We start from the raw sequence: 72,089 nt of genomic DNA on the forward strand, positions 1-72,089 counted from the left end.
AATAAAAGCTGTCAAGAAACAAATCAAATTTCTTGGACCCATCCCACCAGATCGATGGGAAGACCTACAGATGTTTTTGGCGATTGATTCATGATTCACAAGAGCCCAGCCCGTAAATTTCTGATTTAAATCAAACACGCAAAATAAATTCAACTAAGTACCAGCTTTATAGTGCCCATTTCTCTTGCAAAGGGATATTCTTTTGCAATAGCCGATGACAGGAAGTTACATGCACTTTCCGCTTACCCCTGGTCAAATGACTTGAATAGCATTATCTATACAATGGAGCACTTACCCACGTGACTCGATTCTTAACGACGCGCTCCGATTGGCCACGCACGGTCGCCTCTGAAAAGTCAGCCAGCCTATTCATTCGAATAACTCTTACATTTGATTGGGAACTAGATGGCCAGTATAAGCTGACCCCTGAGACTCGTGACAATTATATCCAATTGTTAGTCATTACTAGACTGGATAGTCTAAAAAAAGCGGTGGGCTGGCTTCGTGAATTTGGCTGGATGCAATTCTCACTAATAGTGCCCAGCTATCGATCATTAGATACAATAGTAATAGTAGACATTGATGATGGCAGTTACTTTTGGTTTGAATAACGGTTTTACTAAGGAGATTTTGAAATTGATTGATTTGAAAAATACTTATTAATATTTTTGTGATTACCAGAGACTTTGTACATCTTTGGATTTTTATGTTTGTATTATTATTTATCCACGTGTGTATTGACGAAATATTGAACCTAACATGTTTGAAGACTTTTGAGTTGGGGACATTACTTATGTGAAGGAATGTGTTCCGATAGCTAGGTAGGTACTACTTACTACTAATAAAACTAAATATATTTATTTATTTGTTTAAACTTTATTGCACAGTAAAAAAATGTACAAAGGGCGAACTTAATACCAGAAGGCATTCTCTACCAGCTAACCTTTGGGCCAAACGGAGATTAATAAGAGCTAATAGGTGCAAGAAATATAACAAGACGAGAAATATTAAATAATAATTTATAATAATATATATGTATATTGGAACACTAAAGCCGGTAAAGTTGAGATCGCACAGGCGTAAAAGTGACAGAAAGTTGTTGTAAAGTACTAATTTATAAGATGTGAAAATTCTGTAACTTACAGTTCTTTTCTATAACTGTAAATAGTCTAAATATACCATCACAATACGATGCATCAAAATCTCTTAATCAAAAGCATAAAGGCGAGCGTCCCTCTAACTTTCTGAACACAAAAAATAAAATAGCCTTCACGTCGTAGGGTGTTTTTATTGATGGACGTCAAAATCGGTGAATCCCATCGTTTATTATATTTTTTGCATCTTCCAATCACCGGTGATGGTGACAACTTTGTACAGTTCCGGTCAAAAGTGAAGTTTATTGAATAATATTAAACAGGAATAACAGTAAGAGTCAATATAAGTCTAAGGAATAACAGTAATTTAAAGAAAGGGGGATGGCACTAGATGATTAAGGAAGTAAATTCATGATTCAACTGTACTTATAATTACGTTTTTTTACATTTATTTGTCAAATGTATAGTTATAATTGGGTGAATCAACTTTTTCTTGCTTATTGCTATGGTTACGGTCCCCTGAGTCACGCTAGTTTTAAGCAAAATTATGCTACTGTCTATGTTTGTAGGTGGCAAATTAAGGAAAAGATTTGTTAAGACTAGAAAAATGCATGTTTGCATAGTTTAAGTAGCATATTTTTGCATAAAACCAGCGTGACTCAGTAGACCGTAACCATGGCAATTACAGACAAGAAAAAGTTGATTCACCCAATTTCATTCTGACTAGGCCTATTAGAAGCTCATGCGGAAAAGTCGGAAGTGCGAATATGATACTGATATTTTGATAGCAGTGCCACGTTCGTATTGGCCTGTTAGGGCCACCCCACACTACCACATAGCTGCTGATCGACACAACAGCACAGAGGCGCGTTTTCAGAGCATTGACTACACACCAAAATGCTCACAAAACGCTAATGTGGGGTTAGATCTTTAAGAGGATCGGGGACCATTGGACTATTGGATATAAAACAGATGTCCGAATTTTCTTCCCGAAAGTTGACAACGAGGAGGTGGAGAATAAGATTTTATATTATAAAAAGTAGATAACATGCCGTGTGCTGTGTATTATTCGGCAACTATTTGGTATTCGACCAATGAAACTTCCACACATCGGAGCCATATTTATAGAAAAACCGATTTCGGGGCGGTCGCGCCCTATCGTCTTAACCACTTTTGCCAGCGACAGTGCATTGTCTGTCGCCAGGTCGTCACGCTCCATAGGCAAGGGTTGGTAATGGAAACAATTTCCAAGTGCATCTAACTATCGAGATTTATGTTTCATGTTTGACGTGTCATTTTTCTGCGGTGTCTGACGAGTGACGGGTTTTTGTTAACTTTAGGTTATGTGTTATCCTTGTTCATATGTTTAGTAAAGGGTTGTTTGTCCAGAAAACGATAAAAATAAACCTTTTAATACGCTTTGTTTTTCGAAAACTAAGGTTTGGGTGGCACATTTTAAGAGTATTTTATTATGTTCATGACATACGCAAGAGCGATAGAGATAGATTTTATTTCTTCGGCATTTGGCGTCGCAGAAATGCCATTCGGCTACGGGGCCTGTACCCAGCGTGGGACTTATTGTAGGCTGAATTGTTTATTTATTATTATTTGTATTGTTTTTTACTGCTCATCTAGTACTTTCGATGTTCTCTGTATTTATGTGCTTGAATCCTGGCGTAATCAATTATTTGTATGATTAGTTTTATATTTTCAACGATAGTAATTATCTATAAAACTCCCGTGAGACTCATACATATTTAAAAATATTTTAAGCGGGTTACTCACGTATTAAGTCGATATAGCGTTCGACATGTTTCGATCCATGTGTCGAACGCTATATCGACTTAATACGTGAGTAACCCGCTTAAAATATTTTTAAATATGATAGTAAATTATCATTCAGAATTGTCTGGGTTGCGTCAAGATCTACATATATCTAATCCAGATCATGTTTTTTTTTATCATGATAATAAATACGTCAAGTGTATATTAACTACGTAGGCAGAAATACACAGCATTAGAATGTGGGTATTACCAAAGTAATTTCATTGCTTGATTAACCACGTTTGACCACGATCACACCTGATGGTAAGTGATGATGCGGTCTACGTAACTGTGGAGCACGCTTACCTATGAGATACCTATTTACTCTTGCTTTAAAGAAACCTGGATTGTACTCATGCGGAAACACAGACTCAGGCAGGGAATATTCCACTCCTTGGCGGTTCGCAAAAGAAATGTTGAAGCGAAACGTGCGTATTTTTGGAATACTAACCGTGAAGCGATGCCGCATTGCCGATTGTGGTGGTCCTATGGTGAAATGGGGACGGAGGAACAAGGTTGTACAGTTCCTCAGCGCACTCTCCGATATGTATCCTGTAAAATACCGATAAGCTGGCAACCTTCCGACGATGCTCCAGGCTATGCAGTCGAGAATTGGTTAGCTCGTCGTCATTGATGATTCTCTTGGCCCTCCTTTCGACTGACTCGAGCGCCGCAAGCCGCACCGCGTGTTTGTGGTAGTTGATAAAGATAAAATGTTCCCATGAGTAATAATTAAGTAGGTACAGCATTCTTCTTATAATCGCACATTTCATTAATAAACGCAAATTATTAAAACTGCCGTCTCGAATCGAGAATTACTTTATGTGATTCTCGATTCCGCACTCAAAAATTATCAACATAACAATGATTATGGTAAAGTTGACATATATGCGACAATCGCAACCGCGACTAACGCACGCCCGCGCGCCCCCTCATTCAAATCCCGTGCGACACGGCGACTGATCCTCTAAATAGTCCGGATTACAGCGAAACACCATCAGTGTCTCGAGCAACCAGAGCCGATATAAAACTTGCAAGAATCTGCCGGGATCGGATTCTGACACCTACTTTTAAAAGTAATGCCCCCGAGTATGAAAAGAAGCTTACTATTTATATTATTATTTAAAACTATTGTACCTAACATAAAATACTTAAAAACAATTCACAATGCTTATTACATACATATAATACATATAATCACGCCTGTAGGTATCCCATATTAAATGGGTAGGCAGAGCACATGAACGACCAAGTTTCAGTGCCACTCTTGGCAAAAAAAGGTTGAAAGAAATCCAAAATGTGACATTGCAGTGACAGGTTGCCAGCCCCTCGCCTACGCCACAATTTAACCCATATCCCACAGTCGACTTCTACGACACCCACGGGAAGAAAGGAGGTGGTGAAATTCTTAACCCGTCACCACACGGGTGCTTAAATGTTTCCTAAAAATATTGCCTAGGCTATAATTATAAGTAATAACCGGAAGCAGATTAGAGTTTTGCTGAATACCTCTTTAACGCAATGCTTAGATATATTACAATGCTTTCTGTATAACGCAATGACATTTTGTGGTAACGTTACTTTTCACATAATATCTCTTAATTTTTTTAACATAGTCAATTAAAGTAGGTAAATCTACTAATTTTATATTCATATTATAAAACCTAACTTAAGATGTAAAATCAGTCAAAGAAGTAAGTACTTTATATAAAAAATTAATTATGTTCTAGATGAACAGGATAAACTCAGAATACACGCATTTATGTCGAAAAAAGCGATTGCAAGCTTTCAATTCCCTATAACGCTTTGATGTCTTATTTCCCTATAAGCTTTGCCTGATGCTGGATTTAATATACGGCTTGTCCACACAAGCCGTATATTAAATCCAGCATCAGGCACAACGTTTGCCCAACGCCTGTTGACCGACAGGCACCCGGCAATCAAGCCAATTGGATAAAAATTAACGACATGCTCATAAATTGTTTACGCCAACACAAAATCAACGTAATTGTTTGTTTTGTCACTATTGATACTGATTTTGATGAGTCTGGAAAAAGAAAGGGAAATAAAGCCTGGTAAATAGAGAAGAAATGAAAAAGTGGGAACATCGTAGTGTCGCGTCGTCCCGTTTTCTCACATGTATTAGTTTGAAAGCGACGACACTACTAGTATGATGTTGCCAATTTTTAAAGCCTCTATTCTCTTATGCAAAGCTGTGAATGAAGAATGAGGTTTTTTGGGGCTCTAAATTGTATTTTGGTGTCATTGTGAGAATAAAGTGGCGGATTCTACAGGATTATAATTCAGTTAGATGTGATTGCACCTAGACGCTAATAACTTTTCTTTAAGTCATAGATTATTTATTATAACAATTTATATATAACAAGAAATGAAGAAGAATTTAAAAATCGTAACATTCATGCCGTGTTTGCCTGTAATTGGGTGAATACTCAAACAAGCTTAACTTATAACCAAGGATCGGACAAACGCCCGTCATTTCGAAAATGTAACTCTGTTCCGTACAGTAGAGACTTCCTTATTTTATGATGTTAACATTTTTCTATTTTATAAGATTTTTTAAATAACCTGTGACACAAAATATCTATTTAGACGGTCCCAACCCTTTCTGATGACCATGATTGTGACCAACAAACGATTATGAATATTTTATATCGAATTTTTATCTATTCAGTAAAACTGAAGTGAAAAAATACGTAATGGATTTCCAAATGCGGACAAGATGATTGCATATATGAAACAAATATTTTTGAAATCCGACTCTAGAGTTAAATATTTCAGAAAACAATGTCCTGGTTTAGCTTTACCACCTAAACCTACAATTATTCGATGGGGGACTTGGATCGAAGCCGCATGTTACTATGCAGAACACTTTGAACAAATAAAGAGGGTGATCAATGGTTTAAAAAACGAATCTTCCGCAATTCGAAAGATTAAGAAATTAATAAAAATCCCCTGTTTAAAAAAAGATTTTCTGTACATAAAAAAATATTTCCAAGTCATCCCACAAAAAATTCTTGAACTACAAAGGACGAAGTTACACATAAAAAAAGCATTTAAAAATTGTTAAGGACATAAGGACTATTCCCGGGAGTTTTAGATCTACAGCTATGTCAAAATTTCAAGCAATTTTTAATAGGAATCCTGACTACATCACCGTGAAACAAATTCATGAGAAAATTAACTCCGAGGCACAATCATATTGGGAGAACAATATACCAATGTCAACGATTACATATGCCCCTATGACGTCCGTAGACTGTGAACGGACTTTTTCAACGCATAAATGGGTCCTAAATTCACGTTGTTATAGGCTCACACCTGAAAATTTAGAAAAAATTTTGGTCATTCCATTTTATTGGCGAAAGTAATTTTCGTAATAATAATCATTAACTAATTTGTCACTGGATATAAATTATATGGTCCAATAAATTTATAAAACACTTACAATTTTTTTATTAACATAAGGAAGTCTATGCTGTACGGAACAGGGTTACATTTTCGAAATTACGGGCGTTTGTCCGATCCTTGCTTATAACTTGCACCTGGGGGGCGATTTTTGAATCTCGCATACGGGGTTTTGTCACTAAAATGCCGGTTGAAAACAGTGACTTGCTTATTATTTTCAGTGACAATTTTCTGAATTCGAACGCGTGAGACTCAAAAATCGATCCCCTGTTGGCAAACGCAAATAAATAAATAAATAACGAAAATAATGATAAATCATTAATTTTCATATGAGATTCAATTTTAATACATAACAGCCGTGTTCAAAATGTTACTTAGGAAAGGTACTTGAATTCGATCTTATCCGGATATAAATCACATCCTTAATAATAAGTGCTTGTAAGATAAAGACTGGCTTTCACTTTCGTTTTTCGAATTCCTTTTTATTTATTCTCCCAAAATGTCCACAAAATAACGCTGTAACTACGAAATGATTGCCAGCCCCGTTTTTTATCTAAAAATACTCGTGACAGCCAGAAGGCAGAAACATCGACATCCAAATTACGAGGGAAGCTCAGCGGTTGCCGAAATCCCCCTTATTGGGCAAATAAACAAGCACAATACACAAATCAATTGTCTAGTAGAAGGTTTAGCGAAAATGTAAGCGTAGGGTGTGGGTTAGGCGAATGTGGGTTCCGTGTAAGGATATTCTTATTCCACTCCTCTCTTAGGGCCAGTTGCATCAACCACATTTGACAGACACATCATCGTCACGCAGCAGATGTCTATGGAACTTCCCATAGAATAAAATTTAACGAACGCTTTAAGGGAGACAGACGGTTTGGTGCAACCGGCCCTAAGTCTCGTATGCAAAGTTCGTTTAAGTATAATAATATATGAGAACAACCGTACCGGTGATACTAAAGAAAATTCGTTATATAAAATTTGCCAGAAAGGGCAAACTAATACACTGAGCTCAAACTTTATTACCTGTCATTTGTCAATTATTGCGAGGATAAGTATTTTTTATTCTTATAAACGAATTTGATTACTTACTTGGCCTAACAATTGCTGTCATATGCGATAATATTAACATATTTTTTATATAAATAACATAATGTATAAATTTAGAAATATGTATGTAATAAAAAGTCACTGTGTCATTTTGAGTTTTCTGTATTTTTCTTCAAACAAGACATGCTTAATTAGATGTCAGTACGCTCCACTCCGTGGGCTGCAGGCAGTGACTCGCTTCAGATTCAACAGAAAGCTTCTTCGTCACATTTACACTTTTCCTTTTGCTGTATCCATGTTTTTTAACTTGCCGGTACAAAAACTCAGTTGTCATAATTTCGGGCACAAACATTTTTCGACTTTTGTACAAAATATCATCCTTCGGTCCCCAGTCTTCGGACGGTGTAAACAGACCTTTACAATCTCCATTAGCTAGGTATATTACTAACTGAATCAAGATTGAAAAGAGCAAAATTAAAGCATATATTCCAAGTAAAATTATGTACAGAAGAAAATCGACACTTATTCCGAGACTCTCAATTTCATAAGAGTTTCCTCCATGTTCTCCAAGTGCCAAATAACTGCATTTTGTGACCAATATAAAGGAAATAAACAATGGGTTTAAAACCCAACAAAATTTCCAAAAGTAACTAGTCTTCACTCCGATCATAAAAATAATGTCGACACTGTGATTATAGTAACCGTATATCCAATAAATAGATATTGAGAACATCAAACTACTTAAAATCTGCACTGTGTCAGCCGCGTCCAGCAGTGCGGGCGTCAGGTCCGAGCAGAAACACGGGTACGCCAGCAGCGCTAGCGACACCATCAGGGATATTGAACTACTCTTGTGGTGTCTACGTGCAAAAGTAAAGTTATTTGTCAGAAAGTCTTTTAAATAACTAAATAAAAGCCACGTGTTCACGAACATACATATAAAAGTTACCGAGAACCAAATAAATCCTGCAATGTTATAGTCATCAAAATAGCTAAGAGTTTCTGTCATCGAGGCAAACGGGGTGAAAAAGAAGTTGTTGCCGATCTCCACGACGTTTTCCTCGTCACCGTGGTAGAAAGACATGGTTTTGATTCCGCTGTAGGTTACGAGGCTTAGTATCAACGAGGCTAGCACGGCCAGCAGAGGCGCGGACACGGCCGTCATGCAGGCGGGGCTGCGGAACGTTGCTCCGCTTGTCCACCCCGCTGCCATGCCGCAGCCGGCGCCTACAGCCAGGAAGGCCTTCGTCAACACCAGACACAGCGAATCCATGGAGTAGCTGGCCCAACCCAACGTTATACTCGACGAGAACCATGTGCCTCCCGTTCCAAGTGCTACACATACCAGTACAAATGTCCCCACTGCCACGTAACCCAGCGCTAATTTCACACCAATTCTCAGGAACTTTCGCTTTAATGTCAAAACAAATATAGCAAAGGCGACACACCACAGAGCAATGGTTTCTTTATAGCGCGGAGTGCAACCTGGCCACCCGGGAGTCACGTAATTTCCGATTTGAGATTCGAAAAAACAGCGACTAGCAGTTTTGATACCACAATCTCCTCCGTACATGCTTTGAACTTCGAGACAGTTTTGAAAAACCGAAGTATTCTTTCTTTTTACCATACATGTTTTTATCGTCGAATTTCCATCGTATTCGTCGCAGGTGTTCCAAGGCGCAGGGGATACGGCCGAGTGTACTGCATACACGAGAGACCACGAAGTCAGCACCAGCATGTAAATGACTTTCATTATCAGCAGGTAAACAGTGCCATAGCCAAAGCATCGAAAAATCGGAAAAAAATTCCAGATCGTAATAACATCACAGTTAGTATATTGGGCCAAGCAGATTTCGGAGAAAAGCAAAGGTGTGGCAACGACGATAACCGCTATTAAATATATTAGGGAATGTAGATAGAATCCGTTGTGCGCCAGCTCGGCCGGTGCCCACATCACCGCCGCGTCTCCTAGCATCCACATCCATAGGATAAGCCGGTAGTCGCTATATTTCTTCCAAAACCTGGATTTTGGTTTATCTTGGTTTCTTTTTGTCATATAAGAATCGTGTTTACTTCGTGCAAACATTGTATTTTTTATTTTCACACTTTAGTTTGACAAGGCAAATTAGTCGCGACCAACTAGATAAAATGTAGATACATAAACACGAATAAATGAGTCTTTTTCTCCTTGGGACCCCTGAAGGCGGGTACACAAAACGTCAACGTAAACCCCCCTAATTTGATGTCCCTGCACGTAACCGCTAATACATCATTACCATCAATATTTCCGGCTTGCGGGAAAATTGACAATGTTTTGACGACTCCCTTTTGCGGAAACAAAGCCTCCGTCATCCGTTTTTAAATGGTTTCGGTCTGTCAAAGAAGTATTTACGAATTCGCAAAAAGAGTGTGTTTTGTATGGTAATATTTAGGACAGCCGACTCCAGGCAACTAAAAACGGCGAGGCAGATGATGATAATGATAATATGTTGTTTTAACATTTTTCAAAATTATTAGGAACGAGCTATTATAGTTCCGTACTGGGCGGGAAGAAGTTGATAACTCTAAAATGACAACTTTACAGGGCGGCAATTTTAAACTTTGTGATTTTTTCCTAAATCCATTTTTAATTAGATTTTAGGTTTGAAACTAGATTTAAGGATAAAATTATACAATCTATCAGATAATTGTATGTAAATGGGTTAATTTATTACAGATTATGAGATATAGGACTTATCAACATGTGTACCATGGACTTGTTATGTTCTTCCCCATACAAAAGCGAAAAAAACGTTAAAAATTAAATTTAACTTTATTATTATTATTATTATTATTATTTGTAAAGCAGGCAGGCAGTTGTAGTAACTTTATCGCAAAAATCCATTTTTCTGGCGATAATGAAGACAAAAATTGATTTAAAAATAGTTTTTAGCAAGTTTTCATATTATATGAAGACATATTAAAAAATTGTAGTCATCTTCAAGATATTAGACATATCAACAAATGTACCAACAACTTATCTATATATGAACGGATTGTCATTAGACAAATGATGAAAAAAAATCAAGTTTTGACCCAATTTTATTTACTTTTTCTATATTCTATCTATAAAAATAAAAATCTAATGATGTTCGTTAGTCTAGCTAGAACTCGAGAACGGCTGAATCGATTTGGCTAGGTAGTTGTGGTCTTAAAATATTCGTAGAAGTCCAGGGAAAGTTCATATGGAAAGAAAATAACTATGGAAAAATTTCGAGGAATATTGAAACAAATACAATAATTTTATTATACTTCCATACTAAGGGCCACTTGCACCAACGAAAAAGGAGGGTTAACCCACCATTTTATACGGAAATTGACAGATGACAGCTTACTAACCCCGAGTTAAATGTTTAGTGCAAGCGGGCTTTACTGTTACAGAACAAAAGTCGATAAGGCGATAGTTTGATACAAATTATAAGAAAAATAGCCCTTAATACCTGAAATACGGTAGTGACAAGTGACAGTTAAGATTTGCTACTTTAACCTATAAAGGGTCGCATACACGGTACGATTCATCTTTGCTATCCACCCGTTACAAATTAAGGTGCGACCACAGCGCTGCTTAAAAAACGGTGACGGTACGGAATCGCAGTGACGCATCGTATCCGTACCGTTTTTACCGCATGGTCCACAGACCGCTGATTATAATACGCAGACGGTAGGTACGGAAACGCAGTGACTTTCGTATGGGACACGGTGTGGGGAGCATGCAGTAAAAATGGTACGGATACGATGCGTCACTGCGATTTCGTATACCGTCGCCGTTTTTTAAGTCACGGTGTGGTTGCACCTTTAATCGAAACGACCTACTTGGTACCTACTTGAAATTCTCTAGAAGCCTCTGATTTAAGAGCAATTTTTAACATACTCTGTTTTAGTTCTTTTTCTTTTTATCTTTGGATATAATCGTAGCCGAATGAAAGAATATAACGCAACATACAGTAGCAAAAAAGTTCGTAAATTATAAATCCATTTTTAAAATTGAGTACTTAAAGTGACTTCATTATTCCGTTTCGTAGGAGTAAATGATCCATCGTAACGTGTATTGCTTCTTGGAAGGCTCGAACGTAACGATAAATTGCTTCGTGTATGGCTGGCAATTTCAATGCGATCGATCGCCACGATATTCGTCCAGTCGATCAAAGCGATTAATCGTACCGTGTATGGGGCCTTTAATAGGGACTGCACTGTCATATTTTTTGCAATATGTTAAATTGAATCTTATCACTGAGCCATAAAGTCGTCTGTATCGAAAACGGTCCACGTGAGAGGGCGACGAGATTGGTCTGGTGTCTCACTCGCACAATGTCTATAATGTGCATGTGAGACACCAGCCCAAACTTTGTCCTCTCATGTGGCCGAACCTGGGACCGGAGATATAAAATCTATGGACTAAACAAACTTTTTGGCCAATTTTCTCTGTCCGGTTTGCCAAAAAATAATTTGACATTTTTTTTTGGCATTTTATGGCCTGGTATCTAGACCTTTAAGCCAAGTCTTTATTTTTGATAGTGACTGTCACTAATAAAGTTACCATTATGTTACCATTATTAATAAATTAATTTAGTTTATATTAAAGTAGCTAACAAACCGCCGCGCTAACATCTGTTTATAATACTGACAGTTGATGAATGACAGTAATTAGTTGTGGCAAAAATGTCTCATATAAAAGACCTCGTGATTCGTGCTTTTACGTTCTCTCTAATGCTAAAAAAATTAGGTATAATGGTAATCGCAAGTAATAATCGTTTCAGCTTAAGACGAGAGTGAGCGACATCATTTGCCATTTCTGTCACACCTATGCACTGTGATTGCCAAGCGAGGTGCGTGCGCGCAGGAATAAAAAGTACCTCATCTCTTTGAGACGCCGCCTTAATCTAAACAAACAATACTCATATCTTGTGAAACACGAATCCAAATTTACATTCACAGCATGAATATTTATGTATTGAAGCTTTTACGCTTGTTGAAGAAACTTAAATAAAACAGATTATAACTATGGCAACATTACTTCCATATACTTGTATCTCTATTCCTACAAATTGTATATTTAGACTGTTGTACACAATACAGTAATTATTACTACTAGTACTACTACTATACTTTTTGTTCAGGTTTTTGTAGAGGATTATTTGGAACTTATTTACAGACCTTTTATCTTTTAGACCTTGTATTATGACTGTGGGTATATGTCTACCAATACATCTGCCACCAACAACATGGTAATGCCAAGGAATGACACTGATTCCGTATTGTTAGGAACGAGAGCTCGTGCGCGCCTAAGAATAAATCAGATGCAGTGGTGTGGTCTCATCTCAACACAAGAAGTCTATATGGCTTGTTGGGAAGCAAACCGATGTCACCGGGGCCATCAGCTACACGTATTAAGATAGTTAAATATTTTGCATACATAATAATATTTTAGGGTCTGCTTGATAAATTATTTATAACTATAGATATTGCACAATTATTGATCAATCCATCATTGATAACTCATTAAATATTATTTGTACATAAGTATTTAATTTGATAACTAGAAATATTCAACTGGCAAAAACATTATTTTGAAGTATTTTTATAACATGTCTACAAAAGAGTATGAAAATAAATAATTTTGTATATGAACAACTAGATAATTTGAAATATTTATTTATGTTCACAGTATTACAATCAGAATATGTGGACATATGCAGTTACTCAATCCTATCAAGTGATGGTACTTAATTTGATATATGGATCTATTCAATAAGTTTCCGTAATATTTTACCGTGCAAATGTTGATAACTTAAAATATGCAATATAAGACATTTGTTTACCTAAAAGATGTTATAAGAGGAACAAGTTTTTCTATTGATCATTTGAGTAAAATATTAAGTAACCGCTTAAAATTAGCTCGTTGTGATCTTAGCTGCACTTACAGTTAATAAAAAAAGTTTTCTGCATACACCGAAACAAGATATTTATACATTTTAGGCTTTTATTTTCATCTTTTTTTCAGATAAGTATGGTTTATTACACAATTAAAACATTAAGGCGGTTTATTAGATTAATAGTCATGTTCCTACCAATAAAGGTTTATTGGTATGATCATGACTGACATGATTTACACTACACTTGTTTATAATGAATAAGTGATCATCTTGGAAGGTCAATATAAGTACACTTAGTTGGTTTTCAATAGATATTTTGACATTGTATGATTAACATTTGATGTTAATAATTAATTACAATTGAATACAGTTTTACTAAAGAGTTTACACATAGGCTCAGGAGTAACTTGATACCTTGATTGCTCCATAATTTTAGTTTGGACCTCATAATGTCCTTCGATGTTCAAAACCTATTACGCATTTGATTTCTATTTTGAGCGTCAATTGACATTTAAATAAATATTCACATTTTAACAGAATAGCATTGAGGGCTACGCTTTAATATCTCAGTTTATCATTTTTTTCATTCTATTCAAACAATTTACTATTTGTACAAGTAGGTTTATACGATTATGCACTGTGATTCGCATTTGAACTTTATTTCATATAAAGACATGTTCAAATGTTAGCGGAGGAGCTTAATAAGTCCATTTTGATATCTTAATTTGTTCGGTTTTGCACGCTTAGCATAATATTTCACTTAACTTGATATGTCGTTATATCATAGCATAACATTTCACTAAACTTGATATGTCGTTATGTCAAAATGCAAGTTAAGAATACAATGATTGTGATAAAAAGCATAAGTAAATATGTCAAATGATGTACTATGTTATAAATTTTAGCGAAGTTTAACAGTAAGACATGTTCATGTATGAACCGAGAAGTGATAAAACAAAAGGCATAATAACTCGATTCGTCAAATAAATGTCGTTCAATTTCGAGATATTCACTTGATTTCAAAACCAATAACTTCAAAATTAATGTATTAAACTGGCTGTCTTTTTTATACATATAAATATAGACCCATTGGAATCGATTGCGCCAATAAAAAAAAAATAACGTAAGTGAAGATGTCAACTTCTTCCCGCCCAGTACGGAGTTATGCTATTCAACATTGTTTTTTGTGTCGACTGTGTAAGTTGTCACTAAAATATTTACTTCTTTATTTAAATAAAAGTTATAACAGTGAATTTAATCTTTCATTAATGCTATTAAAAAAGTAATCTAAGAAGTTTTAGCGATATGCCATTCCTCCCTCCATAAATAAGTATATTTGCATATCTATAGATTGAGATCTCCGTCGTGGAGCACATAACAAATTTGCCTTCGCCCTAAATGTAAAATGTGCTAATGAATTTCAAGTGAGCGGGCTAATATTAACGCTGCACTCGCAAAAGGCAATAAATGTAAATTCCATAGGCGGTGCTAATTGCCACTGCTACCCCTTACTGGATAAATATTTATACAAATCCAATACTTGGATTTAAAATTCGAATTTTGTTGAATCATGCCGTTTGATGTATCGTTTTATAAAAATATTGTATTTTGTAATTAACGGACGATTTGAAAATGGCAATTGATATAAATAATGAACCTTCATTTGATTCTCCTTCATCTAGTATAAGATGTTTATGAAAATTGTGCTCTTAAAATAAATGATATATCTAATTGAAATTTCGTGGTCAAATGTTTTACTTAATTTCATCATGAACGTCATGCATGAAACATCAATAAAATCACATACTCGTAAATATTGAACAATAATGTAAAAACATTGTGTAATCATGGAAATTAACAATTATTTATACACATACCTTTTCACGTCAACGGCGAACCTGAAACAAATCAATTAAAACATTATTTATACAGATTCGTCAAACAAAGCCACATGTTAAAGTAATTCATATTAGGGTCATTATTTCAATGCATGAAACTGTGTTCAGACTTGATGTACAGAAAAGTATACGTAGTAAATGATATTTTATTAACTTTTCGTGTTTATTTTGTTAATACTATTATCGTCCAATAATGTTTTTTAGAACATTGTAAGATATTTTTCTGAAATTTCCGATTTACGTAATAAACATCACGCTACGTGGTCAGTTCGAATGAGACATCGTCTACTGCTCACTACTGTTAAAAATACATATTTAGCAAAAACGCAATGTTAACTGTATATACTTATGTGGAAGTATGTTGGCTATATATAAAACAAAAGCACAAAAAATACAGCAATGATGAATATCAATATTGACAAGATTTAATTTGTTCCTAAAACCATCATCACTTTCGTGGTCACTCATATTTAGTAATATTTTTGGCAAAAAAACTGGTCATATCGAAGTATTTATACGTTTTTTAAATACTAGCAACACCGATACTCTGCGTCAAAAGTTTGGTAAATAGTTGGACACCGATGACGGACATCATTTATGAGTAATAAAATAATATTGTATCTTGTCAAGTCTGTGTCAAAGATCGTGCGTCACTTTTGTTGACTTAAGTTTAGGTAAGTGTTTAATTATTAAATTATATTAATATGCTTAATTCATGCTTTCTGGGGTTAATTTACACGTCGACCATGTAATTCCGTTATAACTTAAAAACTATTCAGTATAAATCCGTTAAAGCAGACTATCGTCACTTTCGTGGTCGTCACTTTCGTGATCCGTCACTTTCGTGGTCAAAAGTCACTTTCGTGGTCGGACACGAAAGTGACTTTTGACCACGAAAATGATGCATCGGGAGATGAATTTGTTAAATTTAATTATTAAATTAAAGTTCTTTGTAAGATATATGCTTATAATACTTTGACATGTGTGACACCTATATGTAGAAATAGTACGAAGTGGTAAATATTAGTATTTTGGTGATTTAATTTATAAAATAAGTTTTACAGTTCAATTATGCCAAAATGTCTGAAAAAATTTGAACGGATGCCAATGTCATTCATAGCAGAAGTAAGGTAGTAAGCTAGAGAAAGATATTAAATAAGAAAAGAAAATGGATTATTATTTAAAAAAAAAATACCGTTTAAATACCATAGCTGTGTTCACGAGAAGATAATTACTTCTCGTGAACAAAGCTATGCGAAAAAACTGGAGGGATCGAGCTAAACGTTCTACAGGGATAGAATAAAGCAAAACAAGCCAAATATACTAAAAGAATTATTAGAGAAGAAACGCCACCTTCAAGTGAAATATCAGAACATAACCCATCCCCTTCGCGCGCGTCTGTGGGTAAAAAAGCGACTCTTAAAAATCGCAGAAAATTAAAACACGATTATGTCGATTATTTAAGAAGGTGCAAATATTATAGACACTAGATTGGCAAATTTAAATGACAGATAAGAGAAAAAAAAACAAAAAACAATTTAAAAGAGCAAAGAAAAGCTTGAAAAAGGAAATAATATGAAATCAAAACAAGATTCCCAAGGAAAAACGAAATCGATTAGTAAACTTAGATTAAAGAAGACATAGTTAAGTTTTATTTAGAAGACATCGATATCTGTAGATATCTGCTGGCAAAAAAGAGACGATAGCAAAAAATAAGCTTATTAAACAAATACACCGTAAAGTTCTGGAACAACGCGATCACAGGAAAACGTTTACTCGGAAAAACCTTATTCGAAAATCATCTAAGTGACAATTCAACAGAAAGTCTGGATGTTTGATATGAAAGTGTACAACATACATACCATACCGATCTAAAAATAATAGGTATCACATTTAAAACAATATTTGATTCAATTACAGTGATTAAATTCAGACGTTAAGGCGTAGACTAAATTGGGTAACTAAAGTGATGATTTGAATTCGTCACTTTCGTGAGCAAGTTATTTTTATTTTTTTTAATGAACGTGCAATGTTTATGTCAAGTTCATTGCTACCTGACTGATTGCAATCGATGGTTCCTAAATCATGTTATAACTGTAATTTCTATTATATATGTAAAAGGCTTAAAATCTGATTAAGTGTTATTTTTCGTGGTCATCATGGTCACTTTCGTTACCACCAAATATAGTTTTTTGAGTTTTTTTTACATAAATAATTATTTTTGATCTCTAACACCATTAAAACTTTGATTTGTATATCTGAATACATCCATAATAAACAAAAAACTAATCAAAAAGAGCATTTTTGTTTTTGAACATTTTTAGAACCCCTTGAAATAATGACCCATTAACAAAAATATTTTACGGATTACTTTACTTTTACATCAATATAAACATAATTAAATTCAGTTATGGTGCAGGTATATAATAGTCCAGTATGGTACACCATACTACAGTTCGGGTTAAAAAAAATTAGAAATGCCGGGACGTGTACCTAGCGGTTTATTATGATGGAGGGATTTATATTATACATAAAAATAAGGTTTTATAATACAGTAGTTGCTTGGACAGTTGGATATTATGCAAAAAATTGGCGACGAAACTGATTAAAGTTATTTAAATTGGTAAGCTCATCTCAGCTTAACCTAGCTAAAGTAAAATTAAAACATTCAATAGGTAACTTTGCTCACACGTACTCGGCACAAGCCCAGCCAAACTGATTCCACATGCAAATAAAATTCACAATAAAAACTTCAGCCGAACGCCAGTTCACTACTCACGCATATAAATCAAAAAGATCCTTTGACACAAAGATTGCTAAGTCGAGCCATACGCCATCCGACTATGAAACGACTTTCTTGAATTCGAAATTCGCAGTAAGTGAGATTCAGAAAACAAATGGCGCGACGGAATCTTAGGAATGCGATGCTTTGACGTTTCGCTTCTGTGGGTTCCGTTGCGTTGCAGTTTCGGAATTTGAGGTAAATTTAATTCTGCAATCGGGATGCCGCCGTCAGTTCATTTTTGAAGGATTTGCTGCCCTTGAGACTACATGAAAGTTATAAGCTTTTTAGATATTATTTATTATTATTTGTTTAAGCATTTCTATTTTCCTGCAAGTATCATACTCAAATAAGATTTTTCACAAAAATTAGAAATCCTTTTCATCTAGAATTTACGATAAGTCTGTAAAAAAAACAACACATTCAACTATCGAGACATGACGAAATTCCTCCAAAACAATTTTAATCTCACGAGTCAGTCTTTGAACCAACTTGTATCTTTTACCTTTTTATCCGGATCTTTACAATGGTTCGCTAGTTCGTGCTCAAATACCAACTTAGACAAAGGGGGGCACCACGGGGAGGTACCTTGTGCCCAGTACAGTTCGAATTTGGAATTGTTAGAACTTTCCCAGTTTTACGCTTCCTTTTATCTCTTCGGAAGTGTTTCTGTGTTAAATTATTTTTTTCTTTTACTTTCTTTTATGATGCGTGTGTGAGTAATGTCTGGGTACGTGCCGACTTTAGTGTTTGAGAGCGATATTGTCTTCCGTGAGTTTCTTATAGTTTTAATGTGTTGAGTTGAGTCTTATAGTTTAAGCTTTTCGTTTGTGTGCAGAAGTTTTTTAGCTCTTGACATAGATGTTTCATTAGATGATTAGGTACTTACATTTAATGCCTTTATATATTTCTCTTTCATTAACTTCTTTAGATTCTTATAGCTTTAAGTGACCTTGTTAACCGAAGAAAATCATATAAGTATACTAAATATTACCTAAGCCACTTTCAGTTCCTCTGCAAGTAGTGGCTTTTAAAAATAAATATTTATACTTAAGAAGATGTACATTTATCACAAAATCCAACACAAAGTCATCAATGGAGTGTTAACGAAATTTCATTATCTCGTATTTAAGCGGTATTATTATAGAGGATGGATAACAAGAAGCGTCAATATTAATTTTGCCGGCGCGCGATTTCTGGAGCGCCCTATATTGTTCCTTGGCGGTAATTAATGAAAAAGCGCCTTGAGTTTGAGAGTGTTTTTGGTAATTGCCACGTCTTGAATAAAATTTGATGGCGTACTTGGGTAGACGTAGACGTACAAGTTTAAACAGACATGCATGGTAATTAATGTATAGTTTAGAACAATTATTTACAACTAGAAGAGATAACTGCAATAGTTTGATTTGTACCTTTTACGAAACACTTTACCAGGGATAATTCTTTATAATGTTAACCGATTTAAACAGTTTTTACTTTATTGGAAAGAAGACGGTTTACGTAACATCTCGTATTAATTTGAAGGACGATATACATTCGCAAGGGTGGGTAACTTGAAAGTAAAAATATGAAAAGTTTTTTGTGAATTAAAAAAAAAGTTTCCAAGATACAAACAAGATTATATTTTTCCTGTAATATTTAGCATAAAACCAATGTTTCCTAAAATTTTCATAATTTTTAGTTGGTAAACTTCGGAGATAAGGGGGGGGGGAACGGTATTTTTTTTTATATTTTCCTTCAAAATTCTTTTTTTTTCCACAGCAAAAAAATTATAAAAAATAGTTTATTTACGTTCAATTTGCGCTCTTTCTAACGATATCTCACTTGACCTAGTAACTTGAAATTTACAGTTTGCTCCCCATTCATTTTGGCCATTTTCTACAATTTAAATTTATTTTATTTTGTTTCATGGAAAACCAACAGCGCTATATGTATCTATACAATTACAATAAAAAGTACAAAACCAATTACAGGTTTTCACTTATAGCTACATAATAAATTATGAAAGAAAAAATGTATGCCCAACTTAATCATACATCCAAATTCCCATAGCATGACATACTGTCATACGTAGGTACAGATGATATATGTATACTAAGCAATAAAAACATAAAAACAAAACCGGCCAAGTGCGAGTCGGACTCGCCCACCGAGGGTCCCGTACAAACTTTCTTTCAAACTACCTAGTTAAAATAATCTCATGTTTTCATATAACTCTAATGACTTGACTAGAAGACAAAAGTATAGGTACTAATGAGCATTATTGTGTATAGCGCCATGTCTTGGTGAATTCGCTAACTAATTTGCGCGACCTGTATACTATGTTGGTTTTTCAGGGATAATTCTTTATAATGTTAACCGATTTAAACAGTTTTTACTTTATTGGAAAGAAGACGGTTTACGTAACATCTCGTATTAATTTGAAGGACGATATACATTCGCAAGGGTGGGTAACTTGAAAGTAAAAATATGAAAAGTTTTTTGTGAATTAAAAAAAAAGTTTCCAAGATACAAACAAGATTATATTTTTCCTGTAATATTTAGCATAAAACCAATGTTTCCTAAAATTTTCATAATTTTTAGTTGGTAAACTTCGGAGATAAGGGGGGGGGGGGACGGTATTTTTTTTTTTTACATTTTCCTTCAAAATTCTTTTTTTTTCCACAGCAAAAAATTATAAAAAATAGTTTATTTACGTTCAATTTGCGCTCTTTCTAACGATATCTCACTTGACCTAGTAACTTGAAATTTACAGTTTGCTCCCCATTCATTTTGGCCATTTTCTACAATTTTAATTCATAAATTTAAAAAAAAAATACGTTCTTTTTGTAGAGGTTTACAATGTTCATAACTATTCCAAATTTCAAGTTGATAGCATTAGTAGTTCTCGAGATATTTAGGAATGGGACAGACAGACGGACAGAGTCGCACCATAAGGGTTCCTGTTTGTACCTTTTTGGTACGGAACCCTAAAAACACAAAAAAGAAGAAAAAGAAGAAGAAGAAATCTTTTGGTGTCTATCTGCCTATATTCAATAATATGCCGCTGCCGAGCCGTGCCGTGCGTCAGAAGTTTCATCAGACACGAAGTATTCAATGAGTTATTTATCCAATCTTATTAAATTGCAACGAATTATACTTAAGACTACTTCCATTCTTCGACCCATTCATCCATTCTCATCTAGTTTTGATTCAGAAAATCCATTAACCTTATCTGTTCTTCCGTTAATGGATAAAGCGCCGACAATGGCCGAAAATCTTTTGATGCCGTTCAATTACGTGGTCAATTACTTAATCCTATAGGCTAACCGATATCACCGGAGACACTATGAAAACTATCAGAGCGGCCATCTTTTCCTTATTATTCTGTCTATCAGTCGTGAGAATCTTTTGGCTTCGGGCGAAGTCGGCTCCGTTCGTGTTATTGCTACGAGCAATTATTAAGGCATAACTTGACACAGATAAAATAATGTGCTTGATTTTTGACATCCCTAATTAGCTGAAACGATTCGACCTTGAACCTGTCAAAATTTCTTTTCTCGACAATAGTACTTCATTCTGTGCTTTTGTAGGCCGATACGACAAACTGCTGTGTGTTGTATGAATTTATTTATTCGTATAGCGCATTTACATAAATTTTCAAACAATATGTAGCTAGAATTATAAGTCTACATTCAGGGTCCCAAGCCACGAAATTGCGTATGAATGATATTAGATTCTTATCAGATAGGTACCCACATAAGCACAACAAGTCCACGTGAATTAACGTGCGAGTGGCATCAATTCGTTACTGAAGTTGTAGTATAAAAATAAAATTGGAACTGTAGTTTTAATGCATGTGTTTATTAGTAGGATTTGAGTCGTGACCGATTTACAATGAAAATTTAATAATCGGGTTACCTTTTTACCAATTTTTTTTTACCAGATTTTACCAAAACTTGGTTTGATGAGTTTCATAATTACTGAAATAAATCGAGATGTCAGCGATCATCTTACATTTAACCATCTTAATTCATATTTAGTAGGATCAGTCCTTTTATTCAAAAGTAACACAAAATATCGACAAAACAGGTAGTATCAGAAAGTCGCAACCAAACATAATAAATACATTGAACAAAAATACAACTGTATTTTGTTGACTTTTTTATTTCTCCCTTTTGACGTTGAGGATATTTATTAGGGGGAAAGCAATCTAACGGCGAATCTATGAAGGCGCCGAGAAGTCTTCTATAGACCATAAGTCTGTTAAATGAACCAGAAAATTAGGGGTTTTCTGACCGGCGGGCAAACCAATAAAATAGACGTAGGGGGTTTAAAGCAGACGCGAGATAGTTTACGTCTCCTTCTAAAATATGAGATTAGAGGAAGACAGGTGAGAAATAAGTACACACATTATGATGATAGCGTCTGGACTTTTCATTTTCTCAAAGTCGTATTTGATTAAACAAGGTTCTTCTAAAACAAACTTCTATTGTTAGATGTGTACATATTTTCTTAATTATGGTACTCGTTTGATGGTGTTAGAAAAATAAGAAGTAAATACATATTTTAGTTGGTTAGTTGCGATCAGTGAAGTGAAAAGAATAGATGCATTTGATTTAGACAGAACTTCATTTTTATCGAGGGCGGTGAATTGCTTTAGTAGGTTCATCAGAATTTTTTTTTTATAACATAATAAATTATTAATGTTTTTGGATGATTGTATTTATTGTTACTGGCATAGTACAATGTTCTGGGTGAATATTTGTCTCCTTGACGGTTAATTGTAAAGAATTACAAGTTATAGGGTTTAATTGCTACGTTTAGCTAGGTGATTATTCGGTGAATATTAAAAAAGCTTTAAACTTTAATCCATCCATACTATATACTATATATACTATATATACTATATACTATTATACTATATATACTATCCATCCATATATACTTATATACTATTATACTTTATACTATTATACTAGTTATACTAATATTATAAATGCGAAAGTAACTCTGTCTGTCTGTCTGTCTGTCTGTCTGTCTGTCTGTCTGTCTGTCTGTCTGTCTGTCTGTTACGCTTTCCCGCTTAAACCACGCAACCGATTTTGATGAAATTTGGAACAGACAATCTTTAGACCCTGAGACAGAACATAGGCTACTTTTTATTTCGAAAAAAAGGGATCAAGGGGTTGAAAAAGAGGTTGAAAGTTTGTATGGGATTTCTTAATTTTAAATGATAAAACCATGAAACTTTATATTTTAGCACTTGATAAGAAATCATTAAACATATATTTAAAGTCACATACAGGTCGAACGCGATTAATTAACATTATTTTTACCTTTAAAATAAACATGGTGGGAAATAAACATTAACTAAAAGCGGGTAGATTATATTTATTTGTCTACCCCGAACATTTATATAAATTAATATCGGGTAGTTTTGTGTTGTTTACATCTCCGGTGACATTTTGCTGGGACGCCAGTCTTCCGCGACCACGGCCAGTGCAACCTGGCCGAAACGTTGGGAAAAAAGGTAAAAATAATGTTAATTAATCGCGTTCGACCTGTATGTGACTTTAAATATGTGTACAAAGCGCGAGAACTTAAAGTGTTATATCATTAAACATCTTGATAAGGGATAGGGATAGGGATAGCGATAGGGATAGCGATAGGGAAAGCGATAGGGATAGCGATAAGGATAGCGATAGGGATAGCGATACGGATACGGATACGGATAATATGGGTATCGTTAGAGGGATACGGATAATCGGTCGGCGGTCTCTTACAATCAATGTGCTCTAAGACGATCGTTGTTTGCTTGCTTGAAGATTACGTTTGCGATAAGTATAAGCAAAATGTAAAAAATTGTAAGGGATAATAGAAAAAAGTACTTTTTACCCACCGATCATAGTGTCGAAATACGGGCTATGTGGGATGTTTATAAAGGTTTCCCCAGCGTATATAGAATTACCTACGCTGTGGTCGATGTGTAATATGTCTACAATCATTGCAAGCAAAAGTATTATGTGCAATCGAAATAATCGCAGATAAATATACCTACAGAGAAACCTACGGTCCCTACGGATCCAAATGAAAATCTTAATGAATACTTTTATTACGCGGGCGAAGCCGCGGGTAAAAGCTAGTATACTATATATACTATACTATACTATATATACTTATACTATATACTATATATACTATATATACTATCCATACTTCCATACTATACTATATATACTATATATACTATACTATAATATTATAAATGCGAAAGTAACTCTGTCTGTCTGTCTGTCTGTCTGTCTGTCTGTCTGTTACGCTTTCCCGCTTAAACCACGCAACCGATTTTGATGAAATTTGGAACAGACAATCTTTAGACCCTGAGACAGAACATAGGCTACTTTTTATTTCGAAAAAAAGGGATGAAGGGGTTGAAAAAGAGGTTGAAAGTTTGTATGGGATTTCTTAATCTTAAAAGATAAAACTATGAAACTTTATATTTTAGCACTTGATAAGAAATCATTAAACATCTTGATAAGGTCGAACGCGATTAATTAACATTATTTTTACCTTTTTTTTTTTTGTGTGTCGTGCGGTGGGAAATAAACATTAACTAAAAGCGGGTAGATTATATTTATTTGTCTACCCCGAACATTTATATAAATTAATATCGGGTAGTTTTGTGTTGTTTACATCTCCGGTGACATTTTGCTGGGACGTCAGTCTTCCGCGACCACGGCCAGTGCAACCTGGCCGAAACGTTGGGGAAAAAGGTAAAAATAATGTTAATTAATCGCGTTCGACCTGTATGTGACTTTAAATATGTGTACAAAGCGTGAGAACTTAAAGTGTTATCTTGATAAGGGATAGGGATAGGGATAGCGATAGGGATAGCGATAGGGACTGCGATAGGGATAGCGATAGCGATAGCGATAGCGATAGGGATAGGGATAGAGATAGGGATACGGATACGGATACGGATAATATGGGTATCGTTAGAGGGATACGGATAATCGGTCGGCGGTCTCTTACAATCAATGTGCTCTAAGACGATCGTTGTTTGCTTGCTTGAAGATTACGTTTGCGATAAGTATAAGCAAAATGTAAAAAATTGTAAGGGATAATAGAAAAAAGTACTTTTTACCCACCGATCACAGTGTCGAAATACGGGCTATGTGGGATGTTTATAAAGGTTTCCCCAGCGTATATAGAATTACCTACGCTGTGGTCGATGTGTAATATTTCTACAATCATTGCAAGCAAAAGTATTATGTGCAATCGAAATAATCGCAGATAAATATACCTACAGAGAAACCTACGGTTCCAAATGAAAATCTTAATGAATACTTTTATTACGCGGGCGAAGCCGCGGGTAAAAGCTAGTATCGAAATAAAGATACCCAATGAGTAAAATTATCCAGTTATCCATATCCATAATAATATTATAAATGGGAAAGTGTGTGTGTCTGTTTGCTTGTCCGTCTTTCACGGCAAGACGGAGCGACGAATTGACGTGATTTTTTAGTGGAGATACTACTACTACTACTTTTTGTCTCTTTCTAATGCGAGCGAAGCTGCGAGCAAATGCTAGTTTTTATAAAAACCTGTTTTGGATAAATATTTGTCAGTGTCGATGAAATTCCTTCAACCAAAAACCTTATTTTTGTCCCTGGCAGATGTTACCTATAAAACATACTTTATTAAAATCACGTCTGTAATTTTAACTGCACTGCGCAAATATCCTGCAAGTCTGGCGAGCCAAGTGTAAGTGAAAGAACGAAAGTAAACCAATTAACACTGGAATGGAATCGCCTAATCGGCAGTTATCGAAGCCACTGCGGTTTAGAGGTAGGAAATATTCCTTCCTATTTTATTATGTTCATGTAAATAATAAATACTTATTTTGAATTTACCTATACATTATGATTTGGAATCATAAATATTGAATAAATTGATAGATTTAATTTAATTTGATGTTTTATAGTCAGTATTTTGTTCGTGTTAGTGTGGTGAAAAATTTTGTGTTTCACTCGGCGGCAAAGTTTGTTTAACCTTCGTGCCTTTCAGCCCTCGCAACGCTCAAGATTCCAATTTTCGAACTAATACTGGAATATTTCGCTAGCTCGCTATATTGGAACGTGCAGATAAACAGCAACTTTGCCCCCTTGTAAAACAAATAACTATTATCACTAGATTCCTCCACTTTTATTAAATTTAAAGCAGAAAATTGTACTATAAATGATTATTTATCTTATTATTGAAAGTGTGTGAACATTTAAAAATAAATAAGAATATACACATTAAAATTAACATGATCACATTATAAACTACACCAAAACACTGGAATAGGTACAGTTAGCAACTCGAACAAGTGCCGAACTACTCGCCAGGAGGAGCTGCCGTCGATCGCGGTAATTATTTAGTCTGCTGCACCTTCGAGTAGCTAGTCGCAAATTTATTCGGATATTTAATAACTATAGTGTAATGTGCAATACGGGGCAACGGTTAAAATTGCTAATGAGATTATAGTTAAATTGTAATCGCCAAGAGTTGACGATAATCTTTTACATCCCGAATGTAACAGATTTTCATCGTATAACCAAAGCATTATTTTTGAATAACTATACCGAACCACCCCGCGTTCGGACGAGACAGATACTTAACAAAAAAATATAAATAAAAAAATAAATAAATATTATAGGACATTCTTATACAGATTGACTGAGCCCCACGGTAAGCTCAAGAAGGCTTGTGTTGTGTTATACACCTAAACTTTCTTAAGAATCACTTTAATCATTTTAATATAATATGACAAATATAAAAAGAAATTCTAATTAAGTAATTTCCATTAAACTTTCAATATACGTGCGAATAAGTACCTAATTCTACCGCTAAGCGTGTTAAATCTTGAATGTCCTATCCTTCTTTTACATTTCAAGCGTATTGCAGAATAGACACTCCCATTGGTTTCTTCATAGTTAACAAATTAAAACTAGGTGTTTTTTCTCCAATTATGGACGGCAGTTCTCCAGTAATGGATCCCCCATTATGGACAGTGAAATAAGTTTAAATTTTTACTTTTAAAGCCAACTGATACCCAATGAGTCAATTTTATATACCATAAATACAATTAGTTTGGGTTATTTTAACATAGGATTGTTTCATATAAATTTTGGTTTTGTAAATTGTTCCTTGTCCATCATAGGAGGTACGCAGTTTTTCGGTTCCAGTAATGGACGGTCGCAAAATAACGCCATTTCTTTATATCTTTGGAGCAACAAACTAGTATGTTTTATACCTTATCTCAAGCTTAATGCAACAATTAAAACGCATTCAAGTTTACACCGAGTATTATTTTATTATTATTTTATACATGAACTCAACTCTCTTAGCAACATTACTAAGAATTCGTCTTGATATTTTGTTCAGTAAACTGGTGAATTTCATCTTATCGCCAAATCCTTCAGAAATAACCGAATTAATTGAAACTTCAAAATGAAACAGCCCTACAACTCTAGTCTATGGTACATAGCCGTCAGTTTTTAGAAACTAATTTTAGATACTCATTTTTAAGGATTTGTGTTTTTTTGTCCATAATGGCATCACCGTCCATTATGGGGTATTTTACCTTAATATAAAAAGAACATCATGGTTTATATTCCAGATAATTTTATTAGGTACTTTATTTCAAATCCCAACAGCTGCCATAAATAATTATTAATCTGTGCACCACAGCCTTCATTATATCGTAATGTGCACCGCTCCATCGCTGGCCCAATCAAAACCCTATCCCAGCGAAACTAAACCTAAATGAAGCCGTAACCTTAGGTCACAAAGCTCCAGGCGAAACCTTTGACCCATACAATACACTACACACAGTACAGTAAGCAACAGTATATTGTCTTCACTGACACAGTCTTCTTATTAATTAAAACTATACTTGAAAGTTTTCTAGTATAGTTTCACTATAGCTGGGATAATCCCATTTATACCTATATGTACTCTGTATTATTACATTTTCACAATTGTTCGTACAGTCCCCGGCATAAATAAGTGATGATTTCTGTACTTTGTCACTTTAACGAGTTCAAACACGAGTTTGAAATGTCACACGAAATTGTCAAACGATTAATAGCGACAAGGTACAGAAATCATCACTTATTTATGACGGTGACTGTACTGAACAACTTTGAAAATATATAATACAGGTACATATATGTACATATGGGATTATCCCCTCTGTAGTGAAACTAACAGAAAAATTTCACTTTAAATCGCGTATTATTCTGAATATATAGTAATAAGAAACTTTACCTGTGTCTTATTTGTTGATACTCGGACTGAGTGAATATGAATAATGATATTTATGAGGTAAAGTACCTACATGGCTAACTTTAAATCTAGCTACATTACTTTGTAACATGGTACAAGTCTTCGAGTTTAAATACTATCTAATAATTTTATTGTAACAGATCAGAAGATAACATTTGTTTGTTTATGTTCCGATCACAGATTATGTTCAGATTGCAAGCCTACCCGAGGGTTAGAACAAATTTAATATTATTGAGATTAATTATTGATCGAGTTTATGGATAAGTAGGTACGTAGTTTTCACTTAGAATTTTTTGAAAAGAAAATCTATCTATCTATCTTGAATCATTGGCCTCGAAGTCTATAACAGACTATACAAGCAGTGTCAAGTGGGGCGACAACGTTTTTCATGGCTATATAAGCCAATACGGGAACGACAAACACGACCACAACTCGGGCAGGTGAAGTGTGCACTTGGCGAACACGTATCTTGAATAAACAGTAAAAAATATTACAAAATTTAGTTCACGTTGTTTGACCAAATCTAATTCTATACGGGCGATTAATTATTGTATCTGATCCTACGAATCGTTGGAAACTATGATCATCAAGCAGCAATGGATATACGACGTCTAACTTAATTTAACATGGCAAGTAATTGACTGTTGGTATACAAACATGCAAGCATTATTTTAATGTATTATTTTGCAGCAATTGCTAAGGTAAGGTAACTACTTACTGTCCGAGGCAGTGCAAATTACATTATGTAGTTATCCTGCTAATACGACTCTTGTAAGACTATTTATTCACTATGGAACGTAACAAAAAAGTAGTAATATTTCTGATAAATTCACGTATTTAACTGCCTGGATTGCCTGGAACCCGCATTTATCAATAAACGACTGACGTTGCATGTCTGACACATCATAGACAGAAATTATATAATCTTTGGTTTTGATAATATTATTAATTATTACTCCTCAACCATCCTCAACCTTTACATTTTGAACGAAAAGAATAGATTAGAATAAAACTCATTGTCTAATTGAATTTTTGATTTAAATTTAGGTATTAAGTAGAGATACAAACTTTTTGATGGATAAAAAAAATTGGAAAAAAATCTATTTCTGATTTCTGATTTCCTGTCATAATTTGGCATGCTGCCGTCAGTGATCAAAATAATTGTTGAAAATGCCGCGACCGTCGTATTTTCCTCATAGTGAACTCGCTAATATGATTTTGATATTTTTGTTACGGTACAGCTGAGGAACGCGATCGATACGCGATTTCCGAACAATCGAATTCCGCAAAACGCACGAGAATTCGTCGAATTTGCGATGGTCTGCCTATCCTGGCTACCACGGTGTCTGAACCAACGAAACAACCATGGCAGTAATCACAGTCGCAGGTTAGTCCACTATTTTTACCGTCGCTGTATAACTTGCATGGAACCGCGTGGCCATAACGTAGAAAACAAGTATCTTAAGGCAGATAAATCGGCGTGATTAGGTAAGAAACCTATTTTATAAAGTAATTATTTTATACTTTTATTGATTACGTTAAGGCCGTTTCCTGCACGGGACGGCATAGCATCGAATTTGCAATTTGAACTTTAACCCCACGTTTTATTTTGTTGCTAGAACTTAGAAGTTTTATTTGACGTTCATAAGCGCATTGTAATATGCCTACTTGGAAAATAAATATTTCATTTCATTTCATTTCATTATTTCATTTCATTTCATTTCATTTCATTTCATTTCATTTCATTTCATTTCATTTCATTTCATTTCATTTCTTATATTTGATTTATGCTAAAATCATAAATGGGCCGATAATATCCTTCCATGTAATCACACTTACATAGAAAAGTTTTTTCTTTTTCTTTAATTATAAATGGGCTTACTCTTGGCCACAGACTAGCCAAAGGCAAAGACGTGGCAGATGAAGTAAGCTCGCCAGAAAGATCCCTGTTGTTCACCCTTGATTTTTTAGATTAAAAAATCGTATCAACACCTACTCTGCTTAACATTCTCATCGCACCTCCTAAAGAATTTCAATTTAAATCCCCTATTTAATCACTTACGAATAAAAATCTCTGATCACCGTGCGCTGCATGGCAATACGCGGGCCTATTCGGCGATAAGGAACTTGTGTTTTTTCGATCCCTTTTTAGGGTTCCGTACCTACTAGATGGATTAGACAACAAAAAATGTTGCTCGTTTGGTCTGTTCAGTGTCAAAATAAACGTTTTTGTTTTAAGAACATCGTTTTTCAAATTGACATCATATGATAGTTAAAGGGATGCAGAGTGATAAAGGCTACTTTTTGTCTCTTTCTAACCCCCTTACTTCCCTAAAAGGGGGGTGGAAGTTTGTACGGAGCATTCCGCAATTTCGCGCCAGTGAAGCCGCGGGCAAAAGCTAGCATAAGAGACTCTCGCTAGGTGGCTGGATCAAGGGCCAGATGCAGAAGGCGGTGATCTTGGACACGGCGCGGATAGTCCGACGGTTCCTCTCTCTGCAGCCCTAACCACCGGCAGCTTGGGCCCTGCCCCGCTGCTGGCGGCACCCTAGGTTAGGTTTTTTATAATGTGTTTATATGTTTTTTTTATATTGTTTTGTATGTGATTTTGTATTTTACTTTTATATCCATATTATAAAAAGCTTAACCTAAGAAGCAAAATAAATAAAGGAGAATAATAATTAATAAAACATATCCCTGGATTACACTTCCACGATTTTTCTCTATGAATCTTCTCCGAGACCAAAGTGACAACGCTGTCCCCGAAACGTTGGAGGTTAGTTTCAAAATGTAATTAGGCATACCGTATCTGTAATGTTTAAGGTATCTTGCCATGCCGAATAGGGGCTGAGGTCATTAAATCACTTGTGCCACAGATCCTATTAAAAAAAGTCATCAGTTATCCCGCCCCACCTGAGCCTTAAATCTGCGGCAACCAAGATTCAAGGTTTTTTTATTGGATAAATGAAAAATGTTTCTTTGTATTTTTAGACTGACTTGACTTTCATTGTATACAGCGTGTTACCAACAAGTAAGCTGTTTTTAAAGAGGAATAATCTAACATTTTGAATAAAAATTGTTTAATTCCCACAATGTACAGCACAATAAATTGTCAAGTGTAATGACTGCTAATAAGTAAATTAAACACCGTTAAAAGTACCTTAACAGTATATTTTACTTATAGAATTGTTTATATGACGTGTACGATATCACACACAAAACGACACATTAATTATAGACATGACATAATTATACCTCTACATTAGTATTACATTGTAAAACCTCGAAAAATTGTAATGCAATAGTTAATAATGTATCCTTTCAAAATGTTTTCTTTGTTTGATTTCGTCAAGAACGTATAAAACAGCGCGTAAAAATATTACTTTATAGCTGACAAAACTGTAAATACTATTTTAGCCAGCAACCATATTTTCTAGCCCTATTCAACGAAACGAAAAAAAAAATCCATTTTAATGACGAGGAAAAGCAAACTTCATTGTCACCCGACTTCTTTGTTAGTACGCATCACGGTTTTCTAAAGAATTTCAACGCAACGTTATTTTTTTGCTTTTTTAAGGAACTTTTTAACTAAATTCAAATGTTATTTTTTACATTATTTAATTGCAAAATATCCCAAATTGTAACATAACAAATGCACTTGCTTTAATAAGTTATTTGAATATCAGCTCATGGTTTAGAAAATACACAATAAGAGCTAAAATTTAAAATTTAAAGGAGCCTCACTCATCATTTGGCTAGCCGAATGGCACAATCGCTCACGAAACGAAGCGCTAGTAGATATCTATCTCTATCGCGCTTGCGTATTGGCGCGACAGAGCCAGCGGCGTATCGCTTTCGTTTGGCGTCGGAGAAATGCCATTCGGCTACGGGGCCTGACCCTGGAACTTATTAAATCTCTTATACTTATTAGTATCCATACTAATATTATAAATGAGAAAGTGTGTGCGTGTGTCTGTTTGTCCGTCTTCATGGCAAAACGGAGCGACGAATGGACGTGATTTTTTAAGTAGACATAGTTAAAGAGATGGAAAGTGACATAGGCTACATTTTGTCTCTTTCTAACGCGAGTGAAGCCGCGGGCAAAAGCTAGTAATTTATAAATTCTGTACCGTCACTGTTGAGCACAGAAGTTTTATTTTCCTAAGGACTCCTTAAAATTTAATCAAGGATTCAAGGTGCTCGTTTTAAGTCCTAACCTCAAAGCGCTCCTCTAAGTGTTTTGCCGTGTCGGGGTTGCCCGCAAAAAAAAGGATCTTTGGTTGTTGGAAATTACATACAGATTGATCGATATGTTACACAAGAAAGAGAAAATTAAGTATAAGTCTTTGTGTTGTACTCTCTTCTGTGTTTTTATTTATTGACAAGTAGTTTTAGGGTGCCTATTAAATTGAATAAATAAAAAAAATATATATTTAATAAATTTGATTTTGAATTTGATTTTTATTTGTAAATATAAATTTGATGATTTTGCAAGGAAAAACAGTTGTGATCTTGAGGTTTACGAGTAGAGAGTTCAAACGAAAAATCGTAATACTTACTTACTAGGATGTTTATGTATTTTCGCGAATATATATCGAATAGTTACTTAATTAGTAGTTATAAATACACTTGCGTTTTAGTTTCTAAAAAAGGCACTATTTAGATCCTGGGACACTAGCACTCGGATGCATATTTTTTTAATGAAATCGGTAGGACATCATTTTTTTGCACTTCAGAGCTGGTTCTGCTCAGCTGCGCCTACATAAGTTGTTGCGTAAGTTGTTAACAAAAATTAACTCGCTGTCAGTTTTGTGACGACAAAATAATAGCATAAAATCTGTCTAGAAATTTACTTTTTCCACATTCTGAATGGAGATTATCGCTTAAAGTTTAGGCCTTAAAGAATGCACATCGGCTTTTCTTCTTCGTAGAGCGTTGTCTCTTTCTTGCTTACGTGACGTTAATTGTCTCTTTCCAAAGACCGCTGTGCATTCTTTTTGGCCGTTTACTGTATTTAAATGCCCGTTTACGGAAGAACCTGCCGAATTTGAAAGATTGTATCATTCAGCAGCTCTCAAAAATTTTGTAAAAAATTAAGGAAAAAGTTTTTTTTTTTTACTCCTATTTTATTACGAAGATTTTATTGATGAATTAAGATTTTAGTAAGTTTTTTTTCGTCAATAAAGTTATCTTATTATCAGTGATCGGAACTATGAGAGCAAAACTTTAACAAAACTTGCTAAGTGGACATTTCAGAGTACTTACAGTCATGAAAATATTAAGAGGGCTTTCGTGTTAAAAATAGTGAAATCGCAACCGAGCGCTCGATCATACCGTGTGTGGTATCAAATTAAAGGGCTAGTTTATAAATATATATCACATTATAGGACTTTTTCTACTTGGTCTAACAAAATATGAGAAAATGTCCAAAAGTGGTAATAATTGTACCGGTGAAGGCTCGTTTTCAAAAGATTGGCAAAAATCAATAATAGCAATGTATAATCACTAAGGCATAACAGCAATTTAAGTAAACGTTGCAGATTAATTTAGTACAAAACTTGCTTCGATGTGATGTAGATTTTCAAAGAAATTGTCACTTAATTTTAGGTAATTTCTGAAAAAAATTGAATTCGCCTTAGGCTAGTTTACTCTTTTTCAAAAACTTAAAATAAAAATCTAGCCTGAAATGATTGTGGTACAGGATATACGAATTATAAATTTACCCGTTTTAATATTCAAAATTGTCCAAATTTTACAAATAAGATCGACTGATTCAGCTCTATACGTGCGTTTTTCTAAACGTGCATTAGAGAAAAATTCATAATTAATTTAGTGAGTTAGTTTTCAAAAATCCAGTCTTACAAAAATCAAGATAATAAGATGCTCTAACTGGAACTTGAATTAAATAAATCTATTGGATAACGGAAAGTGTAGTATTTCACCGACTAAAACTATCAATTTTACATTATTTTGACGTTTTTTTTGAAAGCAGCCTTAATATTCTTGTAGTAATGTATTAGAAATCTTGGATTCAAGTATAAAATCAAATTTAACACTGATCTGAAAATAATAATCTGGGTTTTATTTTAAATTTATGTCAGCTCTAAGGTTTTGCTAAAGTTTTGCTCCCATAGTTCCGATCACTGATAATTATCTACATATATTTTCTTAATTATAAAAAATATCCTTCATATATCTTACGAAAGTCTACTTATATTACTAAATGTTGGTAACAAAATAGTATCAATTAAAATTTACTAACGTGGCTATGTACAAACTTTTTGAGAACTGCTGAACTTCAAATTCGACAGTGGCGCTCCGTGCATCAACCCCGAGTTGAGATGTAAAACATGTTCATTACATCAATAATTCAGAGGTTCAGCGCGACAACGACAAGCGATTCGTTTGCGTGAGAAGACGCCTGATGTATGCGGTCGAGGCGGAGGAGGGTACTATAAATACACAAATTTTACATTATCTGGTAGTTAGTGGTAAATATGTATAGCAATATATGTGAGTGTGCACGGGAAAACGTCCCAATTTGATTGCTATAAAGCCGCTTTGTCAGTTTATTCATATAAAGATACAAGTAAATCTCGCCTTAAGACGCTGCAGGAGCAGAAATGCTGAAATGGAAAGGAGCCCCCCTTTCAATTTGGGAATTTTAGTTAAATATACTAATGCTTTTAACTGGATTTATCGAAAAAAAAAATGCCCATTCAGAACAACTCAGTTAAAAGATATTCCTCCTTCAAAACTTAATCAATCGTCGTCGAAATTTGATAATCTGAATAACAATGAAATATTCTTTGTCGGACCGTTTAGGTTTTTTGGCTAATTGTTACCAATTTTGAATTCCGCTTCCGCCCCTTTATTTGCGCCATAATCAATATTTTTGAAAATTTCTAGCGTCTTAAAAATAAGAATATCAAAAAAATCAAGACGGTCCGACACAGATAAAAATAATAATAATCTGTGTTGAAAAAATCATTGCTCTATCTTCAAAAACCAGGGAGGAAATAGTCGAGAGCGTTTGTATGGAGAATTGACCCCTCCTGTATCGTCTTAATAACCGACAAAGTGGGACGTTTTACTAAACACACTCATTAGTTTGTCTTTAGAGATGCTATCATTTAAACAGACATACAATTAATGAAATAATAATATTTATTTTGTACTTAAGTAACCTTAAAAGCGTAGTGTAATGTGCATGCACATGATACGCAATAATATTTATTTAATTAAATTATTTGAGTACATATTTCAATAAAAAAATAAATATCCTAGCAATAAAAAAACCAATAGGATATACAAACCTATGAGTTACAGACAATTTGAAATTCAAATCCGACCATTACGAAACTATTGCACCCGATAAAAGTCAGTTAAAACTTTTCAATCTCAATTTCGCAACTAACCTGGTGTAAAAAAATCTATTTTGCATCCAAAAGGCTAAAAGGCGAAACAATACCAATCTACCAAAAAAGCAATTACTCGTATCCGACAGTAATAAAATCCGCGGCAAAGGCCGAATGGTACAAATTTAATTTTCACCTTAATAACCGCTAGGTTTTTTCTCGCACTTTTGTTCCACTATCTCATAAAAGATGCATCGGCCGGAACAAGGTACCTAGCCACCGTCACAATAGCTTAGGCCTCGTAAGCTAGCTCTCTCTATCGTTCTTCTGTAGCGGCGCGACAGAGCCAGGCTGTGTTTCAATCGCCACGTAGCGTCGATGATTGTCACCTCGGCTAGGCCGGAACAGGAAAATTAATATCAGACAATAGCGCTTGCGGTAAGCAACAAGACGGGACCTTTCTGCGCAATTGTGGGTAGCATTTTGTATAAAAACGTTCTTTTTTTGGAACGTCTAATTTGAATTTAAATCTGGTGCAAAGAATGTTTAACGGCTGTGGCGAAAAGGATTTTCTACAAAGCATTATTTTTAATATTGGGTTCGTGGGTAGGTATTCGTTACTATGTGATTTTTTTATGTCAAATCATGAAAAATGACGACCATTGCCAGTAAAAATATGATCCAGTAAAAAATAAGACATTTAAAATGCATAAGTACCTAGCGGTCATTCTATTCGAAAACAACATTTTCTGAAGTTCGAATTTGAGTCATAAATTATGTCACTGATTATTTTGACATGAAGCAAGTTTGAATTCGATGACGTCACTACATCGCTGACAGCGTTTTCGGTGGCCAAAATATATAAAAAATTTCCTTGTTCCTCGTAGATAACCAAGTTTGATAACTGGCTTTGTATGAGGAAAAAATATTCTTCTTTGATTACCCGGTTTGGAAACGAGAATTTATTTTTCCTCGTAGAAAACCTTTATTTTTTGCAGTTTTCTACGAAGAATTTATTTTCTTCTTTGCTTACCCGGTTTGGAAACAAGAATTTATTTTTCCTCGTAGAAAACCATTATTATATGCGGTTTTCTATGAAGAATTTATTTTCTTCTTTGCTTACCCGGTTTGGAAACAAGAATTTATTTTTCTTCATAGAAAACCATTATTTTATGCAGTTTCCTATGAAGAATTTTTTTTCTTCTTAGCTTACCCGGTTATGAAATGGGATTTTTTTTCCTTATACAAAACCATTATTGTATGCAGTTTTCTACGAAGAATTTTTTTCTTCTTAGCTTACCTGGTTATGAAATGGATGGGTTTATTTTTCCTCATTGATAACCACTACCTACATATTTCATGCAGTTTTCTAAAGAGAAAAATTCTTTTTCACCACACCGACTGGTTTTACTAGCCAGCTTTGGGGCATCAAGTTGTGATATATGTAAGGAATAACTTTGCACTCTTGAGATAAAATGCAACTTTGTCATTTGTTTTTGAAGTATCAAGAGAGCCTTTACCAGTCGGTGTGGTGAAAAAGAATTTTCTCTTAAGACAACTGCATGAAATATGTAGGTAGTAGTTATCAATGAGGAAAAATAAACCCATCCATTTCATAACCGGGTAAGCTAAGAAGAAAAAAAATTCTTCGTAGAGAACTGCACACAATAATGGTTTTGTATGAGGAAAACAATCCCATTTCATAACCAGGTAAGCTAAGAAGAAAAAAAATTCTTCATAGAAAACTGCATAAAATAATGGTTTTCTACGAGGAAAAATAAATTCTTGTTTCCAAACCGGGTAAGCAAAGAAGAAAATAAATTCTTCGTAGAAAACTGCAAAAAATAAAGGTTTTCTACGAGGAAAAATAAATTCTCGTTTCCAAACTGGGTAATCAAAGAAGAATATTTTTTCCTCATACAAAGTCAGTTATCAAACTTGGTTATCTACGAGGAACAAGGGAAAAAATTACACACATTTTTAATCAAAAATACGTCATCATCCACTTTTAATACCCAAAATTTATAAATAATGGTTTTTTATATCAAATACTACAGAAGACAATCATTTATTGTCCCAATTTGAACCCTTAAAGTTATCTAATATGTTCAGAAAACGAAGAACACTGTCATAAATGTATAATTAGGTACAATGACTTCTTTGATTCCAATTTTTTCGCACATGTCGTTTATCGCTGATTGACTAATGAGCTGTTAGGTTTTTTACATTTAATTATAGTTATCTAATTGATTATCTAACGGCAATCAGTAGGGAAACCTGTAAACGATAAATCGAAGATATACAATCTTTTAAGATATAGGTGCAATATTACGATTAGATAACTATGTCATGAAGTAAGTATAAATATTTATGGGAAATGCCAAAAAGTAGTGATTTCTGATCTTTCACGCAACCATGCGTGTGGCTTTGTTGTTGTTAAGCGTTGTGCTCGCTGTTTCGGGTATGTATATTATTTATATTTTTATTTTCCCCTCACTATAGCGAGGAAACTACAACGCAAGAAATGCGTTTATCAAGGCCCAGCCACGACATTGGTCTAAGCGCGACAGCGGTGAGCGGCAGCCATACGTGGGAATGAAAAGTCCTATCGCTGTGTCTCGCTTCAATGTATAGCTGCCGCTCACCGCTGTCGCGCTTAGACCAATGTTGTGGCTGAGCCGTCACTGTTTCCGGTAGTTCCACAGGTGGTAAATCATCTTTATTACTAGATTAACCCACTTTTATTAATTTTAAAGCAGTTAATTTGACTATATTCAAGGTCAAATTACTTTACCCACTAGTAGATAAAGTGCGTTTTTACCCGCTGGTATTAAAGGACAAAACACGTGTTTCCGAGCTAATGTGGTAAAGGCTCCCTTGATACTTCAAAAACATACATACATACAATCACGCCTGTATCCCATAAAGGGGTAGGCAGAGCACAGGAAACTACTAAAGCTTCAGGGCCACTCTTGGCAAATAAGGGGTTAAATGAAAACGAAACTATGGCATTGCAGTGACAGGTTGCCAGCCTCTCGCCTACACCACAATTTAACCCATATCCCATAACTTAATCCCACTTCAAAAACGAATGACAAAATTGCATTTTATCTACAAGAATGCAAAGCAATTTTAACTTGATACCCAAAGCTGGCTGGTAGTTATAACTTTTAATAGTTGTCTGATTCGCCTTACTGCGTAAGCTGCAGAACTAAGTTTGCCAGCTAAAGTGGCTATATGTGCATGCCATTGCAGTTTTGAATCCAAAGTGACTCCAAGGAAAACCGTTCGATCTTCACTTCACTTTTATCAAAGCATTTATTACAAACATATTACATATGACCCTGCAAGGGCGCAGCAATCTTACAACTAATGAACTATTCATAAGAGCTTGTAACTAGGCCTACATGAATAAAGATATTTTGAATTGAATTGAATTGAATTGTACAGTTCCCGACGAAAGACGTACCCACCTTACGGAGACGGTGGGCGGTCACAGCAAGTTTATGTTTGTTCCTTGTGTCTGCGTTCATTTAGTTTATTACGCGGAAAAACACACAAATCACTACCTGTGTCCACGAGGAATGTGACCTTCGACCTGGAGTCCACGACGAATAAGCGACCTTTGCTAGGGCAGCCGCTCGCCGCCATCACCGACTGCCCGATGCGTTTCCCGACTGGTAATCACAAGGCTTGATGCACCTTTTAGCCTGCTCTCCGAACTTGTGATGGTACCAGCAGGTAGGGAACTTCCGATAGCTGGAGTTGGACCTCTTGGACGTTGAACGCTGCCTGGTGTGACTCGATGACCTCTCTCTAGGCCGGGTCATTCGACCAACTTTAGCATCCAGTGCCTGCATCCGCCTGCTCAGTTCCGCGATCTGCAGCATCAGGGTATCCGATGACGTGGAGGGTAGCGACGCTGCTGCCACCTGCGGGGCGGGCGCGACAACGTCGTGAAGGCGATCGGCGAGCTCTGCCAAGTCCTCCAGGGATGATTTTAACTGTGACGCGACAATATCTTGCGTCCGTTGTGGTAGCCGGTTAACCCAGATGGAACGTAGAAAGTCCTCAGGTAGCCCAGGTCCCACCAAGTTCTGAAGATGCCGAAGAAACTGTGAAGGCTTCCTGTCTCCCAGCTCTTCCAGGTTGAGGACCTGCTGGACCTTCCTCTCACGCGATGCAGAAAGTCGTTTAATGAGCTCCGTCTTGAGCTTTTCAAATTTGTTCTCCTCCGGTGGTGACGTAATGATGTCCTCTACCTCCGCCGCAAATTGAGGCTTAAGTTGTGCCATGGCGTAATAAAATTTGGTCTCGTCCGTTGTAACACGAGACAACCGAAATTGTCCTTCCAACTGCGCAAACCATAGCGCCGGTTTTTCTGGATAAAACGGGGGAATCTTGACACCAACCCGAAATGACTCAGCCGTTAACGGCTCGGCGCCATTTTGTAACGGTACTTCTTTGTCTTGCTCAGTGCCTTTGCCGTCTGTCATGCTGAAGTGTTTAGCGAGGAGTCACCAATGTGGGATGCGTAGTGATATCTCCCACGGGTTCCACTTTGCAGTAGGTATAGCTCCAAGCGTAGAAAGCAAACAAGCAGGATACGTTTTGAAGCTTTATTCTTGAGCACACACATGCGTAAGCGAACAGTTTAAATTTACAGAAGGGGAAATGCAAGATAGGCAAAGCAAAAGCACTTAAAACTATAAAGCGCGAGCGAGTGCACAAAGGAATGTGATTGGAATGCGACCGAGCAGCGCGGTGGCGTGCGCTGTGCGTCAGAGAGGCAGATAGACTGGTGAGCGCGGCGCGCGGGGGAACATGCGCGGGCGCAGGGCGGCCGGCTGGGAACCGGTCACGCCGCGACGTTATCAGCTGTGTGCAGTCGCTCCGCGCGCTAAACTATCTACTAATAACAAGAATCTGTTTGTCCGCTTCAACATACAAAATATGTGACATTAACATTTTATTTTCCATAATTCATAGTTCAGATTAATTATTTCATAGTAATGAATAAAAGGTTAAAAGGGTAAAATTCATTAAATGCCAATCAACAATTAAAATTACTGTACATAATCGTTAATTGAATAATTAGGATATAAAATAAATTCATTTGACATAATTAAATTCATTGTAAATAAATAAAATTAAAATGATTTGATATAAATAATTAATTTGAATTGATTGATGAATAAAAATTGTAAAAAGTAAAACTGTAAAATGTAAAACAATAAAAACATTAAAATTAATAAAATACATAAAATCTGTGGCAGAACGCCCACAGTACATAAATTACAAATTATGTTATACAAGTTATCTTACAACTAGTAATACTTTAGAATTAAGCTACTTACTTTTATCATAATAGGTATTAGGTAATTAAACATTCTGTCATCAAAAAACTCTGGCAATAATAATAATGTGTTTAAGGATTTTTTGAATAATTTAAGACTATTTTTTTATAGATTGAGGAAATTTATTAAAGACTTTTATGCAAATCATTATGTGGTCCGGAGTGATATATTTTTAAAGTATATGTGGGCAGTGAAAGGTATTTTGGCGGACGATACACTTGGACCAGGTACACATTTTAATTTGTTAGTAAAATGGCCTTTATACTCGATCCTCTTTGGTGTAAGTTAGAATCAGCCTGTATACCTTCCGACGCATGACAGATTTTAGTTGTCTAAAGTACCTATCTGATTATATAAGGTCAAGAGCACTTAACACTTCAGACTTAATTTGGGCACTTAAAAGTCTTCCCAGTCTATTTATCCAAGGCGGGTTGGTCCTCAATAAACAAAAATCCATTTGCTCCATAAGCTGAATTAGAAAAGTGCAGTAATGGTATTTGGGCTGTTTTAAGAGGGCAGCACCCGTGACCTTGAATCTTCAGATATTTCTTGGGCTGTTTTAAGAGAAAACTTTTTGTAACGAAAATACATATTATATGCATAGTAGTTATAATTTTTAGTATCACAGAACATGTACTTTGATTAACAATTGAATGAAATTGGCTGAAAATTTCACCATGAAAATGAATTTGGAATTATTAAAAAAAATTTAAAAATCACCATTCAGCGCTTCTTTATGTTTTTGACTTATGGGTGAGCAACTGTGCAATTACCATCACAATTGCTTAACATGTCTTGAATAATGTAAGTACAGTGAGCTGGAGAAATTATGAATGAATTCACTGATAGATTCGACATGCACTTTTGTAGCTCACTGTACTAACGAATAATATTACAAAAATAAAATTTTTTTTTTAAATTATACTCGTATTCATAGTTTTCTTATTACCTATTTCTTTGCGAAAGCCCAGTAATCAGTCTCATTTACTACACAAAAAGACGCTTTGAGTTTCGACTGCCTCTAATATGCCGAAGTTCTATGGTTTTAGATGTGTGAAACAGATGTTTGGTGATGTATATTTTATTTCTGATGACAGTTTATTGGGTTCTATTCCCCGTTGGATCAAATTCATCAAATAGGGTGAGTTTTCGATGAATGGGTCATGTTCCCATGGATCATTATTTAGATATTTGCTGTGCGAAATTCGATATTTCCCATTTTGATCGTGTGTGTGTTTTTTTTTTATTTATTCATGTTCAAAATATTAATATGTATGGTGGAATTGGTAGAATCGGTCTACTTAAAAGTTAATCAAATTAAATGTAGAAATTTCTTCTTTTTATCTTTAATTCGCTATTTATTAAAAAAATATTTTTTATTATATGAATCTTTTTTTAAGACGGCTAAATTATTAACATTTTAATTAGTGATAATATGTTACGTTAAAACATTAATAATAAAGTAACATTACTGAATTGTATAAAAATCAACGAATATGGATTACTTAGAGCATAATGCATAATATTATACCATCCTATTTTTTTAAATATTTATTAATTAGTAAAAAGTAACTTACTAGTAGTAGCATATTTAATTTTAATGATTTATCTGTAGTCGATTGAATACCTATTGTCGTACCTACTTTATCTTATAACATTCTTGGAACGCATAAAAAAAGCTGGTTCTAAATATGGCTAATAATAGACAGAAGCGTAACGTGACTAAAAGAAGTTTCAAATTAACATACAAAATTGCCCCTCTGGAACAACCCGTCTGTTAAAAACCCCATTAAATTGCAACCGAACACTCATCTCAAAAAAAAGTTAAAAAAAAATTAGCAGCTCGTTTTTAACAATTCTGGGGATATTATGTGACTTTTGTTATGTAGCTTTAGCTTGTGGGGTGGCGTCCCCAAAAACTATTAGTTAGCAACTGGACATAGGCGTTTTTGGTTTTAGAGAAGTAGGGATGGGAAAGGATTGATCTGTCGATCTTTTAGTAATAATACTAAAATGTACTTTATAGGCTCCAAATGCTAAAACATACTATCGCCTAGAAGAAATTGTGTAGGTTACACTTAGTATTAATTTAAATCGACACGAGTTATGTATTTCGTCTTCGCCATCTGAAAACATATGTATTTTTAAATTTTGTCAATAAGTATTGCTTGACCCCTTATTTTATTCAATACAATTTTCAGCCGTATTAGTACATACTCATTAATACTTTAACTTTAGTAATTCTCGTTTATATTCTTTGTGATTTGACATTTATTCTGACATGACATTCAAGTGTTTATAAGTATAACAAAAATACACATGATACGTAGCCATTGCCCAATTTTTTTTTTCATTAAAGTCGTAATAAATTAGTATTTTAACTTCAAGACTATTACTGACAAGAAGCTCAAGGAAAATGATAATTATTATAATAAATCTTGCTATAACTACTTTTCAGTAGAAATAATAAGTACTATTTAAAAGGTTTAAAAGTCATATCACTTAAATATAACCTTGATATCTTTAAAGGACTGTGTTTTTCTACAAGCATAATAATTGTCTATTAGAATAGATTTCAACCTGTTTTTCATTAAACGACACTTCAAAAACCAATATAACATTTAATTTAATTTTTCTTACAAAATATCGAAACTTTTATCGACAGGGCGCACCGAGCTAGGGATGAGCCAAATTGATTTTAACACAATAACGCAGGCCTGAATGGCGACCCCTATTTGTTGCGACGACGCGCCATCCATCATCCACGCCTTTATGTGAGAAGCCCTAAGTCCCGTGTTAGATAGTGTTAGTAATCAGTAATTTCTTTATTTGCAAAATTTGAATGGTGTGGCGTAGTTGGCCCTGTCTGTTAAGCCGATGTCTGCCGTTCGAATCCTGGTAAAGGCATTCGTTTGTGTGAAATTTGATGACCGGACTGGCTTAGTTGGTAGTGATCCTGCCTGCTTAGCCGATGGCCCTGGGTTTGAATCTTGGTAAGGCCATTTGTGTGATGAGCAGTGACATATATTTGTAACTGAGTTATGGGTGCTTTCTGATGTACCTACTTATTTCTATATTATACACGGTGTAATATGAGGAAAATGAAATATTTGAACCACGCATTTCGGAGGCCAATATTATTTTATAAAAAACGTATTCAAAACTTTAATCCTAGTTTAGTAAACTTTAGTTTGATGAGTCAGCATCACTATAAAAGTAATCAGCATAGTAATTTACTCGTACTTGTGTTTATTATCCTTTCCAACTTGTTCAACGCAAAATGAGTAGCTTCTAACTTTTTGGGGTCTATAAAAACTTAAAAACACCAATAAAAAACAACCGGCGTCACATATTAATCCCAAATGTTCCACTCCTGTCACCGTCAAATTTCAATTTTTAACGTACAGCAGCTCTTTTGTAGCAAACCTGCTAAATTACAATAATTTGCTGCTCACAATGAAATGTAACTATTTATGTGACGACCCTACAAAGAGACCCCTTCATTCGAGGCCTATTATGCTGGACCCCTTATTTATAATGTTACAATTTTAATGATTTCTCTGAGCGTTTGTGTGCTCGTTGTTTGTTATATCGGATCGTGTGTCGATGGCTATCAATTAATCATTGGGCAGGAATCTAAAGATTTTGATATGCAATTGATTTATATAAAATTTTCTCCAGTACTCGTAACTAACAATTTCATACATCATTCCTTCGTCAAAGACGCATGAATTGACTCGTTTTTTTTATTGTAAAATAAACAATAAAATTTATACTAATAGTAAGATTTATCAAATCTGCGCGTGATTTGTGAACGATCTATTCAATTAAATTAATTCCCAATATTTCAATACTCTACTTAATCAATATTTTGTTTAAGCAACTAGTTTTTACGACATGTTTGTAACCTGCCAAGTATAAAACTAAGATAAAAAAAAACTAGTACCATAATTTGCTGATAGTTTGTTGATTACTGTGTCATGTGTACAAGTTTGCGGTTACTTACAAGTTTGATCGGCTTTAAACTTTATTATTTTAAGCCATGCAAAGTTACATCGACTAACCCATTTAGGAGTCACAAATAATTTGTGACAACTACGAGTTACCTTTTTAGGGTTCCGTAGTCAACTAGGAACCCTTATAGTTTCGCCATGTCTGTCTGTCCGTCCGTCCGTCCGTCCGCGGATAATCTCAGTAACCGTAAGCACTAGAAAGCTGAAATTTGGTACCAATATGTATATCAATCACGCCAACAAAGTGCAAAAATAAAAAATGGAAAAAAATGTTTTATTAGGGTACCCCCCCTACATGTAAAGTGGGGGCTGATATTTTTTTTCATTCCAACCCCAACGTGTGATAATTGTTGGATAGGTATTTAAAAATGAATAAGGGTTTACTAAGATCGTTTTTTGATAATATTAATATTTTCGGAAATAATCGCCCCTAAAGGAAAAAAAAGTGCGTCCCCCCCTCTAACTTTTGAACCATATGTTTAAAAAATATGAAAAAAATCACAAAAGTAGAACTTTATAAAGACTTTCTAGGAAAATTGTTTTGAACTTCATAGGTTCAGTAGTTTTTGAGAAAAATACGGAAAACTACGGAACCCTACACTGAGCGTGGCCCGACACGCTCTTGGCCGGTTTTTTTGTTTAGAAACATGTCACTTTATCAAACCCATAGACAGACCTCGCCGCATTTAATTTCTATAAAATCTCTATAGGTCTGATTACTCTGAGTAGGGTAACCATTGGGTTTACTGATTAAACTCAGGATTATCCCGTGCCCTATTATACGTGATGCTATAAGACTATTGTCACCCCATTAATCCCCCATATGCTTAATTAAATTACCAATTTCTGAATATCTAACCTATTTTAGCATAGCGACAACAGTTTGGATTAAATGTGGATTTCCATCAAAGAATGGAAAGGACCATGCGCATTTTAAATGGATATTTGGGCCATGAGCGAAAACAAATTAAAGTTATGTACATGATTAGGATTCTTTGTGGCAAACAAGGATGTGCTAGAGCTATACTAGAAAAAGAGAGAAAACAGTTACACCTAGGGAGACTTCTTCTGTGTCCAAATTATGACCCTCATCTGGTTTTTGGGATATGCCAACTATCACCAAAATATTTGCTCTCCGTCTACTAAGCATGACAATATATTTCCTGTTCTAGAAACAAGTTCAGAGGATATATTTCAATTTCATTTAGTATCTATTTAGAAAACGTCAAGAAACTTCTCATTTTCAAGCAGATTTTATGGTAATACTATTTAATTTCAAAGAGTGATTTTTAAGGACAATGTCTTATAGCGGCTCTGCGGCATGCATAACTTGATAATAATTATCTATCTACACTTTACTATAGGTGTCATCTCTGTTCGCTCGTGGCCCAAAATGCACATCCTCCTTTATGTACGTTTTGGTATAGAAAAAAAAAGGAATATACAAAATTGTGATTATTGCTAAATTTCCATCTATCCATACTATCCATACTAATATTATAAATGGGAAAGTTTGTGTGTCTGTTTGTTTGTCCGTCTTTCACGGCAAAACGGAGCGACGAATTGCAGACGTGACATGAAGTGGGGATAAATTGAAGGGTTGGAGAGTTACATAGGTTACTTTTTGTCTCTTTCTAGCGCGAGCGAAGCCGCGGGCAAAAACTAGTTCTACATAAATACGTAACGTCGTTCGAAATCTCCAATAAATATTCAAAATATAGTAACTCTCAATTATTTTTCTTTTTTATTTGCATTTGTGTTCACACGTTACAATTTAAGAAACAAAACAAACATTTTTATTTGCATTAAGATATGCGCAGAACTTCGTAAATTTTGAAAGTAAAAGCTTCTCAATTCAAGCAAAATGCAACTCCAACCTAACAATGGTATAGCTCCAAATATCTTGATGGGAGAGAAACAGATGAAATCTTCAAAGTAACTGTGGTTTAATACAATCTGAGTGTTATATAGTTGTAACACTTGTTACCACATTCGTACGTGAGGCGTTTCAGGATTAAATGCTTGACTCGAATGGTAATTTTGCTTTCTTAACCGTAGAAGCGAAGTTATAATAAGATAGAATTAAGGAATGCGATGAAATGTCAAATACAGAAGAATTTTAGACGACCGGTCTGGGCTAGCGCGTACCCTGCCTACTACCTCGCGGTTCCGGGTTCGAATCCCGGTAAGGGCATTTATTTGTGTGATGATTACAGATATTTGTTCCTGAGTTATGGATGTTTTCTATGTACTCATATAAGTATTTTTATATTATATTTATCATTGTCTGAGTACCTGCAACACAAGCCTTCTTGAGCTTACCGTGGGACTTAGTCAATCTGTGTAAGAATGTCTTATAATATTTATTTATTATTTATTTTTGGGGAGATAAATAATAATAATATGACGTTTCGTATTTATGTACGTGGGTAGTATAGCTTAGGGAACCGATTGAACTGGGTTTAATCCAGGTAAAGACATTTCGATGCATGGATTATTGTTAAGGTAGATAGGCGGGTGGATGTCAAAGTTATGGAGACATTTTGCGATCTAGGTACCATTCGTGCGCGTCAGCTGCGTTCACTTTCAACGTTACCACTGGTCGCATTCACACACGTTTATCTGTCCAAATCCAAACACAGTACACTCACAATGTTGCTACGTTTGTTCGATTTGGATTCCACTAGTTTTTCAAACAAACTGATTTGACAAATTTAATTTTACAGATTTTTATTATACATGATAATTATCAGCTGGTAGATACTTTACGAGATAACTACCATTTCAGATATAAATTCTACTGAAACTATTCAGCGAGCCGTTGCAAGCCACTTGACACAGTTTGCCATATTGTTGTAGGAGCGACAATAAAAACAGAAAGGCTCTCGGTTTATTTGTGATAATGAACTCTTGCGAGGGACTCGAGAGCTCCGGGAACTAGGAATTGTGGAAGCGCAGTATCCTTTTTAAATATAGTAAAACATAACCCGGCAACCTTCAAATCAAGAGTAAACAGGCATCTTCTGGGCGAGCTCACTCCATCGTAAGTCACGTATTTGCCTTTAGCTAGTCTGTGGCCAAGAGTAAGCCCATTTATAATAAAAATAAAACTAAATGTATTTATTAACGTATGATGCTTTGGTTATGTGTCAACTAAATAAATTGTAGCCCGATTCGACTTTAAGACATTGTGTGTTCTAGATACAATGCGATATAAGTAGATCGAAAATATCAGTTTCAAATGTTATGTTATTGTTTAAAGAAACATTCGAAATCAGACGTCATGATTGGGTCTGACTGACACTTAGATAATGCATCATTTTGGTAGGTATCATAATGCAAGTTTGAACTTAGCCTCCAGTTCTCTTCCAAGACAGAGGAAGCCAGTACAGCGGCGCCAGGCAGTTTAATACAAGCATCATTTTCATGTTGGTCAGTTTGAACTTTGCTTCCAGCCTCCAGTTTTTTTCGAGCAAGGCTGCTCGTCTTTGCTGGGACGGCCGTGTGGAGAGGTGGGAGAGGATCGTGCGGCCAAAAGAGCTTTCCTGTGGCGATCTACTGACAAACGGCCGACCGGAAGGCCCAGGTACCGATGGATCGATTCCAGTAAGACCTGTGTGACTTTAAAGTGGCAACAGATCGTATAGGACTGTACCGAATGGCGAAGTCTAGTGTCGGAGGCCAATATCCACTTCGGGTTGCTGAGCCAGTGCAGTAAGTAAGTACCTAAGTCTCTTCCAGCAAAGAAAGAGGAAGCCAGTACAGCGGCGCAAGGCAGTTTGATACAATTTATGTGGCGCGATGCCGGAGCTAATTGGTCGTGAGGACGGTGTAACGCCGCCTTTTGATGCCCTCTCGTACCACGTGCTTTATTTTTATTTCCATCTTCATTTGATTGCTGCCAAGGGTATGTCCAGTAGAGATGCGAAAATACAGCAACTATTCGGTATTCGGTTATTAGGTAATGAGAGTTCTAATTGTTGAACAAGCAACTGGCACCGTGGTTAAACAGGCCATAGTGGTGTTCGTTTTTTTTCACCTCACTAGCTCGGAAAGGACTTTTTTATTCTTTAAAAACAGATAGCAAAATCGCATTTTATCCACAAGAGTGCAAAGAATATTTGAAATCCGAACGTGTCATTAGTTACTTTTTTAAATATAATTTCTTGTAAAGGCATGTCCCAGACAGGACAATTTTCTCCCTGTGCTTAAATTGTCTTAACAAATCATGTGATGCGAACGTAAAAATAATTTCATATCGAATTGTATCCGACTAAAAACATAAAATTCAAACAATTTTATAACATGATTTTACCATAAAACACTTGAAATCGTACAAGAAATTGTATTTTTGACTCTTCCATTGTACTTATTCAGAACGGCTTAAGTAACATTGCAATCTCAAAACGCGTGAAACGGAACGCACCCAAATAGATTTTCTTCTTGATTCTTAATTTGAAACTTTGTGGTGTCGGTCGGTGCATCGTGGAAATTGTAATAAACGCAAATTGACTTATTTCCAGTTGTTTTTATTGCGTGTTTCCTCGCTTTAGTGAGGTGAAAAGTTATGTGTTACACACGGGATGCAAAGTTATTTTACCTCGTGTGTATTGCAACACTCTCTGCGCTCAGGATTCTATTTTTGAACTACTCGCTTCGCTCAGGATTCTATTTTCGAACCACTCGCTTCGCTCGTGGTTCAACCATAGAATCCATTCGCTAGCTCGTAGTTCAACCCTAGAATCCATTCGCTAGTTCGTGTTGCAATTCCACACTCGGTTAAAATACAACTTTGCTCCCTTGTATAACAAATAACTAGGTTTATAATTTTACATTATGAATTAAAACTATCTTTCCCCTCGTGTTTAAATTCGAATCCCTCTCTTCGAGACTGAATCATAAAGTTTTTCGCTTCCTTCAGGATACAATAATATATAATTTTTCTCCCTTGTGACACAATCTATTTATATCTACACCGAATTAAAGTTAGAAATGCCGGCTTTGACTTGGATTCAAGTGCAAGGGTTCAAAGCTGGTAACTGTGTCAAAGTCCTCGCTTTGTGGCTGACAGTGGATACTTCTCTCGCTTACTTGATTTTGATGTAATTTCACTATTTTGCTTCCAGCCTACATTTTATGAGTTTATTTTATTCTGAATACTTGGAGCATTCCATGGGCTGTCCCGTAAAAACGCATTATGTTTTGTTTGTTGCGATTTTTATTTGCGGCGATTATTCTATTGTACTTACATACATCTGCACAATGCCTTAGAAAAAATCTTCTTACACCAGCCAATTTTCAATTTTAACGGAACAACGGTAGACTATTTCATCAAATGCTCCATTAGACGGTAGGTACCTATTTCTTCTGATAGTGTGTATTCTGTTTATAAACATAAATAAAGATTTTGACATACTAGTTACGTACTTATCTGATCTCACAACTTCAAAAGACATCTTGTCATCCACAAACATCCATACTAACTTACTTAATATTATAAATGGGAAAGTGTGTGTTCCTGTTTGTTTGTCCGTCTTTCACGGCAAAACGGAGTGACGAAAGTGGAGATTTAAGTGGAGATAGTTGAAGGGATAGAGAGTGACATAGGCTAAAATTTGTCTCTTTCTATCTTCCCACTCCCCTAAAAGGGGGGGGTGAAAATTTGTATAGATCAATTCGCAATTTTCGAATTTAACGAGAGCGACGCTGCGGGCAAAAGCAGGACTAGCTTATGGTAAAATTTTTACCTGTTAACAAAATGAGAATAAATACTTAATGCTTATGAGAATCATGAGCTTAACCTTTATAGGTAAAAATAGAAAGATTCTCAGGATATATTTATGCGTGTAGGTGTATCTGAACGAGTACCTACGATGTATCGGGTCACACGTGCCGTCATTAAAAAACGTAAGTACAAAAGGACAGGAACGAAGAAGAATGTAGAGTGGCGTGCGATTTATATGTTCCGGGACGGCTGTTCATTACGCAAGGACATTCACGGGCCGACTGGGACTGCGAAGACACGGAGTGATGCGTTTAGTAGCCGTCCTTTCTAGATGGAGGCATATTTTTAGCGCGGACAAAGTTTCTGGAAAATATTGGAAATAGGTAATTGTTAAAATAACGTGATACCAAGTAAGGAATTTTTAATAAAAAAAATGTATTACGTACCATAATAAAATGATGCAGTGCCGCATTTTGTAGATGTCTTTTCGAAAAAGAGTATATTGGTGCTGCCCTTTTACACATAAGCTCATTGATGCTTAATCACAAAGGTCAAAAAAGACGAGTGGCGTGGGTAACAATTTGAGGCGAAGCCGAACCTCCTTTAAACGCCTGTTGCATAAAATACTATAAATTAAGTGCTTTAATAGTAAGACGCCACGAGTAGATATTTTTTGACTCAGTTAAACACCGTTGCATACAATACTTTTTCTACAACCATGCACTTAGTTTTTAATAGTTTACTTAAATAGCTTTCGTGAAATTCAGATCAGCTGCCCAAAGCCTTCCCGCGCACGCGTGCAGTATCGTTATAACAATGTGTTGCCATGGTTACAGAACAATGCGTTTTCAGTTTTTTCGATACTGGGCGCATGTGTGGAAAGCCAGCGGACGCTGGCTTTGGGAAATAGACTTTTATGTAGGGTTTCAAAGATCTATGCACGATCCTGTAAATGACGAATAACAGTTCGGGAGTAGAAAAAAATATTTTCTCGTCGTTACTTAGCGTGCGCAAGATGCGTGCCCGGGATCACAGAATATCATTACGAGTATTGCGTTTTTAGCTTTAGTTAAGTACTTCAAATTGAATGGGAAAATATACTGCGCATGTTAAGAAACATTTAGGATTCCAGACTGTACAAATTTGGAATTTATTACAATGTTCACCTGCCAATTTAATGTCATATTCTGTCACGCTCGCAGCAAAATCGAATTTCCGTCACTATTTTTAAACGGAAAAGTTATTTTTTTAGCTTATGAAATTACTATGATCGCTGCTCACAATTTCAATACGCCCGTGAACAGCCTGCTTTTCGAAGTCAAATGGTTTTTGTTCGCGTTTAACAATATTTATTGTTTCTTTTTGCCCCGTGCCGGGGGTCAGTGCGTCCGCCTGTTTGACTAATGTTCTTTTTTTTTTGTTTCAGGTATGCAACGGTATTTGAGGAATTTGTTGATTTACTTCATTTTGGTTTAGCAGATTTTAATGAGCTCTACCTAACAAAAGTGGGTGAGTGCATTACGTATAGATAAGAAGAATTTGAGAAGTAAATAATATATTATAAATGCAGTGACTGTTTGTAAGTATTTCGTACAGAATCTAGGCACTTGCAGTAATATATTTATTTATAAAGGTCATACTGAACAACTTTTGCAATTTGAACAAACTCGAAATCACAAAAAAAAAGTTACTCTCCCATAGAAAATGCCAAGGTCGGAAAGACAAAATGTATATAGCGTTACCATGCATACTTGTTATTTGTAAATTGTACAATTTTGATCATATTTACATAATTATATAAGAAACTAAGACTAAACTTAAAAGCTAGCTAATGTCTAAAATAGGCCCTTGAGGCATTGTACCAAGGATACTGGCGACATTTCCTCGCTGTATCGCAATGCTGATACGCTGAGCGAGGAAGTCGCCAGCTCTTCGGTCACCAGTTACCTCAACCAGACGCTTCGCGATTTCTGTGAACAACTTGTTCGCGCTGGGGCCCCCATGGACCTAGAGTTTCTACACCAAAGGGTACAAAAAGGTATTCTTTGCCAAGACTTTTGTATTTATTACGTTTCATTTTTGATGTATTTAAATTTGATAATTTTGTAAACTTTAGCGAAATTCCCTATCAATGTCTTATTTTTTTATATACCGCGTCGGTGGCAAACAGGCATGCGGTCCACCTGGTGGAAAGCGTTCACCGTAACCTATGGACGTCTGCAACTCAAAGGGTGTCACATGTGCGTTGCCGACCCATTAGAAACTTGTACACACCATTTTGCTGAGTAGTGTACTCATTTCACTAATTTAGCTATATGTATTTGTATGCAGCTTGTAGGTAAGTTACCCCAAAACAAAATAGCGAACCCCAGCTTAGTTTTAAACCGTGTCTCAGAGTTGATTGATCGTTGCGTTTCATATAATTTATAGTTGCGCGAGCGAGACAAATTATGAATAATGCTATGTATTGAGTTTACTTTGATGGATGGGCTGCTGATAGCGTTTAGGAGCGTGGAATAGTTGGAATTAAGGTTATTACTAAATTCCGTCCCGGGTAGTAATATTTGCAACATTAATGTTTGAATATTTAGAAATAAAAAAATAGCTATTTGTTATACAAGGGTGCAAAGTTGTATTTTAACGCCGAGTGTGGAATTGAAAAACGAGCAAATGAAAGGAGCCTATAGTTGAACCACGAGCGAAGCGAGTGGTTCGAGAATAGAATCCTGAACTTGCGAGTTTTTTAACACACGAGAAGTAAAATACATTTGCACCAGAGTGTAACACAAAACTTTTCCCCTCACTATAGCGAGGAAACTACAACGCAAAAAATGCGTTTATCACTGCTTCCAGTAGTTCCACAGGTGGTAAATCATCTTTATTACTAGATTCACCTATTTTTGTCAATTTTAAAGCAGTAAATTTGACTTTATTCAAGGTCAAATTACTTTACCCACTAAGTGGATAAAATGCGTTTTTACCCGCTGGTATTAAAGGACAAAACACGTGTTTCCGAGCTAGTGAGGGGAAAATACTATTAATTCGCGAATAGAAAACGTGATAATCAATCAGTACTAAAGCATCATACACTGAGAGAAAAAACAACCAATTTTCATGTTCGTTCAACAAGTTTTTTTGGTTAAAATAGCGCCTACGTGCTCTTTGGTTCAAACAAGTTAGATTTTGTTAAGGGTAACTAGTTGGTTTAACCTCAGTATATTGCTGGGACTTCCAGCGCTGATCTTCCGGTTAAACCATCCGGTGTAGAACTATCATGACAGGTAACATGAACAAAATTATGGAAAACAACATAATACCTCTACACTCAAAAGATACAAAGATATTACATGCTTTTTTTAATACTACTAACTAACTAACTAACTAGTATGGCACTGTGATCCAAAGAGGATGTTGGCCTCCAAAACGAGAGCACGCCACTTATCCCGATCCTGCGCAGCTTCCTGCCAATTATCGGCTTGTAGCTGACACAGATCCGCCATCACGCTGTCTCCCCAGCGGTATCTGGGCCGACCCGCCGGGCGGCCACCAGTTGGTCTTCCCAGATACGCCCTCTTGGCAGCCCGATCCTCTCCCATTCTGAGTAGGTGGCCGAACCAGCGAAGTCTGTGGGATTTGGTTACGCCGATGATGTTCGCTTCGCCCACCAACTAATAACAACTTTTAATACTACTGAACGAATTATTTGTTTATGTTTGGTTGTCTAGGTAAGTCAACAGTATCGTACCGTTTTAAAGGGTCGGACACCGCTTGGCCGTGCATTAAACTTGCCAACCAGCGCCATATTGCGGTCTGCGGTAGCTATGTGTACTAAACTGACAGTGACAAACAATAAAAATATTTACATGCGACGTAATAGTACGTGCGACTTTCGTTCCGGAGGTCGCGGGTTTGAACCCCGGCTCGCACCAATGAGTTTTTCGGAATTTATGTGCGAAATGTCATTTGATATTTGCCAGTCGCTTTTCGATGAAGGAAAACATCGTGAAAACGGACTAATTCCAATAAGGTCTAGTTTTACCCTTCGGGTTGGAAGTTCAGATGGCAGTCGCTTTCGTAAAAACTAGTGCCTACGCCAAATCTTGGGATTAGTTGTCAAAGCGGACCCCAGGCTCCGGGATAACCTAAGGAGGATGATGATGATGACATTATCGTACCAAACCTGAAGGCATAAATCCAATCACAATTCGGAAACCAACCCGCTCAAACGTGACACGTTGCGAACAATGACGTGCTGTAACGTCACAAACGCGCAGTGTGACGTCAGTGCGTGTCACGTCATTTTGATTCACGGCTAACTGGGCAGTTTCCATTAGATTTATGTTCATTGATAGGGATGTGTCCGTTTAGATGGCGCAATGGTTAGGTTAGGTTTCTTGCAACACGTTTATGAGTTTTATGACATACCCATAGTCATACATAAACCTAACGCCTATATACGAGTATTACCAAAAAAGTTAGGCTAAGTCAAGTTTTAGTACTAATTTAAGCAATTAACGGGTTCGAAGAAAAAAAAAACAAATAAAAAAAATAAAAAAAGTTGGGTGAAATGGAGATTTTGCATATTGATAGCCCATCGCTATCATCATAATTGATCACAAATATACGAAAAAAACTTCTACACCCACGAGTGGAAAGGAGATGATGAAATTCTTAGTCTGATCGGGAATCCGGACATTCGTGATATTTTACCCACTTTGAGGAACGTTCCATAGTAAAAGGTACTCAGTATAACCTTTTTTTTTATCCGTAAATTGCGTCAATCTATTTCGTCCATGTTTTGTGATAATTACTTAATGTTACTGGTTAACTGTCAATTAATAAGATATTGGTTGTCAGTTAGGTACTTCAAGTTGTTCGTGAGCTTGTAAACTGCTTGATATTTATATATACATGTGTGTTAGCTTAGTACCTTATGCCTTGCATGTAACTTATTTTCTTAGTTAAGTCCGTTCACCTTAAGTATGTTTTAGTGAGAACGTTTAAGGAAGTAAGTGTGCAAATCTCGATGTATTGTTACTAATGTAATTTGTATTATCCTGTCACATACTTCTGTTGTTTCTCCAGAAAATAAAAATAAAATAAAATAGCCTAGGCACCAAATCTAGCTTCATATGTTGCCCACAAACTTTTGACTATTTAACTTAATATCACCTAAACATCCTTCAACCCAAGTCATTCATTCATCAAGGCACCAAATCCTCGCCTCATTGTACTAGACACATGTTTACGTAAACATAAAAGATATCCCGACTCACAAAATTCCATTCAGATACCTCCCGGCGGAATATTTCCCGAAATCGCGTTTTAGGGAAAAAGCTGGGCCTTTTCGGTAAAGGGTTCCATCATTTATAACTCCCGTTGACAGCAGCGTTTGCTTGTTTTCTAACTTGCCTAAGATTTTAAAGTTAAAATGGAATTGGAGCTTTAAAGCAAGGGTACAAAGGTTCAAAGGAATATTGAAGTCAGTTTTTAAAAATACAGTAATTAGTAATGTTGACATATCGCTCATTGGCAGAAGTTACAATACGATGAAGTTGCGCGTGCCTGCCTTTTTTTTTTACATACATACATACAATCACGCCTGTATCCCATAAAGGGGTAGGCAGAACACATGAAACTACTAACGCTTCAGTGCCACTCTTGGCAAATAAGGGGTTGAAAGAAAACGAAACTGTGACATTGCAGTGACAGGTTGCTAGCCTCTCGCCTACGCCACAATTTAACCCACAATTTTTTTTTTTTACGTTGGGGTAATGCATTTACACATGCCATCCGGTCCGGGGGACCAGGGGCGATAACGAACTAACCAGAATATGCGCGTGCCTGCCTGCCTAGATGAAGTGAAAATCGTTCACGTTTCTTGGCGATCGGAAAGCAGTCTGTTCATGTGCGTAGTTGAATGTACAAACGCTCACGAAACGCTCACGATAATATCTCTTTCGTAGCTATCTATCACTATCGCTCTTACATATTGGCGAGACAGAGCCAGACTACCTTTCTGCGGTGTTTCGATGGCGTTTCGCGTCGCAGGAATGCCATTCAACTACGGGGCCTGGCTCTGTCGAAGAGCGATAAGGAGAGCTATGTAGTTACGATACACTTACGAAGCGTGATTGTGACATTGGCTACGTATTCTCGCTCATATTAGTATATTGGGAACTATATTCGTGGTGCAAATTAATTTGCATTGTTATTTTATGATTTTTGACAACTCTAAATAGAGACTGAGACGGAGACAACACAAGTTCAACCCTGAAACGTGATCAAAACCCATTTATGTATGTAGTTTCTTTACATTAAAGTACAAAAAAGGTATAAAATATACCAGATCTATGTATGCTAAAACCGAAGGAATTTCAAAGAGAAAATTCTAGCCGCTAATATGGAAGCACCAATCCATCAACTTCTGGGGTTTTTGCTCCAAATGCCGGTTTTCGTAGGAATCTTTTTACGAAAAAGTTCAGGCTCCCTGACTCATTTTTAACAGGGAAAATTGTTAAATACAGTATTGGCTAAAAAGGACTTTACATGGTTTCAAATTATTTATTTACAAACTATGTCTACAGATTGAGGCAAAAGGAGTAGTAATTATTTCTTTCTGGTCCTATAGTATTTGACTATTAGAGAATGCCTTTTGACATTAAGTCCGCCATTTGTATATTGTGTATATTTTGTGCAATAAAGAAAGAAGTTCAAATAAACAAAACATAAGTAGATAAAGACGTAGATTCCTATAAACAATGTAAAAATGTACAATTATAAAGTAAGAAGTAATGGAAGTTTTATCAAAATACCTATGCGTTCATTTTAGACTTTATACTACCTACGATTGCTCTCTCTCAATATTATCCAAGAGCCTGATAAGCACCTGTATCGAACATTTCTTTGTCTTAGTCTAAATCTATAAGACTAGGGGAGACTGGGGTGAGTTGTGAGAGAGGTCAGTTGTGAAAACGTCAATTTTTAGGAACTTATTAACTATCAGCAAGTTCGCAATAGCGCGCGTTTGCTAACCCGTGACTTGGACTAAAAAACCTGCGCTGTTGCGTTGCGAGCTTGATAATACCTAAGAAGTTCCCAAACATCGACTTTGTCACAACCCCCCTCTGTCACGACTAACCTCTGTCTCCCCTGCCTATTAAACTTAAATCTAGAAAAATGGAAAATACTAAAGCCAGACTTCATTTCAGAAATGGAAAGCTAATACGCTCCATGATTGGAGCTGCGTTTATCTTTCTCTTTTCTTTGCTTAAGAATTTTACGATATTGAGAATCTTCGATTTAGTTAAGCGATCTTTACTTTACGAGCTACATCCTTATTGAAAAGTATGGATAGAATAGGTTATTTCTTATTCGTTACTCGATAATATAATACGATAATACGAACATTATATTAACAAAATAGTACATTACGATACAAGTGCGTAAAAAAGGAAGTAAATCGACACGAGTTACGAATTTTTTTTTTGCACGTGTATCGTACGACGTTTTTCAGTACAGATGAGCCTCCGAAGTTTCGACCTGGCATATAATGAACCACTTCTCGCACTAGTGCGTAAAAAAAACACCATCTGTACTGAAAATAAATTTTAGGCATTGTTTGAGAAATACAGACAAAATAAAATTAATTAAGCATAGAACAGGTTACGGTAAAAAAAAAACATCATGTCTGAGGGAGCCCAGCTGATGTAGTAACTACCTAGTGAAGTGAGAGACAGAAAATCATTAAAATTGTTTAAAGCCAAGTTGAAAAAATATATCAGTGATAATGTGTATTAAGTATCAAAGACTAGCTGTATAAAACTATAAATATTAAGAAAATTGTTTATATCTTATGCTCATTGTAAGTGAACTTTTGTTCTTTATGAGTAATAATAGTAAATTGTTCAACAAGGGGAGGAAGTTGAATATTACCAACGAGAGTAAGTTATATCGCGACGGCTTGCCGGAGCGATTTAAAGACTCGAGTTAGTAATATTCATACTCCCCGAGTTACACACAATGTTTTTCATCACACTCGCAATGTAAAAAATATGTAAATAGATGTAAAAAAGTTAAGTACGGTACAAACAATTTCATTATTCCCTTGGGTGAACGATTTTTCTATAACTCACGCTCCGCCCGTGTGCAATAGCACATTTAAAGTGTGGGTGTGATGAAAAGTCTTTAACCCCATAAACGTCACAGAAAATGACTTTCATTGTACGCAGAAAGTGATTAGTGCCGACAGTGCCCTCAATAGGCTAGTTTCCTATTGGGACCGTGCGCGACGACAACGCCACGTGACAGTGACAATATTGTAACCGCTGCCAAGCGAGAAGTATGTAAACATTGTGAAAAAATTAATGAAATCTTGTGCTATTTTACTACATTAGACAATTTTAGACGATGGTGGTTACAACATTATCGCCAATAACATTAAAATCGTTTTTTTTCAGTGAGAAATTAACAAACTGGTGACTAAAACGGGGTTTCGTGCCATCGCTTCGAAATAATTTTCCAACCTGAGACGATGAATAAAGGCAATAAATTGGTGCTAGCTGGGCATTTTCTACAGATTGAAGACTTTATTCCACCATTTGTACCTATGTGCAATAAAGTATAAATAAATCATTGGCTTTTGAAATAGTTGATCAATTCACTGCTATCCTGTCATTTTCATAGGCTAAATGTAGGTATTATTAGGGTACAGGGTTTATTGTAAAATAAAAACAAACCAGCTATAATAACGTTTAATTATAATATACATTACAAAAACTTGTTCATTTACTTGAAAATATTGGAGGTTTAACAGATATCACATCAAATACAATGAATGCGATGAAATAAGTTCTCAGGAATTTTATTTAAAATGTGATAAGCCTTCATTGGATGGACTGCTTCTGCTTCTATTGTTCTCGTGCTCCTTCTTCCCATTGCATTGAAACCTCGATATTTACGCATTTTCGTCAATCCGTTTCGATTTGTAAACAGGAGCACAGATGAGGAAACAAATAAAATGATTTTCGAACATAACTGGGATTGGCTTCCACGTCGGCTTTTCTACCTCCAATAAAATTTGCACTATAAATTCACCGTAAATTCAATTCAATACTTGTATCAAATGATTACGCACTTTAAGTAAAACTTCAGAGATTGGACGACACTTTTCTTCTTACGGCAACTATTCACTTAAACGGTGGTTTCGTTTCCACCACGGTCTTGGAAATAGCTAGAATTTAGTCGCTACTTTTCTTGGAGTTATTACAATTCACCATAACAAATTTTACTGGGCCCGTATTAAATTTATCTCAAAAACGACTTGAAAATGTTTACTGCAATATGGATTTGACAGCGCAAGTCAGCGACTAAGATGTCAATTTTGGCCGTAGTGAGCGCTGTGATCGTTTTAGCTACCCCCTCCACCCGCTTTGCACCCTGCCAATACCTACTTAATCAGCTTTCAGATAAAAAAAAAAACTAAATCTAAATCGGTTTATCCGTTCGGGAGCTACGATGCCACAGACAGACAGACAGACATTTATTTAATCGTATGGCATACACAAAAAACAGGCAGTTATATAAATGTCAGAGAATACACATTAAAATACAATTACAATTTAAACTAAATGTCAACATTCAGTGAGCTCAGCCACGCAATTGCGTCGGGTGTTAGGCGCAGCAGGACAGACAGACAGACATACGACAGACAGACAGACAGACACGTAAATCTTATAACACCCCGTTGTTTTTGAGTCGGGGGTTAAAAAAAAAATTATGCAGTGCAAGCACCACATTTAAATTAGAAGAAAAATATATTATGGACAGCACTGCAGTTATGTTTAAACATAATTTCTTTTAATAAGTCAAAGAGAAAGATATAAAGTAAATGAATTGACTGTGACGTCACTCCTCAGTATTTCATAGTAATTCCATACTAGCAAATCGTTTTGACAGTTCTTAAAAAGAAGCTGATTTGACTATAAGGAAACAAGCCTATTGGTGACTTACAACAAGCAATAATTACATACAGTTTTTGCGATGTTTACGCTATCGAGAGGATAATAAGAGGGAATCGAAAGGGTAATGTATTCTAACACTTCAAAAAACCATGGTAGAGGTGCAGTTTCCTTGCCAAAATGTTGACACTAGCTAAGGTCAATACGGGTAAGTGTGTCATGAGGAGAAGTATGTCTGGCTTTCACATTTCACCCTTTTATTCAATAGTCACAGGTGTTTTTGCGAGTACTTACTTTTGCTGCATGCTATTCACAGTTAGTGGTAAACATATGAACTCTCAATGAACACTGATCATGGGTTTAAATAGGCCAAATGTGAAGGCCATACACACTTCTCCTTATCACAAACTTACCCGTATTGACTTAAAAATGACGATTTTTCACATAATAACGTCACTTATGTACACGATACTGATGTACACAACACCATTCAAAGGCATATTGTTTAATGGTAGTTACCTACTTCTAAAGCGTTACTTGATCCGATACTTTTGATGCCGACTGTACTGCCTCATATATTATCAAAGAGGATCGAGTATTATAGAGAGTTACTGTCAAAGTAAAATGTGTATTCACAGTGCATAGACTGCCATCTCTTGACACAGGCTTAAAACTTTGAACCTCAGTTTTAACAATTTGGCCCATATTCTTAGCTCGATATGTGTTAAAATGTCAAATATTAATATTCGCCATCTAGCTGAGCGTACCCCAAAGGTGTAATGCCATCTAGGCCACCGTACCTTTTTTTGTATGGTACTGAGGTACGTTTTTTTTAGACTATCTGTCTATACGGAATTATATATGTCTTTGATATTATTTGTGATGAGCACAGATAGTTGTTCCTGAGTCATGGATGTTTTCTATGTATCTAAGTATTTGTATATTATGTATATCGTTGTCTGAGTACCTGCAATACAAGCCATCTTGAGCTTACCGTGGGTCTCAGTCAATCTGTGTAAGAATGCCCTATATTATTTATTTATTAAAATTCGCCCCTGTTCAAGAATAGGGTCCCAGATACCTTCACAGATAAAAACAACTTTCCTGACAGCGATAAGGTCATCATATAATTCATCACGTTTCTTTTGCCCATACTTTCAAAAACTGCACAAGTCCCATATGTAACTTTTATTCATAAACTGTTCAATAGGACAAAAATACGACGGTAAATTCCTTCCAATTTCTTTTGTATTTTCTAGGTAATAGACTACGCATTTGCTAGAGCGTTTGGTATGACATACAATGATGTGGGATTCGATAGAAGCGCCCAAGTGTCAAACGTAGTCTATTATGACTTGATCGAGAAATATCGCCAGTTTTACACGGTCGGGTGGTTTTTGTGTCGCTGCGATTAGGAGTACAGCTCATTAAACTTAGTTCCCCTTTCTGAGTTAGAAGTATTTAACGAAGTTTTTGTATGTGTCCGAGATGTATATTAAATAGCATATATCGCGAAGTTCCGACAGCAAGAATTAAAAAAAAAATCCTGTGCGAAACTTACAAAAGACAAAAAAAATAGATTAATCAATTTATATTTTTGTAGGTAATTCTTTGAGAGTACATAATTATAAAAGGTAAAAAAAAATATTTCTACTTTCTCTTTCACTTTCAATTGTATTAATCTTAATTTAATTGCTGTTAAATAATTGATGAAAGTGTAATATTTATAATATTATTAATAAAAATGTCTATGTCTATATTTATGTCAATGTCAATAAAATTTATCATTGTAAACGAAAAAAAAAAAATATGTAAGAAATTAGACAGTGAAACTGTTTTTGCTTACGATATATGGATTTAAATATTTTACAAGCATAATAGGCTAGTTTCCTACTAGTCAAATCAGCTTCTTTTTATGAACTGTCAAAACGATTTGCTAATATGGAATTACTATGAAATACTGAGGAGTGACGTCACGGTCAATTCATTTACTTTTTATCTTTCTCTTTGACTTATTAAATAGAAATTGTGTTTAAAAATAACTACTGTCCATATTTTTCTTCTAATTATGTGGTGCTTTATTTCGTGCACTGCATAAAATATTTTATTTTAAGTATAGGACACTAGCCTATTATTGAACCAACCACATATAAAGGTATATCGGTTAGCAGATATATCTCATCATAATTCATTTTGTACCCAACAAGGGTGAACGAAAGCCGAAAACATTTCGGTTTAAAGGTGCTTAAAGCCAAGGTCGTTATTAATGACTCAAAGGACCCGAAACGCTAAGACTATTTCCCTTTTTCTCATAAAATTTCTTCTCATCAGTGGCCCCTTTATTTCGCAAAATTCAATTAAGATTTTACGAAGCAGTCTGGGCTCAAAATCCTTCTGTTATGAGCGGGTATTTTGGTGACTACCTCTGATCCTTATTAGGTTTAGGACGGGGTGACAAAATAAATTCGCTGTGACAGGGGTGAATCGGAAGGACAGTCAACATGGGGCGTTGGTACAGGGGAGTCCGACTGAATGGACATCGAGTCAGCTGTTTTATTTGTCGTCCTTTGTTGGGAATATCCTTACTTCTGTAATGTAAAGATACATGAAGTTATCTCCATCGTAGGCCACGACTTTGCCTCGGCTAGTCTGATGCCATGAGTAAGCGCACATTTATATATAAAAAAAATTGAGTACCTATCGTACATGAATGTCGGCTTAAGAAGCAGTGGCTACGTTTTTCGGAAACGGGCATATTAGCACAAATAAAGTGCTTCTTATATTCATTGTATGTAGATTCAACACGCAAACTGGGGTAAACTAAATTGCACGATTAACTTAGAATTAAATCAATTTGATTATACAGTATGACTGTGTTTAAACAAAAAGCAAATTTTTAAACCCGTTAAAGTTTATCTCACACTGAGACTGACACACTGTGACTTTTACTGTGGGATCAACTACGAAATCCCAAAAAAATTGGCTGTTTCTTACATTTTCGTCGTGTGAACCTGATTTTTTTCTATGGGACCCTCAATTCTTTTTCCGCGATTTCAGTCTTGTTTCCGTAGCAAAATTTACACAATGTGGCCTAAACATAAACGAGTTTTAATGTTTGCTCTTCGTTCAGATACATGCTGTATTCCTGGTAGTGACACTTTCATTTTGCCTCAGTTATTGCATATTTTGGAGACAACAATTAATCCCACTGATTTTTAATTAAGTAACATGATACTTATATGACTAAAATTACTTTTAAGTTTTTTATTACAATTACATATACAATCACGCCTGTATCCCATCAGAGCACATGAAACTACTCAAGTTTCTTGTAATCTTTTTAATACGTTTCAATAATAAAATGTATCTGCCAACTTACTCTTTCATTATATAAAGCCAGACTCGACTGATGACGTTAGTTTGTGTCCATACAGTCACATTGTCACTTTTGGCCGGTCATCAAATAACTGGATTCCGCTTTGTTTACTTGCAGTCCCTGTTTGCACGTTGCTGTGTTAACGCCAGACGTGAGACGAATTTGATTTAAAGCTGATACGTAGGGCATTTTTGATTGAAGGCAGTGGGTGCATTATTGATGTATTCTGCAAAGTTCTGGGTTCTGAAGTAAAAATGAAAGACAGAGATTTAGTGTAGGTACATGGGCCATTTTTTTTTTAAAGTTGTCCCCCACTATTTTTGGATTTGGACATTTTTATGTGGTTTCCACTCAGAATAGTGAGCTCTTTCAATCCTAATAGGAGAAAAAAAAGTGTCCCAATTCAAGGTTTTTTTCCCATTCCGTTACCATTTTTTCATACATTTTGTATGGCGGTAACGGAATGGAAGGTTTGAAAAATGTATTGAAGTCTTGGGACATTTTTTTTCTCCTATCAGGATCGCAAGACCCCAAGATTCTGAGTATGAATCGCGTAAAAAATACCTATGTTACAAAAAAAGTGCGGTGGACAACATTGAAAAAAAAAACCGGCCAAGAGCGTGTCGGGCCACGCTCAGTGTAGGGTTCCGTAGTTTTTCGTATTTTTCTCAAAAACTACTGAACCTATCAAGTTCAAAACAATTTTCCTAGAAAGTCTTTACAAAAGTTCTACTTTGGTGATTTTTTTCATATTTTTTAAACATATGGTTCAAAAGTTAGAGGGGGGGGGACGCACTTTTTTTTCCTTTAAGAGCGATTATTTCCGAAACTATTAATATTATCAAAAAATGATTTTAGTAAACCCTTATTCATTTTTAAATACCTATCCAAAAATATATCACACGTTGGGGTTGGAATGAAAAAAAATATTAGCCCCCACTTTGCATGTAGGGGGGGTACCCTAATAAAACATTTTTTCCCATTTTTTATTTTTGCACTTTGTTGGCGTGATTGATATACATATTGGTACTAAATTTCAGCTTTCTAGTGCTTACGGTTACTGAGATTATCCGCGGACGGACGGACGGACGGACGGACGGACGGACGGACGGACGGACGGACGGACGGACGGACGGACGGACGGACGGACGGACAGACAGACATGGCGAAACTATAAGGGTTCCTAGTTGACTACGGAACCCTAAAAATGGCCTAGTACTATTAAAATTAATTTCACACAGGTGCAATACCGCTTGTCGCTGCCATTACTTTCATTCTAAATCTGTATTAAAATTGGTATCCTTTGTGGTACAATAAAATTTGTTTACTCACCGTCACCTAGTTCATTCCCTCAGCCCTCGCCATTCCTACATTCTCGCCTACTCAGTAAGAAAAACTCATCATCGGCAAACCGACACCGTTCCCCGCACCTGTCGCGCGCCAATAAAATGCTTCGACTCAACCCCTGCATATCGAATCTAATTTATTTCTAATTTTGTCCTCAATTGTCGCGGTTGCTATAGCGACGGCGGCATGATTGGCGCGAGGTCTCGCCGCGAGATACACTACCAGTCCTTTTGTCATTACTACGATTAGAAAAAGGGGTACATACTCGTATTTTAGCCTTGAATTTTTGCTCGACTTAGAGCTGTGAACTAATGATTAAAACTTTGATCTCTTGGTAGTTAACTTTATTCTGTGACTTTATTACAAGCATTTGACATGTACCGCTGTGCGCACGTAGCTTCAACTATTTTTTTAACTAAGCAACCATTGATTTTGCAAATTCAAACTTGGTTTCGTAAGAGGACAAAATTGAGGTTTAACCCTTCGGTAGTATTGATACCTGAGCAAGCGAATTCATAATTCATAAACTGGTTGATCGCTGTTGTTCCAAAAAGTAGAATCCTGGGAATTTGTTTCCAAACAATAATATGTGGAATCTTGTCAGTTTCAACAACAATAAAAGGGGATACCCCCATTTGCCAGAATTTCATTTGCCATAATTTTATTTGCCATCCTATTCAACAATCATAATATTGTTTCTCATAACATCTTATGCCATAATCATTGTTTACTATATTAATCTAGTGCCAGAAACTTTGTTTCCCATAAAGTCAGTTTCCATAATGTCATTTGTCAGAATCATCGAAATCCGTAATTACCACATTCCATACCATCATTTGTCATACAAATTAGCGTCCAGAAAAGTCAATTTCCATAATGTGCTTTGGCAGAATCGAAAACTACTATAATAGGTACTAGGACTAGAGAATGAAACTGCTATCAGCAAGTAGGTTAGGTTAGGTTAGAACTGTGACCCCCTGGAAAATGAAACTGCTATCAGAAAGTAGGTTAGGTTAGGTTAGAACTGTGAACCTCTGGAAAAGGAAACTGCTTGAAAAGTAGAATAGGTTAGGTTAGAACTGTGACCCCCCGGAAAATGAAAATACTATCAGACAGTAAGTTAGGTTAGGTTAGAACTGCGACCCCCTGGAAAATGAAACTGCTATCAGAAAGTAGGTTAGGTTAGAACTGTGACCCCCTGGAGAATGAAACTGCTGGAAAAGTAGGTTAGGTTAGGTTAGAACTGTGACCTCTGGAAAATTAAACTGCTATCAGAAAGTAGGTTAGGTTAGGTAATAATATGGGCAACAATTAATATGGCAATAATTGCTTATGGCGTTTGAATATTCTATGAAACCATATTATTGCACTTAATAATATGGCTAACAAATAGTATGGCATTGTATGATTATGGAAGGTAATATTCGGATAAGCAACGAGTATGTCATATGACTTTTATGGTAAACAAATCATTCGGGCAAATGAAATTCAGGCAAGTTAGATTCGGGCAAATGAATATTATGTTAAATGACTGTCGGGCAAACAATAGACAACCCAATAAAAGAGGTTACCAATTTGTGATGAATGGTATTTTCGTACAGTTACTTAACATAAAGGTAGCAAACAGAAGATACCTCTCGTGCCTGCCTCGATTGCCGGAATGCTGTTTTCACTTAAATGGTTTCCACCTCATAATTTAATACACGAATTGCTGGATTTGAAACCCAATGAGCTTCACATCTCTTTGAGTTTTCGTTCGCGCCTTCATCAGTTAGAGCAATATTATCTAGTGGCAAATAATTATTCGAATAAAAAAGGTGAATTTAAAGCAAAAACGGATAATATTATTGTCAGGTTACTATAATACTGTAAACTCATGAATGAAAACTATGACAACTACCTTCCTACCTCCTACTACCCTCCTTGCCTCCTACTACGTCGGTGGAAAACAAGTATACGGTCCGACTGATGGAAAGCGGTCACCGTAACCTATGGACGCCTGCAAATCAAGGAGTGTCACATGCGCGTTGCCAACTTGTACACTCCCTTGTATAATTTTTTAACCCTAATAAAACATTTTGCACACTTCAATACCAGCCAGAGTTTATGTAAATATCGGCATTCAAAATAAAATATTCACCCTAAAGAAAGTATTTCGAAGTTATGAGGCGAAGTAAAATTTGTCTCAACGCCAAATCAGCAAGAAACTTTTTAATTCAAAGGGCTTTTTTATGAGAATTTAATGTTTGCGCACGGAATGTGGAGTTGGCTGTCAATAATTCGATCAGTTTTTTTGATGACTTTGTTTTACTTTTTATCGAGAAAAAATCGTACTTACTAAAGATTGTATACCTATATCGTACTTTATCGTCTTCATTTACGTATTTCTAATAAATCTCGAGAGTGATTTCTTGTCTATTTATGTTGACAAATTGGTTGATAAGTGGGTACTCTATATAAAATTCAATTCATACGTACTTATCTAACTAATTTATTGTAAAAAATATACAAAACAAAGAAAATATGCTCATATAGGGATAACAATCTAAATATCACTGCGGGGCTATCATGCTTGCAATTTTATCACTTATCAACGTGGATAAGGCAGTTTTCACTCTCACACTGACATACTTGCTAAAACGGGACGGATGCTTTATCCACGTACCGTACGTAGCCGGGCTGGAACACCAGAACACGTTTACGTACGCACCCACAATATATGTATAGAATCTATATCGGGGACACATCGGGCTTGATATCATGTTGGTATAACCTTATGCTCATAGGCAGGAATGAAAATCATGGTGGTGTTCATTTCCGTGTGCACCCACTAATAATATTATGTATCTATTTTTTTTTCTTTTTTTTAATAAAAATGGCCTCAGTCCCACTTGGTGGGACTATTTTGCCAGTGTCAGGGTAAGTGCGACGTTGTTCGGTAGCTGGCACTTGTAAATTGATAGCTAGATTTTACAAGGGCACGTGGACTATCGGCCGTCGATGACAAAAAAGGGGCTAAACGCGTTTCGAGATTAATTCTTCATCAGCTTCTCACTATAACATTAGTTTACTGCATAATAAGCTATCGATATTACACTTTAAACAACATTAATGAGCAAAATAAGGAGAAATTATTCGCGACACGTGCCACTAAGATGGCAGCCGAACCGGAAGTCCCCATGTATCTATTTATTACGACAGTACTCGACTCGACACAGATTGTGGTACTCTACGTTTCGTTCGCTCTTCAGGGACACATCGGGTTTGATATCATGTTGGTAAACGCCTTATATTCAAATTTAACGGTTCAGAAACCAAGATGGACGATAACGCCATTATTATCGTGCAGCATAAATCATGTATGTTGCTCCATTTTCCATCTCATTCGGTCTCATCGAAGGATTTAAAATAAGATTTTGACAAAATGATGCCTTTTTGGGTATATTTGAGCGTCTGTTACATCCTACACTAATAACACGAATGTATTTTATTACTTATCTATATTATGATATTTTATTAGCAATGCATGAAAGTATAAGTACTTATTTTGATTTCCCATTAATCCTTTTTATGGCATTGTATTTTAAAAGATAAATACATACATAATATATATTTTAGAACATAATTATCTAGAACATTGCTGGTGTTACAGGTGGTGTTGATTGACCACCAGACGGTACATATGCTCGTTTGTCAATGAATCAATCAGCTGGTCAATCATATTCAATAAAATTAGGCGCCATTTTTATTTCCTTTCTTTGTCCAGTAGGTCTATCGAAACAGCTCAAGTTTGATTGTCACTTAGCAATTGAGCGGTAGAAAGGAAACGAAATTGTTATAAAGCAGTGGGGCTAGCCACTGCCCTATAACAATTTCGTTTCCTCTCTACCGCGAGACCGCGAGAGTGACAATCGACTTCTACGACACCCAAGGAAGAAAAATGGGTGGTGAAATCCATAGCCACCACCACGTCACCAGTAGGCCTAGCACATGATGGCCGCGGGAGTATGTCGCCGCGAGATAGACTACCCGTCCTTATGTCATTAATACAGTTAGAAGAAGACGTGGCATCTATCTCGCGGCGACATACTCCCGCGGCCATCATGTGCTAGGCCTACAGTTCACTTAGTATACTTTTATTCCGTTTATACGGAACACAAGCTCAGTCGAGTTCGGTAAAATTACAATCCAAAATTAAATAGGAAACAAAGTCCACACGTGACGTCACGGAGTGCACGTCGTCACAATCAAAAGAAGAATAAAGTCGGCCGTCTGCGCACGTTTTATAAAGCGTAAGGCGGCGCGCACGTCCGACATATTAACGAACGCGGTGCGACATACGTGATCGCGGAGGGACAGTGGTTTGGGGAGTATGGGAGTTGCACAGGTAGACGATTATATTGATAATATACTTCTTTGACATGCTTGAATCATACCCACCATCTACTCTTTTATTAGGTTAAATATTTTATTCTTAGAAAGGAATTCTGGAACAGTCTTTTTTAAGAAACAAGATCGCATGTACCATTATATAGAGTTATAAACAATGCGTGTATGTAGACAAATAAGATAGGTATGTTTTTATAAAACAATAGAAATAGACATTTTCTGTTACCAGTTTGCTCTAAGATAAAGTTATAAACATACTTATTCACCATAACTCCCATACAAGAGAAAATAAATTGAAGTGGGGTAGCAATACATTTCATTCTTTCAGCGTGTTTATTTTTCTATATTTTATTACGGCATAAAAAATTCAATTTTTAAACCTACAACGAAACGAATGGTCACCATAAGTTGGCTAGTTTGACGGTACATACAAATATAGTAAACTTAAACACTTATCACCAGTTAGCATGTCAAATCACGTCACCGACTAATTTTTGTCGCGTCTTGTGCGGTCGGAAACGGAAGCGACACTTTTATCGACACGTGACATGACAACGCGCGTGATGTTGAGATAGGACGACTTTGTAAAACTGTCGCTTTAAACAAATTTTGTAATATTATGTCTTTATAAAACTCAACACTTTTTAAAGCATTTGTTAGCATGGGGCTATAACTGTTATTTTTCGTTCGAAGTTATTTTCTAATACAATGACCCCTTCAAGATAATATATAAAACTACTAGTGACCCGTCCCGGCTTCGCAAGGGGAGTAAAGAGATTTTTTTTTCCTTAAAAGAGAGACATAATACAATACATACCTACTCGTTTAATTGCACCGTAATACATCGTGCCGTTATTAGCTTAAACGATTTGGGTAGCGTTTTAGATTAAGTATAGTTCGTATTTTTTTCGGACTTAATTAGCAAAATTCGTCATATTTCAACCAATTTGCAAGAAACCCTCAACAAGTGATTCAGAAAAACCTTCCTTAAGGATCTCTTTAATCAGTGAAAACCGCATTAAAATCTCTAGCTGTTTAGTAGTTTCTGAGTATATTGCAAACATACAAACAAATAAACAGAAACACAGACAGACGCGGGTGCCTTGTTTTTAAGGTGCATTGATACTATACAGGCTCATTAAGACTGCGCTCGAACTCCCATGCGATTTAAGTTAGATTGCGAACTGTCTAGGCTACATACACACACCACACACCAATCAAATACCGTAATGTAATGAAACTCGCATGCGAGTTCTCGCACCGTGTAAAGGAGCCCTAATAATCGCTCGTCCGCGCTCAGTCGTAAGCAAAACACTTGAACATCAACAGACTGGAATGCTAACATGATTTTTCGAAGCGCTGCGAAGTCGTCCAAACTTCGCACTAGTTAATTAAGTTCTTGAAGTCGGGAGCTAACATTTGGATACGCTTATCAACTGAGTGTACTCTATTTTAATAGTTCTGAAAAGCTCTTTTCTGCTTTTAGTATGCTTAAAATAGTTGATGTCCATTTTCTGTAGGATATAATAAAATGGATTTTACAATATTAGGTACGAATTGGTTTTCCTGAAGTATATTACACGAGCAAACAGGAGACCGATTCTTGAATTAAAATTCGATTTTGTGTGGTAATACTGTTAGCTAAGTATAGATTGTACTAATACTGAAATTTAAAGCAATTGAGTATTAATACCTACCAGTAGATTCCCAATTTTTTTCCCTCGTGTCTCAAAAATAACATGAATCAGTTTTCCACAGAGTATAGAGGGATAAAAAGCTCTCTATCCAAATTAATAAAACCGCCTTCTAGGATTTACCTTACATATCGATATTGACCGGGGTGAGACTTATGAATCTAGAACAATATTAAAAAAAAATACAATTACTTTATTACATTTTTTTTTTAATATTATATTACTAGCTTTATTAACCCTTCAGGTGGCGGAGCTACAAGTTGCATAGGGGATAAGTGGCACGGTCGTTTTATAAAACATTCCGTTAAGTGGCAGGCGCCGGGAGCCGGACTCTGGGAAAAACAAGCCGATAAGTGGCAGGGACCGGCTCCCGGACCCCGTGCGACGATATACCTAAATATATAAATAAAACCGTCTAAAACTGTATCTAGCTTCCTCACACTTGCACGAACCATTCGTCACTAAACAAGGACGGCATTCAGTAAAGGTCCAACACCCTCAACTTCAAAACAGCTTGAAATATGACCCAATTTGATTGGACCAACCGCCTGCCATATTTGAGACACGT

General features: G+C 35.7%; 1 protein-coding gene across 1 annotated transcript; it reads right to left on the reverse strand.

Moving 5' to 3' along the window:
- Window positions 1-39,311: 39,311 nt before the first annotated feature.
- LOC125229100 lies at window positions 39,312-40,157 on the reverse strand. Its single transcript, XM_048133879.1, has one exon. The coding sequence runs from the start codon at window positions 40,155-40,157 to the stop codon at window positions 39,312-39,314; it is 846 nt and encodes a 281-aa protein (XP_047989836.1).
- Between the last annotated feature and the right edge of the window lie 31,932 nt (window positions 40,158-72,089).

This window comes from Leguminivora glycinivorella, chromosome 8 (genome assembly GCF_023078275.1).
Source record: "Leguminivora glycinivorella isolate SPB_JAAS2020 chromosome 8, LegGlyc_1.1, whole genome shotgun sequence".
NCBI lineage: Eukaryota > Metazoa > Arthropoda > Insecta > Lepidoptera > Tortricidae > Leguminivora > Leguminivora glycinivorella.

What these genes read in the sequence shown, in the direction of transcription:
- LOC125229100 (XM_048133879.1), bottom strand. Translation starts at nt 40,157, where the DNA reads ATGACAGACGGCAAAGGCACTGAGCAAGACAAAGAAGTACCGTTACAA.